General features: G+C 56.9%; 3 protein-coding genes across 18 annotated transcripts; 1 reads left to right on the top strand and 2 right to left on the bottom strand.

The window, feature by feature from the left end:
- Positions 1-675: 675 nt before the first annotated feature.
- Positions 676-13,321, bottom strand: TMEM253 (transmembrane protein 253). 7 transcript variants are annotated; one of them, XR_013350516.1, is made up of 13 exons: positions 12,780-13,319; positions 11,228-11,321; positions 10,965-11,108; positions 10,517-10,627; positions 10,367-10,423; positions 9,948-10,064; positions 9,700-9,846; positions 9,242-9,318; positions 7,409-7,585; positions 6,089-6,218; positions 5,506-5,606; positions 4,931-5,425; positions 676-1,304 (listed from the first exon to the last, which is right to left on the bottom strand). XR_013350516.1 is itself a non-coding variant. In XM_077845495.1 (10 exons), the coding sequence occupies exons 3-9, from the start codon at positions 11,070-11,072 to the stop codon at positions 7,450-7,452; spliced, it is 753 nt and encodes a 250-aa protein (XP_077701621.1). In that variant the 5' UTR covers positions 11,073-11,108; positions 11,228-11,321; positions 12,780-13,319; the 3' UTR covers positions 676-1,304; positions 7,409-7,449. The 7 variants fall into 7 exon arrangements, 2 of the variants coding, with proteins under 2 accessions (XP_077701621.1, XP_077701620.1); XR_013350515.1 differs by having other exon boundaries at positions 4,931-4,999; XR_013350518.1 differs by having other exon boundaries at positions 4,931-4,999; positions 5,506-6,218; positions 9,948-10,058; positions 12,780-13,321.
- ZNF219 (zinc finger protein 219) lies at positions 7,986-21,893 on the top strand. 4 transcript variants are annotated; one of them, XM_077845493.1, is made up of 5 exons: positions 7,986-8,129; positions 18,558-18,649; positions 18,906-20,331; positions 20,582-20,713; positions 20,860-21,893. In XM_077845493.1, exons 2-5 carry the CDS (start codon positions 18,644-18,646, stop codon positions 21,441-21,443), a joined length of 2,148 nt encoding a protein of 715 aa, XP_077701619.1. In that variant the 5' UTR covers positions 7,986-8,129; positions 18,558-18,643; the 3' UTR covers positions 21,444-21,893. The 4 variants fall into 4 exon arrangements, with proteins under 4 accessions (XP_077701619.1, XP_077701617.1, XP_077701616.1 ...); XM_077845491.1 differs by lacking the exon at positions 7,986-8,129 and adding an exon at positions 12,413-13,298; XM_077845490.1 differs by lacking the exon at positions 7,986-8,129 and adding an exon at positions 13,728-13,775.
- A 539-nt stretch (positions 21,894-22,432) lies between these two features.
- ARHGEF40 (Rho guanine nucleotide exchange factor 40) lies at positions 22,433-41,153 on the bottom strand. 7 transcript variants are annotated; one of them, XM_077845484.1, is made up of 24 exons: positions 41,026-41,153; positions 38,546-38,743; positions 36,699-37,944; positions 36,397-36,564; positions 36,135-36,255; positions 35,470-35,566; positions 35,301-35,381; positions 35,065-35,181; positions 33,970-34,065; positions 33,771-33,886; positions 33,348-33,474; positions 31,223-31,345; positions 30,924-31,067; positions 29,151-29,761; positions 28,839-29,073; positions 28,441-28,527; positions 27,647-27,862; positions 26,771-26,941; positions 25,392-25,569; positions 24,533-24,637; positions 24,168-24,311; positions 23,533-23,675; positions 23,084-23,130; positions 22,433-22,966 (listed from the first exon to the last, which is right to left on the bottom strand). In XM_077845484.1, exons 1-23 carry the CDS (start codon positions 41,026-41,028, stop codon positions 23,089-23,091), a joined length of 4,569 nt encoding a protein of 1,522 aa, XP_077701610.1. In that variant the 5' UTR covers positions 41,029-41,153; the 3' UTR covers positions 22,433-22,966; positions 23,084-23,088. The 7 variants fall into 7 exon arrangements, 5 of the variants coding, with proteins under 5 accessions (XP_077701610.1, XP_077701611.1, XP_077701612.1 ...); XM_077845485.1 differs by having other exon boundaries at positions 22,433-22,961; XM_077845486.1 differs by having other exon boundaries at positions 23,533-23,663.
- Between the last annotated feature and the right edge of the window lie 19,795 nt (positions 41,154-60,948).

The following is a 60,948-nucleotide window of genomic DNA, read 5'->3' as shown; positions in this document are numbered from 1 at the left end:
CTGTCTATTCTGGTGCCAACCCACACTGTTTTAATTTTTTATCTTTATAATATACATTAATAGCTGATAGACCAGGTCTCACCTTATTATTCTTCCTATTAGAAGCCCTATCTCCTCCCTCCTTTCTTCCTCCCCCTTTCATCATTTGTTTATTCTTCCAGATGCACTTTGCAGTAACTACGGTTACCGAACAAGGTGAAAAACTGGAAGTAGCAGCTGTGGAAGCTGAGAGCTGCCAGTAGCCGCATTATGGTGCAGCCTCCAGATCTCGTTCCAGTTTGAGATCATGAATTCGCTGTGGCACCAGCTGCCACATTTGAATGATTTCCTCCAGTGGCACGCTCATTGTTAATGTTTTAGCGACTGAAGAAGTCAGAATACCGCACAGGAGTCTGTATGTTGAGTGGAATGGTTTAAGGTTCCTTCTGACTCAGTCTATTTACTCATTTGTTCGGTAAACATTGAATGTCTCCTCTACGTCATTCACTTGGCTAAGTCTGGGGCTGTGAAGAATTGTAAAACATAGTTCTTGCTTCAAAGGTGGACACATAAATGATCATTTCACTTGTAGGGAAAGAAAAATAAAACTTTTCTCTGTCTTCGTAGGCTTAGTAGCTGAAGCTCGCAAATTAAGTTGACAGGAGTCAAATTAACAGGAGAGAAAAGGCATACAAATTTTGATGTTAATATTTTAATTTTTATGTGCACAGAGAGCCTTCATAGAGAAGAAACAGAGACCCAAAGAGGAGATTAGATTCAGGGCATCATATGCCATTCTAATAAAGAGTGAGAAATTATGGAGAAGTGACAAGATCAAGGAGAAAGGAGTTTGGGTTTCTAGGGCATGTAAGTTGTAGTAAAGGAAATATATGAGGAAAATTGTTGGAAGAGAACGGTTATCTCAGTAAGGTTTGTTTGTGCAGGACCCATCAGGGTGCTGGCTGGCTGCCACGAGAATGGCTGTTTTTCCTTGTCTTGCTGGAGGAGGAATATCTTCCCGAACAGAGCTTTTTGTCCTACTTTTAGGCAGATGGGGGAAGGCAGAGAGTTCTGAGTTTTCTGCTTATTTGCCTTTAGCTCAAAACAATCCTTATGCTGATGTGGCATATTTTGGGGTGGCCAATCCTGATCCCCTTCACAATAAAATGTTGGAAGTCTAGAACAATGTGTATAGTGCGTTAAGGGAGCATTGAAGAATTATAGTCTGGGTGGTGGTGGGAGAGGTCAGGGAAGCTTCCCAAAGTAGGTTAGGATTCAGCTGAGTCCCGAAGGATCAGTAGCAGTTGTGAAGCGCTGGTGTAGAGCTGAGAATAGAAACAACAGCTTAAATAATGCACAGAAGAAAGAAATATATGTGCTAAAGCAAGACGTTTTGACTTAGTTATTTTTTCATGATATGGCTTTCACTTCCTACTAGTGTTTTTTTTTTTTTTTAATTTATTTAAGCAATCTAAACACCCACCATGGGGTTTGAAATCAACCCTGGGATCAAGAGTTGCACACTTTTCCAACTGAGCTAGGCAGGTGCTCCCCTACTAGTGTTTTTTTTTTTTTCCTACTAGTGTTTTGTTTTGATTTTTCAGTAGTGGATGCCACAAACAGCAGTGACCCCCCTCCGCCCCGACGCTGCCTATCACTGAGCCAATGCTGTCATCGTTGTCCTCCTTGTTGTCATCATTATCATCACATCATCATCCTTGGGCTAATTAGAAAGACAATAAAGAGGGAGAGCGTGAAGTGCAAAGATGGGGTGGAAGGGTCTATCATATACATTTATCAGGACTTTTTTTTTTTTTTTTTAATGTTTAGGCTGCACCCAATGGCATCTTCTCAGATTGCTCTCATTGAAGAATGAAGGGAGAGGATGTGGGAGATGGCCCTGGAAAGGCAGGCAAAGGCCAGGCCACTGGAGGCATTGAGCCGTTTTAAAAAACCTGGACCTGATCTTGTAGATGACCGGGGTGACTGAAGGGCTTTTCAGCAGGGAAGCCATGTGGTCACATTCATGTGGCTACAAGCAAGACTTATCTGAGAAGAGCAAGTGCGGAGGCACAGAAACCTGTAAGGAGGCTCTTCCCGTGGTCTGGGTGAAGGGCAGTGAGGGCCTGACGTGGGGCAGTGGTGGTGGACAGAACTGATTCAGGAGCAGGAGAATCTCTAGAAAATGAGCATTTGGCTACAGGAAATGAGGGCATCGAGCTTAGCTTTCAGCTTGTGTGGCCAAGTAGAAGTACTGGTTAAGATAGAAAATTTGGGTGAAAAAAGAGAGAGAAAATTTAATAAAGGAACAAAAAATTCAGAAAGGGGAATAAGAGGCAGACGACGGGGGTAGGATTTCAGGCTTGGGATGTGTGATATGGTTCTTGTTGATCTTTGTAGGTCTCCTCCTTTTCAGTATAAGAATGTTGGGGAAGTTAGACTTAAGTTCTTGAAATCCCTCATATCGTATCTCTCTGAGGGAGTGGTTTTTAAGCAGGAGGGGACATTTGGCAAAGCCTGAAACATTTTTGATGGTCATGACTTGTGGGAGGAGTGCTATTGGTATCTAGTGGTTAGAGGTCAGGGCTGCTGGGAAGCATTCTGCGTTCCCAGGGACAGCCTTTCACAACAAAGAGTTATCTGGCCCAAAAGTCGGTAGGACCATGGTTGATAAACTCTGTTCTAGGGACTAGACGAATACTTGACACCTTACTTTACAATTATGCCCAGAGCCAGTCATTCTGATGAGAGTATGGATGTCAATTAAAACACCCGTGCTGAAAAGCCAAATCCTATTGTTGGAAGAGAAATTAAAAGTCATCTGTTCCGAACATTCAGTCGATGTTTAAATAGTTGCTTCAACGACCTATCAGTGAGAGTATATAGCACAGAACACCTCTAACATATCCAGAGGTTGAGAGCCAAGTTCAAAGCAGCTCATTCTTTTGAAAAGTTTTCAGGTTTTTCTCTTTTTTGATCTAAAATTGGCCTCTCTGTAACAAGTAACCACTGGACCCAGCTTTGCTTCTCAGCTTCATCATAATTATCTTTGAGATTTATATATATTTTAAAGATTTTATTTATTCATAGAGACAGAGAAACAGGCAGAGACACAGGCAGAGACACAGGCAGAGGGAGAAGCAGGCATCATATAGAGAGCCTGATGTGGGACTCGATCCAGGGTCTCCAGGATCACGCCCTGGGCTGCAGGCGGTGCTAAACCGCTGCACCACCGGGGCTGCCCTATCTTTGAGATTTATAAAGACATCAATCCTGTTTCTCCTAGGCCATGACTTTGAGTCCTCTAGCTTTATCTAAAGCTTAAGTGTGAGTCTCTAGCATTTTCTTCATACATAAAGGGTACAAATAATTATAGAGAAGCAAAACAAATTAAATTATCTTGGGGACTTGGATTTGGGGGAAAACATTTAAAACAAGAAAACTGGGCAGCCTGGGTGGCTCAGCGGTTTAGCACTGCCTTCGGCCCAGGGCATGATCCTGGAAGATCCGGGATTGAGTCCCACACTGGGCTCCCTGCGTGGAGCCTGCTTCTCCCTCTGCCTGTGTCTGTGCCTCTCTCTGTGTGTCTCTCAGGAATAAATAAGTAAAGTCTTTTAAAAAAATAAATAAAACAAGAAAACTTTATAAAGGCAAGGAAAAACACCCAATAATCAACAAAGACAACTCATTACTTTGGACAGAACATAGGAAAAGTTTCTGATAAAAATAAAGATTCAGATGATAAGTAGAATTAATCTAAAATATAAATAAGGTGGAAAAAATATATACAAAGAAGGAAAAACAAAAGAAACAGAAGACAACTCCCATTAAGTAAGTAGCATCTCACTTTTAAAGAGAAGCACTACACACAGGCTCAGTAGGACGCTATCTGCAGCCTGAGGCCCTAGGAAATTATGCAAGGAGATTCTTCCCCTTGAAATTTTTAAAAAAGATTTTATTTATTTATTTGAGAGAGGAAGGGAGAGCATGAGCAAGGGGAGGGGGAGAGAAGCCGACTCTCTGCTGAGCAGGGAGCCCCACTTGGGCTTGATCCCAGGACCTGGAGATCATGACTCCTGCTGAAAGAGGCCCCCACCCCAGGAGCCCCCACAGAAGCCCTCCACCCCGAATTTTTACACATTTACCCCTATTAATGGGGTTGTGGTATAATGAGGGCTTTTTATAGAAGGTGAGCATATGGAAAGTATATGGGAGGAGACAACAACCGAGGGACAGTTTTACAAATTTGCTTTGGCAACCGGAAGGTGTTTTTTTTTTTTTTTTTAAAGAGTTTATGGGATGCCCGGGTGGCTCAGGGGTTGCGCATCTGCCTCCGGCCCAAGGTATGATCCTGGAGACCCCGGATCAAGTCCCGCATCGGGCTCCCTGCATGGAGTGTGCCTCTCCCTCTGCCTGTGTCTCTGTCCCTCTATGTCTCTCATGAAAAAATAAATAAAATCTCTTTAAAAAAGTGATGTCCAACCACTGAGCCACCTAGGTGTCCCAACTGGAAGGTTTTAACACAGTATTATAATGAATAAAAAATTAGCACCAACTAAAAATGCTTTCTGCTTTTCCCTCTTGTGGAGTCACTACTCGGTCACCAGTAGTCCAGAGTCCCTGGACCCTGGGGAGGGACCTCTGATCAGTACAGTGCGCAGACCCTGTCATGTTTATAGGAAACATTGCCTCCCTGCGACCACACTGCTACAGTCCTGCTCAAGCCATCAATCGAATCCTGAACTTGAGGGCGCCTGAGTGGCTCAAGCCCTTAAGCATCTGACCTGGGCTCAGGTCATGATCTCGGGGGCCTGGGATGGAGCCCAGGGTCGGGCTCCCTGCTCAGCGCGGAGTCTGCCTCTCCCTCTGCCCCTACCCGACGTTTGGGCTCTCTTTCTCTCAAATAAATGAATAAAATCCTTACCAAGAAACAAAACCAAAAGACAAATACCATGTTGAGGAAGCATGGGCTGGGCAAGCCAAGGTGAAGGCCGTGGACTCAGAGCAACACAAGATGGGCCTGGTGAGAAAAAGAAATCCAGAAGGCCACCGAGGTAGCCTCTTTTCCCCAAGAGTAGGGTGCCCCAGCCCCAGGGGACACCCAGGCCAGGCGGGCAAGGTGAGCTCTGATACCGCCGGCAGCCGGGGTCACTGCCTCCAGGGCCTCTGCCCAGCAGCTGCAGGCTCGCCAGGGTCCCAGGGTGACGCCCTGGGGGACCCCCTGCAGGGGAGGCCTCGCGGAGGGCCCAGGCCACGAAGACTGTTCGCGGGGACCCTGTGGGGACGCCTGGGCGAGACCGCGACCTGGGCAGCCCGGGGGCCACGAGGTGGCAGCAGAGGACACAGCCCAGGCCCGCCCCCAGCCCTGTGCAAGAGCAGGTCTTTCATGGGAGACCCCTGGCCGGGGTCTGTAAGCTCGTATCCAAGGCCAGAATAAAGGCCTGCGCTGCAAAGAAAGGAGGGCAAAATTCACCACCAAGGCGATTTCCCAGCCACCAGCGAACCCAGCTGCATGTGAAGTCACACCTGAATCGGGTATTTCTCCAGGCAAGGCACGGGCAGGGGTGGAGGCCTTGGAAAGCCGAGGCCGCAGGAACCTTGTCCCAGCCGCTTCTTTCTGTGGCATTCTGATAGGGTGGTAATTCAAGTGAAACGGGAGTGACTTCCACCGAGGCTGCCGAGCTGATGAAGGGTCAGCAGGGTGCTGGCTGGGAAGCACTGCCCAGGGCAGAAGGCTTCCCTGGAGCTACCAGGGACTTCGGGCAGAGGCAGTAGGTGGGGGGACAATGGGGATCACAGGACCTCAGATAACGTCTCTCGGCTGGGAGAGGACGGTGCCCAGGGTGTGGGCACTGGTAGCAAGCGCTGGGCCTTAAATCTCTGGTCTTCTGACTTGTTGAATCACCTAATGCTCCTTGCATTATAAACCCTAGCCCCACCACCCCTCACTCCCAACACCCACTCCTTACAACCGGAAGTATCTCTAGACATTGCCAAGTAACCCCTAGTGGGCAAAATGCCCTCTCCCTGAGGATCAATGCCATAGACAGATACTGATTTAAAAAAAGGTTAAGGGGATCCCTGGGTGGCTCAGTGGTTTAGCACCTGCCTTCAGCCCAGGGCGTGATCCTGGAGTCCTGGGATCAGGTCCCACTTCAGGCTTCCTGCATGCAGCCTGCTTCTCTGTGTCTCTGCCTCTTTCTCTCTCTCTGTGTATCTCATGAATAAATAAATAATATCTTTAAAAAAAAAGTAAAAATAAAAAAAAAGGTTAAGAAGGTAACATTAAACCTCTCCAAGACTTGAATTTCGGGAGAGGCCTCCAAAAAGCATTGTACACCCAAAACATAAGAATTCCTATCATCAGCTTAAATAAGGAAGAGCCTACAATTGAAGGACAACAGGCTGACCCTGGCCCTCAGTTTAAGAAAAATTCATTCTCAACATTTTAAAATCAGAAGAGTTCACATTTAAAAAGTCAGAATTTCTGGGGTGCCTGGCTGGCTCAGTCCATTAGGTGTCTGACTTCAGCTCAGATCATGGTCTCGGGTTCCTGGGCCCAAGCCGCATCGGGCTTCCTGCTCAGTGAGGAGTCTGCTTCCCCCTCTCCCTCTGACCATCCCCCCGCACTCCCTGGGCTCATGCTCTTTGTCTCTCGGTAAATCATTTTTTTTTTGAATATAATCTTTTAAACAGAAATAACTAGTCAGAATTTCTGGCTTTTCTAGGAAAACTGGAACTATGCCAACACCAGGCCCACAGGCCCACAGGCCCACGTGGCAGTAACTGGGTGGAGCCGAGGGGGGGGGTAAAATCTTGAAGCAGACTGTGTGCGCTCTAGTTCGCCACAGTTCCCACCAATTCCTGTTACATCATCCGCAATCTGTCTCACTCATTTTCACTACTCCTCATCCCTATCGGCAATTTATTTTCAACCTCCGAAGTTGCCTTATCCTTTGGAACCATTTTCCCGTGTGTGATTCTATGTTAGCCCTGATGCTCCGGGAAGGTAGAGGATAAATACTAGGATTATAATCTCCAAGCACGCGAGGAGCACTTCAGAGAGGTCGATTTGCGCAAACCCACACAACAAAACCAGAATCTCAAATTTCCTAACTCCCAGTCTTATTATTATTATTTCATGGCAACGTTTCTAGTGGGAATTCCATTTTGTCGTTTAGGGAACAGAACCGAAGAGGTAGGTATGGGCGGGAGCAGAGGAGAGGTCCAAGGGCTGAGCTGTTCAAGAATCACCAGGAACGATTAACATTTTTTTTTTTTTTTAAGGAAATGATTTTGCTCCCCTTCTCCCAGGCATTTGAACCGGCTGCCTCGCGGTTGGGTGTGGCTGGAGGTCGCGCCCTGGCCGACAACCGGGGGCGTCCTGAGGAGGCAGAAGTGTTCGAGCGCGGGAACCACGCAGGCTCACCTCACGCACGCGCGTGGGTGGGGCTCCAGGCCGCAGGCGCCTCAGGTAGCAGAGCGCCCGGCCGGGCTCCTGCGGACGCGCAGTGGGACGCGTGACGTGGGCGTTGTCGGGGGCCCCGGCGTGCGACTTGGAATCCCCGACGTGTGTGTTCGAGCCCCACGCTGGCCACAGAGCTTGCTTAGGGGAAAAAAAAACAAAACAAAAAAACTAAAAAAGGTTTGGGGCCTGCTACAAAAGCACGGCCTGGACTAACGTGACCGACCGAGTCCTCTGCGGGGCACTGACCTGCTGCCAGCGCTAGGACGCAGCCCGGGCCTCTGAGGAGCCCGCCATGAGCTACCGCGCGTGTCTGCGAGACAGGCCGCCGGGGGGGCTCATCACCCCGTTCCTCCTCCGCCACCGTCTTCCGACTCCCGTGCCCTGCGCACGGGGGCTCCGCGGCGCCCGGCCCGGGAGGAGGGAAGGGGGTGGCCCGCTTCCGGCTCTCTCCACTCAAGAGCCTAATCCCGGGCTGTCTCCACCCACTGGTGCTCGCGCGACCTTGTCACGGGGCGCGGGCCCTCTCCCAGGTGTCCCGGCCGCGCCGCTGCGGGCGCCCCACACAATGCCGGGGCCGGGCAGCCAGGCCGCGCTCTCGCCTCAGCGCTGCGGGCGCCGCGCTCTGGGGACGGCAGCCTCCTCACGTGGGGACGATAATGCGTGCGGGGCGCTCGCCTCCGGGGTGAGTTCTCTCAGGGCTCCAGCCGCGGCCCCCGTCGAGCGCCGGCTTTGCACACGTGCAAAGGTTCCACGCTGCGGGGGCTGCGCTTCCGGACCCGACGGCGGCCGGGGTCAAAGGTCGCGGGGCCGCGCGAGGCCGCGCCTGCGCAGTGCACCTCCCGCCGCGGAGAGGAAGGGCGGCGGCGGCGCGGGCTCGCGAGAGGCGGGGAAGCCGCAGCTCGGGGCGCCCGTGCCCGCCCGGCCCGCGGGCGCCGCGGAGGGAGGGACGCAGGGAGGGCGGGCCCCGGGCTCCTGACTCATCAGCCCCGAGCCCTTTCTCGCGCGCGCTCCGAGTCTCAGGACGTCGCATCCGGGCTCCGTGCGCGGGGGGAACCCGGCTCCGCGGAGGGCCCGTCCCCAGCCCGCGGGCCCCAGGCGGCCGGAGGGAGGGCGGCGGCGCCCCCGCGCACGACACCCCGCCGGGCTTCCCCCGCACGCGGGGCCAGTGGTCGCGTCCGCGGAGACTCGGCTAGACCCCGACCGGAGCGCCTCGCGTCGCGCCGCGGACACATAGCGCCCCCTTCCCGGAGGGGAGGCTCTTTATTTCCCGGCAGGCCCCGGGGCGGCGAGGGGCATCCTGGGACTTGTAGTCTTCGCGAGAGGAGCGAGGAACCGGATCGAAGGGGGCAAACTAAAGCACCCAGGGACTCGATTTCCCCGGGCTTGCGGTGGGTGGGATAGCGAGAGGCGGACAGAAGGGGGGGGGGGGGGATGAGGCGGGCGCGACGCTGCGAGGGGAGGCGATGGGCGGGGCGGGCAGGGGTGGAAGGGGGCACAGGGGTGCAGCCTGTGTGAAGGACGCCCTGCAGGCGGGGAGCCTTTCGGGGCAGTGGGGAGACGCCGGAGGACACCCTGCGGAGACCCTGCCCCGGGTGCGGCATCCCTGGCGGGGACGGCAAGAGCGGGGCCTAGGCGCACGGAACCTGAAGGCTCTGCCTGGACTTCAGGCGGGTCCAGGGGACCCCAGCCGGCCCCGCGGAGTGCAGTCGGTGTGCAGTCGGGGCAGGAAGGTCGGAGGACGCTGGGCTCCCGCGGGGCAGCCGAGCCCGACCGCCGGCCTCCCGGCCAGCTCACCCGCTTGTTGCGTTTGTTGTGCCAGCCACCATGGGACCGTCCTCCGGACCGGCAACTTCCTCCAACTCAGGGAGATCCTACAAACCAGACGGTTGGGAGGGGAGCAAACTGTAGGGGTGAGAAAGGAGGGATCCCAGAGAAACAACTTCCTCTTTTTCTTCCATTTCTTTTTCCTTGTTCCCACAGTCCTTCCAATACTTAGGCAGCTCCCTAATGGTCTCCCGCCTTTCTAGTCCCACCCATTTAGATACCCAGTTCCCTCTTCCCCACCACTACGGAGGAAACGCCTAAAGCCAGAAAACCAATCCGTTGCAGGCTGTGACCCCTTCCCCCTTTCTACCCCCCACTAGCCCCATTATTCTTCCTTCAGCGCCACTGACCATGATAGCCAGTAAAAAATAAATAAAATAATCATTTGCTAGCTAACTGCTCTGTACTTTCCTCCCTGCCCTCAGTACCTCCTGCAGCTCCCGGTAGTGCAGACTCTGGCTCCTGCAGCATCCTGGCTTCCTCTGATTCAGCAGGAAGAGCGAGTATGCGGAGACCAGCACTCCCCCTAGGGTGAAGGCCTCAGTACTGAGCTCCAGCACCAGCAAGCCCGCCAGCTGCAGGTAGACAGGTTGAGGATACTACAGGGAAGCCAGCACCTGTTTGCCCCTGCCCCATTCCCTCTTCACCTCCTCCTCCCACCTTCTCCTTCACTCACCTGTACCTGGGACAGGGCAGCTGGGGCAGGCCCCAAGGCTGTCTTCATCACCTCGACCACCACCACGATGAAGCCCAAGATCAGACTGAAGATGTTGAGTATCATCATGGTCTGCACCTGCCAGTGAGCCAGCTCAGCCCTGCCCGGCCTAGGAGACTCCTGGGAGCCCCAAGCCCCACCTGCAGCTGAGCCCCAACACAAAACTCGACTCCTCTTCTTCCATCTCTAAACGGGGCCATCGGGCCTCTAACTTTCTTGCGTTACCTCCTCAGTCTGTTAGGCGGGTCAGGGGCAGAGAGCTCAGGGTTTGTTAACATTCAGTCACTTCCCGGCCTGAGTGGTGTGCGTGTGTGTGTATGTGTGTGTGTGTGTGTGTGTGGTGTGTTGGGAGAACAGTGCCGCATCCTGTGCCCTCTCACCTTCCAGAGGCGAGGTGCTCGGCGCAGCTCAAGGGTAGCAATCCCAGTGAGGAGACCCTGAATGGTGGGGAAGGCAAGTGTTGAGCTCTGGCTTCAGGGAGGAGGGGCCTCCAGGACCCTCCTTCCACCCTCCCTTGCCATGGCTCTTACCAGTGCCCCAGGCCCGAGCGGCAGTGCGGTGGCCATGTGACAAGCAGAGTTCAGGCAGGCCACGGAGACAGCAAGTGGCACCACAGCCACTGCCAGCCACAGCTGGCTCACCTGGAGGCCACACATGTGAAGGGCATCCAGGGATCCGCAAGCGGGAGGAATGCAGGTGGGCGGAACGCAGTCAACCAAGGGCAAGTGAAGGAATGGGGTATTCTTTAGTGTTTGTGCGTCGTGTCCTAGTTACTTAACTATGTGTTTTCCCCACATGATGGGATCTAATTGGAGACTAAGGGTCTTGCTTCATTATTCTACGTTTTCTCCACCCTCCTCCCACTCAGACACTAGCACAGCTTCAGGCATGCGGTGGGTGCTCCCTAAACATGGATACAACTGAATTGGGGCTACAGTTGGACATTCTAAAGCCTGAGGCGGGGCAGCCTGGCCTCACCGCCAGCGCCAAGAGGTGCCCATTTTGCCTGTGCCGTGCCCAGTGCTGTAGCTTTTCCAGACGAAGACTGGAGCTCTCCTGCTCCCGCCGAGCAGCTCTCTCCTCCATGGCTCCCTTGCCCACTGGAGTTCAGTGCTTCCTAGGCTGGGAGAAATGCATCGTGGCGCCTATCAGCAGATAGGACGTGCGGCAACATCTCTTTCAGCTGTCCCTTTGCCCGCTTCCAAAATCCGGGGAGTTGAGGCTCAGGGCCTCAGACCTACCTGGTCTGAAGATGCTACTCCAAAGGGATGGGACGCAACAGGGCCTGGAGCTCCTGGCAGGGTCCGGTAGCTCAGAGCAGACCACAAACTTGTCCTGGCAGAGACAGGCTGTCAAGGCTGGGTGGGGTGGGGCAAAGGTCCCCACGAGGGCCTAAGGTTCCAGGGAGCGGCCATGGGCAGGCACCAGCCTTGGGTCGTTCCACAAAGCACGCAGCTCTGCCTTGCTCTGTCCTGCTTCTGCCCATCTGTGGGTCTTCTGACGGCTCACCCCATCCCCATGGACACTACCACCACGGGCCCCAGTTTTCCCCTATTTCCATCTAGTTGTTCTCCTTTTTTGCTTCCTCCTCAAATTACCTGCTGTTCCCCAGGGAAATCCCATATTACGGTCTGGATTGGTCCCTTGTCATTACTACTTGCAGTGTTGTCTCAAGACCAGGCAAGGTTTAATTCCCCTGGCTTCCTGTCTCTCACTTTCTGGACAGTTTCCCCCTCTCTTCTTCCTTTCTTGAAGGATTTACTCTGGACTGGATGCTAACTTAGTAGATGGGGATCCCTGTTCATAGCGGGGCGGTTTTTGTTTTTGTTTTTGTTTTTAGTGTTACAGTGTTCATTTGCAGCTAGATACGTTTAGAAAATAGTCCCCAAATGGTCAGTCCTGGGCAGGACACTACCGCAGCAATGACTATTTTTGAGAGCTAGAATTTGCCTTGCAGTCAGGCCCACCTGGTCTAGAATCTCAGCTTTGTTGCTTTCCCAGCTGTGTGACTTTGGGTACATTATTCTACCTGTTTGCACCTCGGTTTGTTCAGACTGAGTAATAAAAAGGGGGCTAACAACATGACTGTGAGGGCTTGTTGACTCGCGGTGGGCACTTAACAGCCATCAGTGATGCGATGAGCTCACACAGATATGCCTGATGCCCGTATACCAGAGGCTTATTCAGAAGCTGAGCTGCGCCCGAATATATGCTCCATGGATCAAAAATAGGAAAGGAGTCGAGCCTGGGATCTGGAGCAAAACCAGACCTGTGTTCAAATCCCAGATCTCCTCGGATGACCTTGGGCAAGTTACCTAATCTCTGTCTCCTTATCTATCAAGGGAAGTTAACAATACGGATGCCTATACAACACTCAAGGAGTTAGTTGCTTTGCGTATTAAAAGAGAAAATGCAGTGAACTAGCTCAGCCTGGCACCTACCACTTAAGTGCCCAATACTTGTTAGTGGCTATTAACATTATTATTATTACTGTTGGTAGAAGAAGACGGGGCCAGAAGACGCCTGGGGGTTAGTCCTGACAGTCAGGGTCCTGGGAAGCAAGTGGTGCCGGGCCAACACTCCCTGGAGCACTGCGTCCCTTCCTTTTTCCTGGGGAGTGGGAATCACACTTAAAGGGATTCCGAGAAGTTCTGAGTCTACTCCCAGCTCAATCCGCATGTGCATTAATTTCCTTTGGTGGCAGTGGCCCGACCATGTGAAATGCCGGGCTTGCTCTGCGGGTCCCTGAGCTGCTAGGCCAGTGGCGAGACCCTTTGGCTTCATTTTCCGTACCTGGAAGTGCAGGCCTTATCCTCCAGGGTATTATTGTGAGGATCCTCTCCGACTAAATGTGTGAACGGGCATTCCGTCAGTATGGATCGGGTCTGAGCTCGCCGCCTGGGAATTCGGAGCCCCGTCAGGGTTGCACTGTGCCCAGGGCCGGGCGCCCCCAGCCCCTCGTCTCTGCTCGTCCCCCTCGGTGCTAAGCACGGTGCCTGGTGCCTAAGCAGGAAGCAATCAGTAAATATTTGTCGTATTGAAGAGCCATCAGGGCGACTTAGGGAATGGAGAGGAGAACTGGAGAGGAAGGAGCCGGATCTGTTTATCAAGAACAGAAAGGACCAGGGAGTAACTTTAATAATGTTTCTTGTACGGCCGACATTAACTATCTTTATCATCGCCCCTCCTCCTCCTCCCCAAAAAGAGAGACAGAAATTGTAAGGGAGAGGCTGCGAGATAAAGCCCCAGGAAGAACTTCCCGAGTCCGTGCATGTCGGGGCAGAAGGCGCGGCCCAGCCAGCTCCGTCCCTGGTATGTCCGGGCGGGGGGCGGGGGCGGGGGGCGGGCGGCGGGCGGCGCGGGGGCCCGGGAAGGACGGCGTGACCTTTGGGCATCCCCGCCGGCCTCCCGGGGAGCCGAGCGTGCGTCGCACCCCCGCCCCGCCGCGGCGCCCCGGCCCCCGCCCCGCGCCCGCCCCGCGCGCCTCCCGGGGTCCCCGCGCCCCGCGCCCGCCCGCGCCCGCGCCCGCGCCCGCGCCCGCTCCCGCGCGGCCCCGGCCCCGCCGCGCCGCCCCCCGCATGCTAATGGCCGGGCCGCCTCCCGCCGCACACAATGCGGGCCAGGGCCGGGGGCGGGGGACCGGGGAGGGGGCGGGGGCCGGGCCGGGGGCGGGGGGGCCGGGGCCCGGCGCATCTCCCCCGGCCCCACGTAACGCTGACGCCCGCGCCGCCGGCCCGCCGCCCGCCGCCGCCGCCGCCGCCGCCGCCCGCCGCCGCCCGCCCGGGGCCCGTGAGTAGCCGCTCCCCCCGCGCCGGCCCCCCCCGCCGCCCCCGCCCCCACCCCCGCCCCCCCGCCGAGGGGGGGCCGCCCGCGCGCCCGGCTCGGAGCAGGTGCAGGGGGCGGGGGCGGGGGAGGGGCGCCGGCGCGGCCCCGAGCAAACTTCGCCCAGAGCTCCCGGGGGGGCGGGGTGGGGGCGGCGGCCGCGGGCGCGGGGGGCGCCGGGGGGCCCCGGGGGCGGGGGCGGGGGCGGGCGGGGGCCGGGGCGGCGGGGCCGGGGCGGCGGGCGGGGGGGCGCGGGCGGCTTTGTAGGGGCGCGAGGGCAGGGCGCGGGGGGCCTGGGGGTGCGGGGCGGCCGCGCCGGGAGCCGGAGCGGAGCAGCGCCCCCCGGCTTAGGTAGGGCTGCGGGGCGAGGGGGCAGGGACCCGAACTCTCCCGGAGCGGGGTGGGGGAGGGGCGAGGCTGGGGGGTGCTTCCCTCTCCGCGTCCCAAACAAAGTGTCACAAAGAGCTCGGCCGGCGGCAGCGGCGGAGGCGGCTGCAACTCCGCTTTTGTTCTCCCGGCCGGGGTAGCGAGCCCTGGCCTCCCAGCCTCCCACCGCTGCCCCCCCATCCTCCTCCTGGCTTCTTCTCCCCGGGAGGGCACTGGGGTGCTGCTGGAACAATCCCCTGTGCGGGATCACAGGTCCTGCCCTACTTGCCAGCCTGCTTCTGGGAAGGAGGTTTTTCCCAGAGGCTCTCCTGCCCTGCCCACCCCCCCTCGCCCCCCCCACCCCCACTAGCCCCTAATCTGAGGACTGAGGCTCATATGGGTGCTAAGACTCTGACCTTTCTAGGGTCAGCTCCAGCTAAGGGGACTTAGGGCCGGCCCCCTCGCCGCCTCCCCCCAAATCAGGGTCCTCTGGAACTTTCAGAAGAGAGGTCAAGTTGGGACATGCTTGGGGAATAAGCTTCACTATGGTGGGGGCAGGGGGCAGTAGGGCAGCAAGTGTACCTTCCTCTCCTTCCCTTGCTGTATGTTTGGAGTCCATGACTGAGGTGCCATGCACCCAAATCAGAAAAGTGAGGATGAAGGGAAGGAGGCTTTAACCAAGAACTCGGTGTAAAAGATGGGCATGCTGTGACGTGGGGTCAATTCAGGGTTCCTCCCCGAGGAGGGAGGTTCAGAGGGCCGTGGAGAGGAGACCCTAACAGGGAGCTACTGGCATGTGGTTGTGATAAAAGTGGCCTTGACTCCAGACCACCTAAGAAGCCCCTTTCTTTCTTGCCTCCCCTTGTGCACTGTTCATAATAATTGGTAGCGGACCTCAGAGGTGTGGGGCTCTCAATGGAGGGAAGAACATCAAGTATTAGGAATGACCAGTGACAGAGGTTTAGTCACAAGTATGCCTCAGAAGTCCTGAATCCCTGCCTCTTACACTCTGCCCCTAAAAACTTTTGAATCCCTGGTTGGAGGGACAATCTTTTGAGGTCCCGCACTCAGCGGATGCTTCTCTGTACGTGTCCTTGTTTCCGAGTCTTCTTACCAAGCCTCCCAGCCCTCCCTAATGCTGTAAGGTTTGATGGTCCACATCCCATTCCCCACCAGCTTTCCCAGCACATGAAAATAATTGGCCTGTTGCTTTGGAAAGATTGCCGATCCCTAACCCCGGCCTGGTATCCTTATAGAACCCAAATAAGGGCCACATAACCCCTGATTCCCAGTGGAGGTGGAAAGTAGGTCAGTGCTACTGTCTGGCCAAGTCTCGTGGATGGTGTTTAGGGCCTGACTATAGGAAATGGTGTGATTATTGCCCTCAGGCAGGACATGCATGTCGTGGGTTCCAAGGCGGTTCTTAGACCTAGGACCCTGTCAGTGTTCTCTCCTATTAAAACAAAACAAAACCAAAAAAAAAAAAAAAAAAAAACCCAAACCAAACAAAACCCCTCATGGGATCTGGTGCCTGGGGCCTCCTTTGGTGTGGAGATGATTCAGGAGGTCTTGACTGGGCCTGGGAAGGTGTCTAAGTGGGTTTTGTTGATTTGAGGCTTACCCTCCTCCAGGGAAACTCTCCCTGCTTGGGAATTCAGCTTCAATTTAGGCCTCCTTATATATCACTTTTTTTTTTTTTCATCCTGGCAAATGCTATGTGCAAAGCAGGTCTTTTGTTTTTGTTTTGTTTAGAGAGAGGAAGCTTTGCCCTGTTTCTACTCTACTTGCTCCCTATATGCAGTCCAGCCTCCTATGAGGTATTTTGTTTGCTGTCCTACGGGCAGTTTCAGGGGCCCTAGAATCTTCTCAGAATCAGAGTATGTGCCCATAGGTTAGTCAGCTATGACCATGCAGTATTCCCAGCCTCCCCCCCTCCTCCCCCACCATCTGCTTCCTCTGAATATACCAGATTGGCTGTACACCAGGATGTTCCGGGAATCCCCAGGAGAGCAACAGAATGTGATGGACCCAAATACGATGCCTCAGTAACTCATTCCAGGATGTACAAACTGTAACTGTCAGGACACTCCTTAGAGCTAATTAAAATTCTTCTAGTTACATCTATTTTTTCTATTACATTTATCTATTTTCAGTGACATCCAAAAGGCCAAAATAATCCCTCTGGTACCACTGGTTTCTCCCCCACCAGCCCCACCAATGGTTCCCAGATAGGAATTCTTAAAAATCCTCTAGCTCTTCTCCGAGCTTTATCTGTGGCACTAAAATGGCAAATGAGGCCCCTCTAGCTCCTGCTCGCCCTTTCTATGGTACCGAGGTGGCCACAGTGGCTCCTGTGGTAGCCCACTGCACTCTCCATGGTACTGAAGGGATGACCATTGGTTTTTAACATCTCTCTGGGGTCCAGAAGAGTCCCGTGACTCAGAACCACAAATTTTCAAGTGGGAGGGGACCATCCATATAAATGAGTCCAACCTCCTTATTTTACAGATGAGTAAACTTGGAGGTCAAGTGATTTACTGAAGGTTGCAGGGCTATTAATAGTCAGACTGGCCCCACAATAGCCTCGTACTCCTTGGTCCCACTCTTTAATTCACCTTTGATGACACTACCCATGGAGCTTAGCTGGGCTCTTGGTCTCAGGGAAGGGGTTTATTTGGAAGATCCAGAAGATGACGGTGGATGCCCTAATTCGGAGCTACAGACGTACAAATATTAAACGTGGTGGTGGAGGTGGTTTACTGACCCTTGAATGAGGACACTTTGTCAATCAGCCTCCTGTTAATAAAATTCCCTTAACCCAGATTTCACATGTAGCAGGTACCTGGCCCTTCGTGGAATCTTATCACATTCATTAAATGTGAAAAATTAAAGAAGCCTTGGACCTCCAGAGCCTTTTCTCTTTGCTGATAAGCGGGCTGACTCCTGGCCCAGTTCTCTTCTGTTAAAAATCCTTAACCAAAGTAATACTTGAGTCCTTTTCTTTCTGAGTAACCCATTTCAGTTTCACAATGCCTATTGTAAGGAAGTTCTTTATATCTCAAATATTCTTTATATCTCAGGCAAAAAAAAAAAAAAAATATAGGTTAGGCCCACAATCATCCAGGCTCGACCAGATCCCATTCCTTGTGTAAGCAGGAAGGTAGGCTGGCGGACTTCTGTTGCATCCTCCCCAGGCCTCTTTCCATGAATGTTAATTCTGGGGTTGCTTCTAAGTCCTAATGCTTACCTCTGCAGCTTAGAATCAGGAGAGCCCCCACCCCCACCCCCCCCAATCCTCTCAGTGCTCTTCTCCTTCCTCAGAACTGGAGCTCTGCACATCCCAGGCCCAGGGAATTTCAGCCTGGAGAATTTTAACCCTTTCCTGCTCAGAGCGTGTGCTGAGCCCCTATCTGTGCAGATGGCCCGGCCCCGCCCCCCGTCCCTCACTCCAGCCTCTTGAGCTCAGAGCCAGTGTAATCCTCCTCTTGTGTGAGGGAGCCTCTCCCCTGCAGAGAGGAGGAAAGCCTGCCTCGGAACAGCCCTGGACAAAGGGGCTGAGATGCCCCATCAAACTGCAGGCTGCAAGGTTTGAAACACGGGGATGAATCCTATCTGGTATTTGCAGTTTTTAACCCCTTCCCCAGGCCAGCAGCGCCCCTTAACTTCCACTCCTCCCCCAACTCTCTCTTCATTCCCTCTCCCTCTGGCGCTCTCCCCCTTCATGCCCCTCCCCCTCTGTCTGTCTCCAGACTCTCTGCTGCTGGGAGGTGTTTCTCTCCCATGCATGAATGAGTCTCTGTAATGAATGGAAATGAATGGATCAGGAATCCAGGCGGAGGGAGGGAGGACGAGGGGGAAAAGACAGAAAGACAGGATAAGGGCAGAAGGAAGGACTGTGGAGTGTGGGAGGATGTTTGGCTGGCTGGTCAGTTAGGGGTCTGAGAGCAACTGGTCTCACTTGGATAACTGGGGAGCACGGCAGGCCCACCCCCATTTGCTCATCAAGCTACATAGCCTAACTTGAATGAGAGAGAGGGGCATCCTGTGACGGTTTCTACCACCAGGGGGTGGTGGTGGTGGTGATGATGGTGATGATGGTGATGGTGTTGGTGACGACGGTGGTGATGGTAGTGGTGGTTTTGGACTAGGCGCTTAAAATGAATAATTTGGGGCAAGACATCTGGGTTATCAGGGAGCCTGTGGCCTGGGCAAACGAGGGAGCACACATTTTGAAGGCAGCAGTCCCCTCCTGCTGGTGCAAGGAAGGGGAACAGAGGAATAGGCTGCAGGAGTATGGGGTGCTAGGAGTGTGGGGGTGGAGGTGCCTCTTTCCACTGCTGAAAACCAAGGCTCATCTTTACCTCCAAATCTGTGTCTCTCTAGCTCTTCAGCACCTGTTGCCTTCACTAGCAGCTTTTCTTCCTCCTCTTCCCTGCACTCCCCAGAACCAAAGAATGTGAAGGGGGTCCATGGAGGTGAGTGAAGCAGCTGTGGCCTGAACCTGCAAGTACTTACAACTGTACCCCTTCCCTCCCTCCCTCTCTCAGAAGTTCTGTCTGTGGCCCCGACAGCTCCACTCGCATCCACATCCCACTCCCCCCGCCCCCACCCCCGAGGGCAGTGGGAAGGGCGCGCGGTGCCCCGGATTCGGGCCCTCGGGGGCCCTCAGGGGCCGCCGGCCGCCCGCGCCCGCGCCTTCCGCAGCCCCTGTCCTCGCATCTGTCTCCGCAGGCCTCACGTCCCCGCGCCCCGGGCGGCCACTTAGCGCCCTCGCCCCCGGCCTTCGACGGCGAACTGGATCTGCAGCGCTATTCCAACGGGCCGGGCGTGAGCGCCGGGTCTCCAGGGATGGGGGCCGTGGGCTGGTCGGAGAGTCGCGCGGGCGAAAGGCGCTTCCCGTGCCCCGTGTGCGGGAAGCGCTTCCGCTTCAACTCCATCCTGGCCCTGCACCTGCGGGCGCACCCGGGCGCCCAGGCCTTCCAGTGCCCGCACTGCGGGCACCGCGCCGCGCAGCGCGCCCTCCTGCGCTCGCACCTGCGCACGCACCAGCCTGAGCGCCCGCGTAGCCCCGCCGCGCGCCTGCTGCTGGAGCTGGAGGAGCGCGCGCTGCTGCGCGAGGCCCGGCTGGGGAGGGCCCGGAGCGCGGGCGGCGTGCAGCCCGCCCCTCCCGCCGCCGCCGCCGCCGAGGGCCCGGCGCGGCCCCAGGCCCCCGCGTCGTCCGCCTTCCGGTGTCCCTTCTGCAAAGGCAAGTTTCGCACCGCGGCGGAGCGCGAACGCCACCTGCACATCCTGCATCGGCCCTGGAAGTGCGGCCTGTGCAGTTTCGGCGCCAGCCAGGAGGAGGAGCTGCTGCACCACAGCCTGACGGCCCACGGCGCCCCCGAGCGCCCCCTGGCGGCCGCCCCCGCGGCGCCCCCGCCGCCGCCGCCGCCCGAGCCCAGGCCGACCCCCGCGTCCGCGTCCGCATGCGAGCCTGAGCCCGAGCGCGACGCCCCCCCCGCCGCCGCCGCCGCCGAGGAGCCCCCCGCGCCCCCGGAGTTCCGCTGCCAAGTGTGCGGCCAGAGCTTCACGCAGTCCTGGTTCCTCAAGGGCCACATGCGCAAGCACAAGGCCTCCTTCGACCACGCGTGCCCCGTGTGCGGCCGCTGCTTCAAGGAGCCCTGGTTCCTCAAGAACCACATGAAGGTGCACGCCAGCAAGCTGGGCCCGCTGCGCGCCGCGGGGTCCGCCTCCGCGGCGGCGCGCGCCCCGCAGCCCCCCGACCTCGGCCTGCTGGCCTACGAGCCGCTCGGCCCCGCGCTGCTGCTGGCGCCCGCGCCCCCCGCGCCCCCCGCGCCCGAGCGCCGGGAGCCGCCCAGCCTGCTGGGCTACCTGAGCCTGCGGGCGGGGGAGGCCCGGCCCAACGGGGACGGCGCGGAGCCCGGGGCCGGCCGCGGCTTCGCAGGCTTCCGCCCCGCGCCCGCCGCCCTCCCGGCCCGGGCTCGCCGACCCCGCGCCGAGGAGCCGGACGACGAGGAGGAGGTGGTGGAGGCGGAGGACGAGGCCTGGGCCCGCGGCAGGCCGGGGGGGCCGCTGGCTCCGCTGCACACGCGCCCCGCCGAGGGCCCCGGGCTCGCCGCACCTGCCGCGGGGGCGCAGGCCAGGCCCGCGGCGCAGGGTACGTAGGGGCCCGCGGAGGCCCCATCGCGCCCCGCTCCTGCCCCCTCCTTTGTAAGAAAGGGCCTGCCTCTTAATTCTTTAAAAAAAAAAAAAAAAAAAAACAACACCTCTGGAGGCCACTTTTGGAGGGCACAGCACCAGACCCCGCCCCAGGCTCCCTCCACCCCGCTGTCTCCATCCCCAAGGGGCGGGCGGCTGGGGGCGGGCGGCCAAGCCCTTTCTGACGTGTCCTTACCTGTGTGTTGCAGAAGAGAACGGGCTGTTAGCTGGAGGGACTCGGCCCGAAGGCGGCCGCGGAGCCACGGGGAAGGACTGCCCCTTCTGTGGAAAGTCTTTCCGCTCAGCGCATCACCTTAAGGTGCACCTGCGAGTGCACACAGGTGAGGGGGGCAGCCTCCGGGCTGCGGGGGGCGGAGGGGGCACGGGGTGGGCCGCGGACTCCTCTGGCCCAGAGGGGCCCCGCGCAGGCAGCAGAACGCAGAGCCTTGCTGGCGCCCTGCGTGACCCCTGGCGCCCCTTCCCGCAGGCGAGCGCCCCTACAAGTGTCCGCACTGCGACTACGCGGGCACCCAGTCCGGCTCGCTCAAGTACCACCTGCAGCGCCACCACCGGGAGCAGCGCAGCGGGGCCGGGCCCGGCCCCCCCCCGGAGCCGCCGCCCCCTTCCCCGCGGGGCTCGGCACAGCCGTCAGGGGCCAAGCCCGCCCCGCAGCCGGCCGCCTGGGCAGAGGGCGCCGCGCACCCCCGGCCTCCCCCGAGCGCGGCGGCGCCCGGGTCCCGTCGGAAGCCCGCCAGTCCCGGGAGGACCCTGCGCAACGGGCGAGGCGGTGAGGCCGAACCCCTGGACCTGTCCCTGCGGGCGGGGCCGGGGGGCGAGGCCGGGCCGGGGGGCGCCCTCCACCGGTGCCTCTTCTGCCCCTTCGCCACCGGAGCCCCGGAGCTCATGGCCTTGCACCTGCAAGTGCACCACAGCCGCCGGGCTCGGGGCCGCCGGCCGCCCCCGGCGGATGCGTCCCCGCCCTACGCCCCCGCACAGTCCGCAGAGACCCCCCCCAGTCCTCCGCAGGAGGGGGAGGAGGGCTCCGGGCTGCCGGGGGCCCAGGAGCGGTAGGGAGCCCGCCTAGGGGCGGTTAGCGTAGTGAGCTCCCCCGCGGGGGCGGGGGGCCTAGAGGTAGTGGGTAGAGCAGCCAGCCGGGGGCAGCGTGGGGCCCGCAGCCGCGCCCCCGCGGAGCAGAGGTGAGGGGTGGAGGGCGTAGGAGGGTGGGCGGGCGGCACCCACCCAGCCCAGGGGAGAGTCACAGTGCCTTAGCAGTGGCGGGGGGAGGAACGGAGGACGGGGTCCGGGCTGCCCAGGCCTGGCCCCCGGGGAGGAGGCGCTCTGCCGGTCTTCGCTGGTCCATAGGTGACAGAGTTTATTTTTGTACAATGGGTGGGGGTGGGGGGCACTGTACCCTTCTAGCCCCTTCAGGGGCCCCTGTAGACGTCGCTATTTTTGGTACAATTCCTGTCACCCCTGTCGCAGAGTTGTGTCCCCAATAAACAGGTGTCTTGAGGCACAGGGCGCTGCGTCTGTCTGCTTATGTCCCGTGCTCTTCGGGCGTTCTGTCCGGAAATACTTCTTCGGGCGCTTAGTGACCCCCCCACCCTCCGAGAGCTTCGTGCCAAGCAAGACCTCTTGGGCTTTCCCCCACCCTGGCTGTGGCTTCCGCAGCTCTGGGTGGGGGGGGGGGGGGGGGAGGCAGGAATTAGCGGTTAGCAAGGAGCCCCGGGCCGGATTCTTCCGCACTGTGGGCTGAGCGGCTGAGGGTGAGGGCGGCTGGACTGTGCTGGATCCCGGCTTGACCCGACCGCCTCAGCCTCAACGAGCGGGCCTAGCGGGTCGGGAGGAAGCTCGCAGGGTGCTTTGAGCCTCTGAGAGCCACCGCAGAGGAGCCACATGCGCCCACACCTGGGCCCAGTGTGGGGCCGCTAAGGGGTACTCGGTGCCTTGAAGCCTCGGTTGTTTCTTGTGTTCTAGTTAATGGTTGGATGGGGGGGAGGTCCTCAAGGTGGTAGGATAACCTCAATCCAGAGCTGTGCTCTAGCTCTTCCGACACAGAGTGTGAGTAAATACATTTAATATAACAATAGTATTATAACAACAGTAATTACATGTATAAAGTTCCCCCCCTTCCTCCCCACTCCTGTAATGGTTTGCAGAGCTCCGTTTCCTAGGACACTCCAGGACAGAGTTGCCAGGAACTGCAGCTGGCCTGGCAGGAGAGGAGTCTTCTCAGGGAGAGTCCGGGTGGCACCGGATGAAGGGGAGAACTCAGGCTGGAGGGGAGGGCTGCCATGGGGCAGCGTCCTGGGAGTACGCGGTGGCCCAGGAGGATGGGGAAGGACTGGATGACGGAGGATTTCTCTGCCTCCAGGTATGAAGGCAAGCAAGTGTGGCCGCTTTGGCTCCTGTAGGAAGGCACCCGGCTGGAGAGAGCTAGACATAGCAGGGCAAGGCGCTGGTCCTTTGACCTCGTCTCTGTCCAAGAAGCAGAGGAAGGAACTCAGTGCTCTTCAGTCCTCCACTGTGTCCCACTGCCGGCCCGGCCCGAAACGTGCTGAGAGGAGGGGCTGTAGCCAAGTTCTCCATCTTCTCTAGGAGCCAGGAGAGAAGAGGGAGATGGGTTGGGAGAGGGAAGAAGCTGACTTGCAAGCAGCTGATGCAGGAGGGAAGGGGTGCCGGGTACAGTGGACGGGGTGTTGCTGACTCACCCGGCTCACAGAGGAGTGGTGGGGTCACTCAGGGCTCGGGCATGACTCTGCAAGGGGGAAAACAGCAGTGAACGGAAAGGGTGAGGCAATGTCCTTTTACCTATATCCACCCCCCCCCCACAAGCCTACCAATTCACCTCTCTCCTCCTCCCTCAAATCCCTCAATTTTGCTGATTTAATCCCAGTCCAGATGCTGTTGGCATTCCTCCCTTGCTGTCTACTCCTGCACTATGCTCCTTATTAAAGATTCCCTTTCACTTCTGACCTTAATGCCTCTCAGATCTTGGGGAAGAGGAGAAAGGCACACCAGACAGTATATCCAACCTGTGCTCTTGCTGGGAGCACAGGCTCATTGGTTTCCCCGGCCCCATGGGCTGAATGATCAGACTAGCCCACTCAGAAGGCGGCTGAAGAGGTCGCCCCGCGCCAGCCCTAGTTCAGGGACTTACCTGCCGGGACAGCCCTAAGATCCCTCCACTGGCCAGAGTGGGAGTGCTGCTCCCAGGGTGGGGGGGTTGCAGGCTGGGACTGTTTCTTGGTCCTGGGGACACATCTCCAGAAGAGTCAAGTGTTTCTGGGGCTGGAGGGGAAGCTAGGGTGAGAGCAGGGTATAAAACCCCTCTAGATTACCTTAAGCAACCAAGCTGCTCCATCAGGGAAGAAAAAGCTCCATAGCAACAGGAAGCTGTGAGTCACCATAGCAATCCAGTTGCAAGAGCACCCCCCTACCAAGAGGCAGGAAATTGTCAGCAGCATCATTAGAGCAACCAGGGAAGAAGCGACAGGAAACTATAAGGATTGCCGTGGTGAACCAGGAGGGTACAACAGGAAGCTGAGCAGTTTCCATAGAAACTCAAGGAGAGCTAGAGAGAGAGGTACAGAGGAAGTGCTTCTTAGCAACAGGCTGCTGTAAGCATTATCCTAGCAACCAGATGGAAGGCTCTTTTAGCAATGGGGAAGCTGTACATAGTTGTCATGGCAACTGGGCTACTTGGCTAGAAAAAGGAATTGCTTAGCAGCAAGTGGCCTGAGCATCACCACGATGACCCAGCTGTTGGGAGCCACCCCTTGAGAGGTGCCTCACCCAGGGAAATTTGCTTGACGTCCAGATCCCAGGCCTCCTCCTCGACGCGGGCAGGCAGGGAGCAGGCTCCCGGTGAGAGGCCGGGAAGGGAAGGGCCGGCATGCTCAAAGGATGACACGGCCACGGAAGCCCGGGTGCGGGCGGCTGCAGAGAGGGGGGCGGGGGGGGTGGGGGCTGGTGTGGGAAAGCCCTCCTGGCTCTCGGAAATGACCCTCCATCTCACAGAGGGCCTCCCGGTCAGTCCCACAGTTTCTGGGAAGACATGTCCACGTGCTACCCTTCCTTTTCCCACCAGGCATCCCCACTATGCCCTCACTCTCAAGGTCTTGACTTCGGGGGCCGCCCCCCAGCACTGTGGCCCTCACCTCTTCCAGTGAGCAAGGCACTGAGCGTCCGCTCCCCAAGGGCTTTGATGTCCAGGAAGGGTTTATTCCCGATGCCCATGGAGACCATCTGCTGCACTCGGAGCTCTAGGGAACAGAGACCCTGTTACCAACCTCCTTCAGCCCCCTCGCTCCAAGCCCCAGCACCGTCGTCGTCATGGAGTCTTCTGCTCCTTGCCGATTCTCAGTCATCTGATATCTCCTGTTCCTCTTGCTGTCAACTGTCACTACATGGATGGGGACGGGGAGCCTCGACTTCCTCCTCAGACAGCTATCTCTTGTCTCCCACATGTTACATCCTGTGCATTTGGCATTCCAGCCGCCCAACTTCTAGTTCTCCCCTTGTGCCCTCCATCTTGGGCATTAAGAGCAAACCCCTTGTTTCTACACACCTCTCGAGGTTATCCAGCGCTTCCCTAGATGCCACCTTATTTGACCGTCCCCTATTATATTACGATGTAGCTGTCACTTCCCATTTTCAGATAAGTGCAAAGAGGCTAAAGAGCATTAAAAACGAAAACCCCAAAACAAAACCCACAGAAATTCTAGTCTGGTCACACAGCAGGTAAATTCTGGAACCCCGGCCCAGTGAGCACGCTCCCACTCTCTTTTGCCCTACCATTTGCTCTTGCTTTTCTGAAATTGGTAGCATCCTCTTTGCTTTTGGTGTACCTTCGGCTAATCTCTGTGCCCGCAATCCCTCTCAGTCAGACCTCGAATCACCTCGCAAGTCCTTCTTTCTCCATCCCACGCCCTGGTTTCCCGGTGGTCTCCGCACGCTCCGGCTAACCTCCTGCCCTAACCTGGGCCCGAGCCGACCCTCCCCGGCTCTGCCCGGTACCCTTGTTGTGAGCCGCCTGTCTCCAAAGCAGCTGGGCAATGGAACTGGTCCACTTGAGTTTGATCTCCGGGGAGGCTGCCTGCAGAGTGTATGCTTCTCGTGCACGCCGCCGCCGAAACCACAGCTCAAAGCAGAGCCCGCTGTCCCCGATGTTTTCTGTGAGCCCCATGTCAGCAGTCTGAGAAAGAGCGGGGGAAGAGTGGGTGCAGACAGAGTGAGTCCTGGCTAGATGGTACCACATGGAAAAGCACTACACTTGGCTTGGCATCTGATAGATGTTCAGTAAATGTTTGCTCAACACCCACCATATGCCAAGTGCTCCACATTTAGTCTTCACGACAACCATAATTTACAGAAGGGGAATGCCCAGACGCACGAAGCAACTCGCCCAGGGGCTTATCATGGCTTATTAGAGAACGAGTTCATACCCATGTCTATGTTGTTCCAAACCTAGGCTCTTTCCTCTATACTGTACCCCCCCCCCCCCCGCCTCGCCCCCTGCCCCGGATAGCTCACGCGAATGTAGAGAGACTAAGAATCCCTTAGAATCATGTCACATTGCCAGATCTAGGACTATAGGTCTCTCTCCCTCTCCCTCTTTTTTTTTAAGATCTTTTTTTTTGTTCTTTTTTTTTAAAGTCATCTTTACACACAGCGTAGGGCTTGCACTTACAACCCTGAGATCAAGAGTCAGATGCTCAACCGACTAAGCCAGCCGGGTGCCCCTAGCGCTATAGGTCTCTACTGATGGACACCAGAGCTGTTTCCCTGAAGCAAGGTCTCTTTCCTCTCAGGTTCCGTTTCATCGTTTCCTTCCGTCAACTTAAGCTATTGATAGATACGTAGATACACGGATACATGGATAGATAGACGATAGATCCTTTTCTCCTCACCCCCAGGGACCACCGCAAAAGCATATATTCTTAATGGGAAAGGTCCTCCTCTATTCTGGCTTGGAATGCCTCATAAATATCCAACAAGAATGAAAAGGAAAATCCCAATGACAATGACAGGAATGTCTATCACCTCTGACACCTTAACCAGATGGTTGATGAGGTCAAAACCTGTCTTAAATGATTCAGATTCTCAACCTGAGTGGGGGTTGAATTATTTTCTAGAACATCTTGAGTTCTCAAGAAGAGCATGAATTCCTGTCCTGTCCCTTGCCCCCCCCATCCTAGCATCCTACCTTTTTTTTTTTTTTTTAAAGCTTTTTATTTATTCAGGAGAGACACACAGAGAGAGAGGCAGAGACACAGGGAGAGGGAGAAGCAGGCTCCCTGCAGGGAGCCCTATGTGGGACTTGATCCCGGCACGCCCAGAGCCGAAGGCCGAAGCTCAACCACTGAGCCCCCAGCACCCCGCCCCCCACATCCTACCTTAAAGGCCTGCTTGTAAACAAAGGTCTCTGATCCCCCTTCAGTACCCTTGAGTTTGCTGAACAGGAGGAGATGCTCAAAGAGAAAGACATGGCGAAGACACTTCTTTCGGCCACAGATGACGGTGAAGGGGTCCCGGTGTAGGAGCTGGCCCTGCTCCTTCAGATCTGTCTGGGGAAAGGGAAAGGAAAAAGAATTGGCTCTGGAGCCCTTTAGGTATATTTTATGGGGAGTAAAAATGGGTTTTATAGGGCAAGGAGCCTAATGTACTGGTTCTCAGGCTGAGTCAGGAAATCAGGGAAGGCCTCAGCCTAGAATCCATCTCCTGGTCACCGTGCACAGCACACCTGGCCTAGCAACATAGTCCTGCCTCTCCGGACAAAAGGTACGTTGCAGGTAATGTTTACAGCGTCCTTTGGGGAAGTCTCTGGATGTTGGGGATGAGGCACCATTCTGACCCAGGAAGAGAATCAGCAAAGAACTGAGGGGAAAGAGGTCTATCACAGAGGAGGCAGGTTCCCCACTTGTTCTGGAACACCTGGGCTAGAGAGACCAGGTACGGGAGGAAAAGGTATGTGCCGGGTGTCCAGATACCCGAGGAGGTGCGGAGTCGGTAGCGCAAGAGAAGAGTTGGAAATGGACAGGAAAGCAGAGGCAGAGGGAGGACGGTGGGGTGTTGGGCAGGACACAGCTTCTTTATACATGAGGACACTGAGACCCAGTGAAGTTCTGTGACTTGACCAAGCTCATCTCGCTGATTAGAAATTGGAGCCTGGGCCCTCTGACCTTGAGTCTAGCTCTCTTGTCACCAGCCACACAGCTCGTGAGGCCACAGGATTACGCAGTCGGAACTGGAGTGACAAGCCATGGTCTCACCTCGCAGCCACGCACTGCTTCCACAGCCAGCAGGTCCCTGCCACGGGTCTCCTGTTCCTGGAGCAGCTGCACTGCAGCCCCCAGAGCCTGGCGCTCCGAACTGAGCTCAGGCCCAGCTTCCCTTAGGAGCTCCTCCAGCAGTCGCCCGTACTGAGCCAGCTGCTCCAGGGGCTGCTCCAAGGCCCGGGGCAGGTGAGGGCCACTCTCCACGGAGCCCTGGTTGGGGAGGAGACAGACGGGGATGCGGTGAGGGGCTGGAGCTAACGGGGGCTGAGCTCTGTCAGGAAGGTGGAGGGTAGTCGAGGCTGTGGGGGGTCGATAAAGCCCAGATACTGCCAGAGGGAAGGTGAGACTTTCCCCAGGAAGGAGGCAGGTGGGGGCCTGCAGGAGACTCAAGCACCCTCTCTCTGTACCTCGCAGGGGAATGCAAGAGGAGTAATCCCTCATGGTCTTTGGCTTTTAAGCCTCGAAATCACTTTCACGTATTTTGATGTAAAGTCTTGACCCACACAGCGCTCTGACTTAGGGTTAGTAGCTACTGCGCCCGTTTACCAGACGTAGAAACAGGCCCAGCGGAATCAAGAGTCTTGCCCAAAGTCCCTCGGGATTAACATTCAGGCTGGCTGGGCTCCCAGTCCGGGGCTTGTCCCACCCCCAGCACTTCTGGGAGACGATTGGTAGGAAATGTCCCCTGACACATCCAGGGGAGCTTTCTTCCCCGAGGGACTCTGAAGTTGGGTGTGCTTTAGGTATTTCCGGCCCCCCCACCCCATGGGGGTCAGGGCAAAGGTTACCTTGGTCGGGGGGCCAAGCGCGGCCAAACCGTTCTCCAGCTTGTGACGGTGCTTCACGTACTGGGCGTAAAGGCTGAACTGGTCCCCCTGCGCCAGTGGGGGAGACACAAGCCACCCTGTGGTGAGAGACAGGCCTCTCCCCTGCCTCACCCCCATCCTCACTACAGCGCACAGGAGACACAGGCCACTCCTCGGCCTGGGAAGTGACGGGCTCCCACGGTCAAGGGAAGACCCAGCCGAGGGGAGGACAGGCCACAGCTGCGCAGATCCAGGGGAGCCCAGGGGACGCACCCTCTGGGAGGGATGGGGAGGGGGGCGGATACCAAGGAGGAAGGACAAGGGCGGGGCGGCTGAGATGCAGGAGGGCAGGGCCGGGACAAGGTGTAGAGGTCACTCACGTGGCGAAGGAAGCAGGCTCCGATGCGCAGGGGGTGGGCCGCGCAGCCCTGAAGCTCCCGGAGGAAGTGGGTCCGGTGGAAGCTGCGAAGCCTCTCGCGGGTGCCCAGGGCAGCCGCCCAGGTGCCCCTCAGGTCAGGAGTCAGCTCAGGGCCCGGGGGTGGCGCTGGCTCGCTCAAGGCGGCCACGTACTCCTGCTCACAGGCAATCAGCTCTGACACCAGCCGCTGTTGGGCACTGCGGGGGCAACAGGGAGCTCGCGGAGGCCGGTGCGGGGCTCGGGGCCCACCCCAGCTCCCTGGCCGCGCCCTCACCTGAGGCTCCGCTTGCGCTCCATGCGGGGGGTGCCTCCTCCCCAGGGCCCCTCCGGGCCTCCGGCGCGGCCCAGCAGCACGTGCTCCCGGGGCGAGCAGGTCCTGTCTACCACCTCGGTGCTGCTCACCTCCAGGCCTCGGATGAGCACCGGCCGCGCAGGCCCAGCCTCCGCCTCCGCAGCTGGGTCCGGGCCATCATCCGCGCAGTCCTCGCCGCAGGGCGCCAGGGAGCCGTGGGACGGGGCAGCGCGTGGGCCCGGACTGCCGGGGAGCAGCAGGGAGCTGAGGCTGGGCGCCGGGCTGTGGGGGCCCCGGGGGGCGCCCCCGCTGCTGGCGCTGTCCGCCCGCCGTCGCCGCTGGCCCCGCGGACTCGCCTCCTCGCCCAGCTGCTGCTGGATCCTCCTCTCCAGCTCCTGGCAGCGGGCCCGGCAGCGGCCCCACTCGCGCAGGGCGGCGGGGCTGCCCAGGTCCAAGGCCAGGGCCCGCATCTCCTGGAAGGAGCCAGCGCTCGGCTCCGGGGCCCGCCGCAGGGCCAGGGCGGCCAGCGCCGCCTCCCTGCCCGGGCCTGCTCCCGCCAGGCGCGCTGCGCCCTCGTTCACCCACTCGTGCGCCTGCGGAGAGGGCCGGGCGCAGTGAGGGGGGTTGCTGCCCTCCCGCGCCCCAGTCCCCCCACCCCGAGGCCCCGCCCCCGCCCCCTTCCCCTGCGCCCCAGCCCACGGCCTCCCGCGCCCCCTCCTGCACCCCAGCCCACGGCCTCCCCATCCCTTCCCCAAGCTTTAGCCCACAGGAGGCCCCGCCCCCGCGTCCCAGCCCACAGCCTCCCACGCCCCCTCCTGCGCCTTAGCCCATGGCCTCCAGTGCCCCTTCCGTGCCCCTTCCCCGCGCCCCAGCCCACGGCCTCCCGCGCCCCTTCCCGCGCCTTAGCCCACGGCCTCCTGCGCCCCTTCCCTGCGCCCCAGCCCACGGCCTCCCGCGCCCCCTCCTGCACCCCAGCCCACGGCCTCCCCATCCCTTCCCCAAGCTTTAGCCCACAGGAGGCCCCGCCCCCGCGCCCCAGCCCACGGCCTCCCACGCCCCCTCCTGCGCCTTAGCCCACGGCCTCCCGCGCCCCTTCCCCGCGCCCCAGCCCACGGCCTCCCGCGCCCCTTCCCGCGCCTTAGCCCACGGCCTCCTGCGCCCCTTCCCTGCGCCCCTTCCCTGCGCCCCAGCCCACGGCCTCCCCATCCCTTCTCCAAGCCTTAGCCCATAGGAGGCCCCGCCCCCGCGCCCCAGCCCAAGGCCTCCCTGCGCCCTTCCCTACACCCCAGCCCACGGCCTCCAGCGCCCCCTCCCGCGCCGTAGCCCACGGCCTCCTTGTGCAGCTTCCCTGCGCCCCAGCCCACGGCCTCCCTGTGCCCCTTCCCCGCGCCCCAGCCCATGGCCTCCCTGTGCCCCTTCCCCGTGCCCCAGCCCACGGCCTCCGGGCCGCCGCCCTCCAGGTCGGGAGAACCGCGCGTTACCACCCGCGCCCCCCCTAACCGTGGCCCTGGAGCCTGGAAGGAGGCAGCGGGGCCTGCGTGGAAGACGAGCCCGGGCTCCCACAGACCGGTCAGGGGCAAGCCCGGACCTACGACCTCCATGCCCGGGAGGCAGGTCCCCGCGGGGCACGCCGGGCCAGTGAGCAAGCAGGGGTCAGGGCGGACACTCCAGGCAGCGGGGGCTCCCGACTCCCTGCTTCCAGCCCCTGCGGACCGCTCCCCGCGGACGGCAGCGCGGACAGCGGCTCGCACACACCTGCTGGAAAAAGCGCTGGAGCCGCAGGGCCCGATGGAGGCCGCTCTCAGCCTGCTCCAGCCGCTGTTCAAAGACATCCAGAACCTTCTGTGAGGCGGCGTCCTCCTCCAGCGCCAGGGCCTCCCGGGCCTGCGCCAGGCGCTCCTGGAGACAGAAGGCGGCACTCAGACCTGGCCATCTGTCCCAGACTTGCCTCCTTCCTGCCGCCTCCTCCCCTGGCCTCTCCCCCTTCTCCCCTGCCCCTCCCCCTTCTCCCCTGCCTCTTCCTCCTTCTCCCCTGCCCCTCTCCCCCTTCTCACCTGAACCTCAGTGCTGAAAGCCCTGAACTGTAGCTCCTTCTCCTGCAAGGCCGACAAGGAGTCCCCAGGCACAGCAAAACTTGCCAGCTGCTCCTCCCCTGGGCCTGAGAGCCACTGCAGCACCTGCGACAGACAGGGTGGAGGGCAGGGCCATGAGGGAGAAGGAGGGCCATGCGATGGGGAGGAAAGCTGAGATCCAGCTCCAACCCCACCATCCCAATCCGCAGCAACCTGGGCGAACCCCCTCCTGTCAGCTGTCACGTGGGAATGGTAACAGTGTTCAGTGGTAGTCTCCACGAAGGTCAAGTGAGAAAGCAAGAGACCTTTGGTAAAGCATGAGGACGGGACGCTGGGCTGGCAGGAAGCACTGCGGGAGGTGGGTGAGGGGTCCAGGGCTAGGCCTGGAGGGGACATAGATAAAGTTGGCGTGAGCCTGAGGCAGGATGTGATGACTGTCTGGATAACTGAGGGCCAGGAGAAATTTCACATTCACTGAGTCCATTGACGGGTGGGCAGGGGTCCCAGGGACCTGGCTTGGAGAGACAACCCAGTGTGTCTGTGTGTGTGTGTGTGTGTGTGTGTCTAGCTCTGGTTGCCTATTATGGCGATCTAAGGACTCTCATGTTGGTTCTGGGATATTTGATCAAAAAAGGGATAGTAATTTTTTCCTCTGAAGAAAGGCTGGAAGCTAGGGTAAGACAGCCTGAGGATGAGAAGCCTGAGAATGTTCCCAAAAAATAGGGCCCAACCATAAACCCTTGTACAGGCCTTTGCTGAATTCATTTGGTCATCCTTACACCCTTGCGAGGGAAGTGTTGTTATCATGATCCCCATCCTGCAGATGCACACTTGGGAACTCAGAGATGCTTCAAGATTTGTCCAACATCTCACTCCTAGCAAAGCCAGAACCCAAGCTGAGAACTTTAGGCTCCAATTCCTGTGTACTAACAGTTTTGAAACGGGGAAAACAGCTAACAAGCAAGTGAGCAAACAGTAAGAGATACAACTCCTTGAATCCTGGGTTGGAGGAAGCCAATATGTAGAAACCCCAGGAAACAGACAGCCCTGCCCCACTTTGACACTGACCCGGATGCCCACATGCAGGTCCATGCGGTGCTCATTCACCACACTTGGGGCTCTGGGGGGAGCAGATTGCAAAGGCCCCTGGGCCCCGCATGTTAGAATAATCCCCTATTCTAGGGGGATTTTTCTTTTAATATTTATTTATTCAAGAGGGAGACACAGAGAGGCAGAGACACAGGCAGAGGGAGAAGCAGGCTCCATGCAGGGAGCCCGACATGGGACTTGATCCCGGGACCCCAGGATCACACCCTGGGCCGAAGACAGACACTCAACCGCTGAGCCACCCAGGGATACCCGCCCCCGCTTTTTTTTTTTTTTAAAGATTTTATTTATTTATTCATGAGAGACACACAGAGAGAGAGAGACATGGGCAGAGGGAGCAGGCTCCACACAGGGAGCCAGATGTGGGACTCGATCCTGGGACTCCAGGATGCCACCTGGGCGGAAGGCGGCACTAAACCGCTGAGCCACGGCAGCTGCCCTCCTGTGGGGCTTTGAACCCCAGGAGAGAAGAATCAAGACTCAGAGAAACCAGCCTTATCCCCAGATCTTCCCCACAGAGGCCTTAGCATCTCCCATTATCCTTTCCTCTCAAGGTGGAAGAAGGTGGGACCTGTCCAGCCTCAGGCTTGGGGATGACATCGCAGAAAGAGCTGAGGGAACACGGGTAGCAGTGTAGCTAAAAAGCTGGTATCAATGGACTTTTATTATTTTAAGCTAACAGGCACTCTCGGGTCAATCAGCTCCTCCCAGAATCCCCTAGGGCACCCAAACATCTCTTCTAATCTCATAATCTCTAAGGATCCTTGATCAAATATCAACCGCGGGGCAGGGGAGGTCTGGCTTCTCTTCGGGGGCTGAGGTGCTGTCTCCCTCTTGTTGACCCTCACCCCCACCAGGCCAACCTCTGGTGGGGTGAGGACAGAGGGAGGGCCATCGATCAAGCCAGGTGAGGGGAACACCATCACTGTGGATGCGGGCAGGAAAGGGAGTGCGGGGGCCAGGTTCCCAGGCCACGGAGGAGCGGTCTGGGGGTCCTCACCTGCTGGAGTCGCTGCAGGCGCTGTCGCTGCTCCCGCCGCTGGACGTGCAGGTTGGAGAGGCGCACAAGCTGGTGAATGGCCTCGTCCACCTCCTGGTACACTGCAGCTGGGCCTGGGCCCTCCAGCCTGTGGGGGGAGAGGGGCCCAGTGAGCCACTGTCCTCGTCAACACCCCCCACCCCCATTCGGTCCCTGCACAGCCTCGTGTCAGAGTGCAGACCTGGATTTGACTCCCCCACCGACTGGCTAATCCCGGCCAAGGCATTTAACACTCCCCATCCTCCAAGTCCCCGTCTGTGATGCCAGGGGCGTCAGATGAAGGTCATGCCAGGTGGGAAAGCATGCTCTCCTGTCCATGGGCTCGCCCAGTATGAGCCATCTGGCAGTTCTTGTCCCCCCCCCCCGCCCCCCCCGCCCGCATACTTGCTGCTGTGGGTGGATCGCAGCCTCATCAGGATGGCGCCCCCGTCCCTCTGCAGCTCCGTCAGCCGTGGATCCGCCAGCACCTTCTGTAGGGGCTCGAGCATTCCCGCGGCCTCCTGGGGGTGGAGAGCAGATGCCGGGACGGGTTCCAGCCGAGCCCCGGGCACGCCCATCCCCTTGGGCCCGTCTCAAATCCTACCTCTCCCGCTGGCTCGGCTGCTCCCTCCAGCTCCTCGATGGCTCGCCGCACAGAGCACAGCACCCCTCGGCACAGGCGGCACAGCCTTGCCACCTCCTGCAACACACACCGGGGCTGCAGGTGTGGCCGCCCCCCTGGACTTTTGTGGAGGCCAAGCTGGGTCCACTTCCGACTTTGTCGCTTACTAACCGTAGGACATTGGTGTTGGCTCAGGTCGTGATCTCAGGGTTGTGAGATCGAGCCTGGAGTCAGGCTCCGCACGGAGTGTGGAGCCTGCTTGGGATTCTCTCTCTGCCCCACACCCCTCACTCATGCGCTCTCGCTCTCTCTCTCTCTCTCTCTCTCTCAAAAAAAAAAAAGAGATTCACAGAATTTTGTGAGGTTTTAAGGGATGATGCCAGGCAAGCACTGAGCCAGGACTGGCACCTTAAACAGCTTAGTCAGCGTGAGTCTCCTTTCTCCCTGTCCGCACTAAGTTTTCACCCTAAAAATCCCCTCTTCTCTGCCTATTCAGATCCACTTCCCTTTGATGTACAGCTTAGAGACCATGTTACAGATCCCCTTTAATATTTAGCTCATTTATCTTTTCTCGAATATTCACAGCACTTAGCTTCATAGAATTGGAGATTATATCATGATTGCCACACTGTGGGCGAGGACCCCGAGGCCTGGATGTTGGCGCAGGGAACATGCACAGAAGGTGCCTCTCTGCACGTGGGTACAGTTCCTTGTCCAAGGTCACGTGCTACTAGAACCAGCCTTCCTGAGTGTCAGCTCTTTCCAGAACCGCAGTAAAATGACCTTGCAATCTTCTCCAATAGCTTGTGACATAGGTCCCACCAAAAATCTTATGCCGTTTGATGTCATGTTAAGAACTTATTTCATACGCTCCTCTCATCTCCCCCGCAGCCCACGGTACATGCGTGGTATTTTGCTCATGGGCTGTGAGCCATAAATACTTGTTGAGTGGAATGGAAGGGAAACCACTTTTTCCCGATCCCTAGGACGTCTCAGGTCTGGCCTCTCTCTCCCAGAAAGTCCTCAGCCAGGTCATTCCTGGCTCCTGCCTTCTTGGGTAGGGGAGGTGGAGCTTACCTGGTGTGTCTCTACCCAGTAGCTGGGAGAGGGTTCCCTGTGGCCCCCCAAGTCCCACGGCAGCTCCTCTGGCTTGGCCACTCTTTTCAGATCACTCTCTGATAGCAACTCAGCGCCCTGTAGACACGTGAAGACAGGGGGTTCCTGGCCTGGCCACCCAGGGGTTCAGGGACCAGCCTGGGGCCCTCGCCATCCTCTTCCGTCCCCACTACCGAGGGGCACTAGGGGACTCAAACCTGAAGCCCACAGGGTTCAGTCAGAGGATCATCATGAGTGAGAACCAGCAGTCGCTGAATGAGCGGAGGGTCTCCTGAGTCCTGAGGGCAGAGAAGAATAATGCTAAACTGTGGGCAATTTAGCCCTCGGTTAAGGTCGGGAGGGGTACCCGTGTCAAGGGCTGGTTACCTGAAGTTGACTTAGGACAGGAATGAGGGCTGGAGGCAGTGGGGGTGCCTTCCGAAGGTCCAGCAGGACGGACAGCCCCAGTATCTGGAGATCAGGCCTGAGGGCACGGGAAGAGCCAAGGAGGCAGTGTGTGTACACACGCATGTAAGTGTGCGTGGAGGGCATGAAGGCACAGGGTCTGGCTTTACTGCTCTAGTCCTCAGGAGAAGTCAGTTCCTAGCACTTTTGGGAAGCAACGGGCAAAGGGCCCAAGGGTGGTTTTGTGTCCAAGAGGCAGTGAGCTAGCATTCGGGAGTCTCCACTCACACGGCCCCAGATCCCAGGATTCGGGGTCTGGAAGGGTGTGAGTCCCCTGCCAGGACACAGCGGGGTGCCCCCTAGGTTCGTGGGGCCCAGCGAGCCGCTGCTCAACAACTACATCAGTACCCTGATAATCTAGGTCATGTCTTAGGATACTGAACGTCAGCAGTGTTGATTCTGAGGACTGATGAAGATATCCTGGAGGTCAGAGGTCAGCGAGGTCAGGGCTCAATGGCTTAGAAATTGAGGGGTGAGGAAGTAGGCATCCCGGAGGTCAGGAAGCCAGTGTCCTGAGAAGAAAGGAGGTCAGGGCCCCCATGAGCAGGAGGTTAACGGCCAGGGTGCCCATGCTGGGCCTCGGTTACCTGAGCAATGAGTGGAGGTAACGAAGAGCAGTGCTCAGCACATGTCGGGAGGGTGGGGGCTCCTCAGGAGGGCCCGGTGGGGTAATGGTCAGCAGAGCTCGCCCACTCTGGTCCACCCCTCCTGAGGACACAAAATGGCCAGGTTGTCCGGGCCAGGGGCAGGCCTTGGCTACCTACCACCCACCCCGCCTCCCTCCACAGCCCACCCGGGCTGCTTCTCTTCCCTTGACCCCCTTCCCTTCAAACACCGATGCCCACTGACCAGTCAGGACCAGGAATCCAGATGCCATCAAGTCCCAAGCTACATCCGGGTCATCAGAGATGGAGACCGGAGAGGCCTCTTCTGGGACGCTGGCCCCTCCCACTTCCTGCGCCGTCTCCAGGGGTGGTGGTGGTGGGTCTGACACGAGCCCCTCTGGACCTGTGGGTCCTGCGCAGACACAAGCAGAGCTACGCGCCTGAGGTGGGGAGCCTTCTGGCTGTTGGGCCCCCAGCGCCTCTCCAGCCCCTTTCCTAGGCCCAACCTATGTGGTCCTTGCCCTGCTGGCTTTGGTGTCATCTCACCTGCCGCGCTTGCCAGGCTGGGTCCCTCTGGATCTTTCTCTGTGGCCGGCTCTCCTAGAGGTCCGCAGGCTTCTTGGGGCTGAGGCTCTTTTTTGTCTGCTGGTTTGAGTTCCTCTTTCAGCTCCAGCTCCGGCTTCCCTGAGCCTCCGTGCTCCTCCTCAAGCAGGCTGCATCCTGGGAGCTCGTGCTCATTTGGCGGGTGCAGACTGACAGGGACTTCCTGGTGGCTGGCCTCGTCCTTGTCCCCAGGGCTCAGTGGAGCACTGTCCCCTCCCCGGCTCAGAGCCCCTCTGCCTGCAGCACGCTTCTTCCTCCGGTTTCCTTTGCCTGTTCTCCGAGGGGTATCGGGGGGTCCTTCGGCCCCCTGGCCTGCCCCTCCTCCCAAGTCCCCCGACCTTAGGGGGAAAGATTCAGAGGCTTCCCCCAGTGTCTCTGCTGGAGACTCCGATGCCTCGAGAGCTGCTGCTTCTGGGAGAGCCTCGGCTCCTGGGGGTGACCCAGGGGAGGCCCCCGTGCTGCTTCCCTCACCGGGTGGGCGCACCCCATCCTGGTCCCGGGGCCCCAGGCCCTTCTGGTGCATCCAGGCCCGGTGTCTCCTGTGCCGGCCCTTCCCTCCAGCACCCTTCCGGGTGGGTACCGTCCGGGTCCTGGGGAGGCCCTCAGAGCCCTGGGCGTCTGTGGGGCTCCCCCGCACCGGCAGTGTCACCTCGAGCAGCTCCACGTACTCGCCTTCAGGTCCTTCAGCGGGGGCGTTGTGTCCATCGCCAGGACTCCGGGTGCCCAGGGCCTCCTCAGGGAGTGGAGGGCTGGGGAGCCCTGGGGGTCCAGAGGGCAGCTTGGGGGGCAATGTGCTTGGCCGATGTCCAACCATGAGGCCGCCTTTATGCACAAATCGCGGGCAGATGAGTTCTGCCCAGGGCAGCCGCTGAATCCCGGACGGCGCCGAGAGTAGGCAAGTGCTGAGGCGACCTGTTGGCCGGTCCTTATTGATGCCTTGCAGCCACTCGGGTGTGAACAGGTAGGCACAGGCCTCATTGGGCACTGGCAATTCCTGGACCCGCCCACCCCCCGGGGCCAGGCACTTGAGTGCCAGGCGGGGTGCTTGGGCTGCTGAGGGCACCACTTGCAGGTAGAAGTCTCCTGGGCGCAGCAGCTGCCAGGGCAGGGCTGCTAGCTGCACCACCACCTGCTCGTGCAGGCAGAGGGGCCAGCCCTCATGGAAGAAGAGGAAGCCGCTGTACTGGGCCTGGGGAGAGAGGTGGGACGCCGCGTTCAGGCCTCTGCTGATGAAGTGGCAGGAGAAGGCAGTTAGAATGGGACCACCCCAGGCAGGGCTGCCCTTTTGCCTGCTGGGTTAGCATTCCAGGGGAGTCGGAGGGGTGTCCGAGGGGGTTCATGTAGCAGAGGAAGGGATTGGGACTGGCTGGTTCTCTGGTAGTAGGAAGCTTCTCTAGGAAATGCGTTCCATGCGTGGGAGAGTAACAACTGAGTCATTACAAAGACATGGTCAGCAGATGGCGTGGACTTGGAGGGGTCAGAGACTCTTAGGAGCCTTTATATCTGCAGAAGTGAAGGATCTCTGTTGAGTCACGTCTGGGGGAGTTGAGTATCTTGAGAAATCAGTATGGGGGGGAATGTCTGGAATTGGGTCTGGTGCGCCTGGGTCTTGGGGAATTGATGTCTCTTAGGGGTCAGTACTTGGGGAAGACGAGTGTCTTTGTGTGAGTTAGTATCTGAGCGGCCTTTGCCTCTGGGGGGATGAGTGTTGGGAGGTGGCATCTCTGGGAAGAGGGAAATTAGTCTGGAGAGTCTCTGGAGTGAGACAGTAGAGGTTAGGGGCCACTCACACAGGCTTCCTGCTGGACTTTGGCAAGCAGGTGCTTGGCGGGCACCAGGAAGTCCAGCGTGTACCTCAGCGCATCCTCCCGATAAGTCCTCTCCACCACCTGGAACACCTGACCCAACAGCGTGGGGGCTGTCGCCTCGAAGGGTGGGTACAGGGCGGCAAGCGTGCTCTGCACACAGTCCTCCACTGGCTCGGGCTCCTGGGGGCGAGAAGGCCAGCTGCAGATCCCTAGAGACCACGGCCCCGGGGGCACATGGTGCACACAGTGTGCGCTCACAGGGGCCCCTGGGGAAGTGCCGCTGGATGAGCCTGGGGTGGCCGCAGGGGGCCAGCAGGGCCATCTCCCCTGGAGATCCAGGGAGGCTTTACTGCGAATGTCTCTGATCTCAGGGCCAGTGCTGGCTACTGTGAGCTGGACCATTGCATAGTTTCTCCTCAGAGGAGACAGTCCTCTGGGCCACCAGGAGATTTGGTGGTGGCTAGGAGAGCTCTGGGGTGTGCAGGGCTTTGGCCCGGCCATCTCGCAGGCCCATCCTCATGGGGCCTGCGGGCTAGCGACCTCCAACAGAGGTGGAGGTGCCATCACCATAAAGGATCATAAACTAGAGATGGTCTTTGGGTGGGAAGGAGGAGGACTGAAAGGTTGTCTGTCTCTCTAGCAAACTTCCCTCTCCCGGAGTGGCCCTAGAGCAATCACCCACTCCCAGAGCATGTGGGATTGGGTTACAAAGAACTGGGTGGGGGCAGCCAAAAGAGGAAAAGGTCACAAAAGGAACATGTGGGGAAGGGAGGAGGCCTTGATGGTATGTATTTTTCCAAATCCAGGAGGACCTCTCTGCCAGCTCCACCTGCAGTTGCTGTCTCGGAAGGCAGCGCTGCTTCTCCCAGAATTGCCGCCCTGAGCGCATGGGGGGCGGGGGGGGGGGGGGGGGGGGGGGGGGGCTGGCTCTGGCCCAGGCCCTCAAGGAGCGCCCCTCAGGCTAGTCCTCTGCAGGCCAATTTCTCTTTCAAGATGCCTTTGAAGTTCTTTTTATCAGGTTTTCCCTGCTGGCAGGGGGCAGGGGGTGCTCGCGGGGGTGTCGGTGGAGTTCTCCACGGCCACACACACACACACACACACACACACACACACACGCCCCTCCAGCCTCTGCCCTGCAGACAAAACTGCGTATTCTACCAGCTGGCCCATGTGTCTGAGCCTCTGGGGAGCTGGGGCAGCCCCTCCAGGGACGCACCCTCGCGGCGTGGGCACGGAGCCGCGGCCCAGGGTGTGTGGGCGGGCGGACAGACCCCCCAGTGTTCCGGGGACGGGGTGGGGGGAGGCGGAGCGGGCCGTCCGATCGGAGGCCAGGAGGGGGGAGCTGGAGCTGGAGCTCGAGGAGCGAGGCAGCTGCAACCCATTAGGGGCGGTGAGCTCATGGCTGAGCGAGAGTCTCCGCCACAGGAAACTGCAGCAGCAGGAGGGGAGGAGGGGTCTGGGGCGAGAGGCGGCGGGCAGGAGCGCGCGGCGCCGGCCTCGCTCGGCCGCGACCAGCAGCGAGAGCAGAGCCACTGAGTCAGCTCTCCCTGGCCCAGTTCCCCTGGTGCCCCGCTCCGGCCTCCCTGCCCGGGGGAGCCCTTCCTCCGGGGCCCGCGGCCCGCGGTGCTCCTCCCGCCCCCGGGCCCCCGGGCCTGGCTCCTCCGCCCCGCGGCCGCCACCCGCTCCTGCAGGGGCTCCAGGCAACTTCTGCGGGGAAAGTTCCCAGAACCGCGTCCGCCCGCGCCGGCCCCCGCGCCGACCCCTCCCCGGCAGCCCCCGCCCCGGCCCCGGCCCCCGCCTCGCGCCGGCTCCCGCGTCACGCCCCCGGGCCCCGCCGGCTCCCCGCCCCCCTCGGTCCCCGGCCCGGGGCAGCCCGGTCCCCCCGCGGGCATGTCCCTCCCCGGCCGTGTCCCCGGCCCCCGCCCGGCGCAGCTGCGGCCGGTCCCCAGGGCCGGATGGGTGGGCCCCGCGCACCGGGCTGGACTGGGATGGAAAATGGTGGTTCCAGGCGGGTAGTCCTGCCGACCCGAGGGCGCCCCCGCACCCCAGGGCCGCCGCCGCCGCCCGGACTCCAGGGGTCTCCGCTGGGGGCGGGGGGGCTGCACCCCGGGGGGCGGGGGGCGCTGGACCCCGGGGGGGGGTGCTGGACCCCGGGGGAGGACTCTGGGCCCCGGGGGGGCGCTGGGCCCCGGGGGACGGGGGCTGGACCAGCCTGCAAAGAAGGCACACGTCGGGACGGACGAGGGTGCGGGGAGGTGTGGGGTCGGGGGGACCGAGGGGCGGAGGGGGGAGGGGGCGAGAGGAGGGAAGAAAGCCGAGGGCGGCGGGGCAGACGGACGGGCGATCAAAGGGAAGAAGGGGGATGGGAGGGAGGCAGGCGAGCCGGAGCGCTGGGCCGGGGCCGGCGCCGGGGCCAGGGGACGGGGCTGGCGGGGACCGCGGGGCCGTGGCGCGGGACTCACCATGGCTCGGGCGGGCGGGGCCGGGCGCGCTGCCGCCTCCCTCCGTCCCGCCGCCCGCGTCTCGCCGGGTCTGGCTGGGGGGCAGCTCCGGTCGCGGCGGCGCTCGGGCCGCGGGGCCCCGCCAGGGAGGGCCGAGACGGCCGCCCGCCCGCGTGCCCGCCCCGCCCCGCCCCTCCCGCCGCGCCCCGCCCCGCCGCGCCCCTCCCGCCCCGTCCCGCGCCCGGCTCTCGCTCTCGCTCTCCCGCGGGCTGCCCGGGCCCTGCGGACCGTGCCCCCTGCGCCCGCCGCCGCCCGGCTCCCTGCGGGGTCCGCGCGGCCCCCCAAGGACACTCGGGAGGCTGCGGGGCGTGCATTCCCGGGGGTCCCGGCCTGGGATGGGCGGCTTGGCGGCCGAACTCGCGTGGGGGCCGGTCCTCGGAGCCCAGAGGAGGCGCGGGCCCCGCGGACGGAGGGCAGGCCCCGGGAGCCCTTGCACCCTCGGGGGCTCGCGCCTCCGCCCCTCCCATCTCCCCGGGCCTCGAGCCTCCGCGCTCCGACAATGGGCCCCTGTGTGCGGTCGGGGAGGGTGGTCCCGGGGCGGCGAGGGGTGGGGGTGACGGCGGGGCCGGGCCCCGGCATGGGGTGGCCCTGCAGGGGCGTGCGCCTCCCCCCCGCACGCCTCCCGCCCCTTCCCCCCCGGCACCCTCCGCACCCCCTCCCGCTCAGGCCCCAGGACTCGAGACGCGACGCCGCCCCTTCCTTCCTACGGGTGGCCCTGGGGGTGGCCCAGGTGTCCCCGGGCCGCGCGGGCTGTGGCGGTGAGGATGGCTCTCCACGCAGCAAAGGGGCAGGCCGGTTAAGAAAGTTCTAGGCTCACCCATCCTCCACCGCGTCGCGTGTGCCCCGAGCCGGCGAGGCTTTCCCAGCGCCCGAGGAGGCCTGGGCACGGAAGGACGGGAGATGCCAGCACCCCGCCCCCCCTCCCCCGTGCAGCCCCTGCAGGGGCGCGGGGCGGGGGGCGCTTCCCGGGGGTGGACACTCGGCAGCAGACGGGCCTGACGGCTGTGCCACCGCGGCTGGGGGCTGGCGTTGGAGAACCCTGGGCGGGGGGATGAGCACCTGCGCGGAGGCGCCGGGGCCCGGGCAGTCGCTGGGGCGGCGGGAGGGGGGCCTGGGGGTGGGCTCTCCTGTGGCCTCCTCGGGACGCTAAACGCCGTCCCTTCTCCGCTCCACGGGCTCTGGAAATGAAGAGAGAGAGACTGTTCATTCTTCTTGGAGACCGGAAGGTGCCCCTGCTCCATAGTGTCACAGAAGAAGCAAAGTCCAGGGCGGACCCGGTGACCGTCTCCCCCCGGGGAGGCAGGGCAGGGAGCTGGGCGGTGGGCTCCACAGCCCCAGACTAGAGCCTCCTTGTAGTTGCTGCTGGGGACCCGGGAGAGTGAGATTTTGCTACCCCCTGGTGTCCGCTCCATCAATGCCACCCTGTAGCTCCTTCCAGAGGCCGCCACTTAGGAAGCTCTTAGCGGATATTATTACCAATCTTATTCCCTTGCTTCAGATCCAGCTAACCCGTCCCCAGGGTTGAGAAAGAGTCTGAACTTTCCCTTAGCAGGTCTTCCATTCCTTACGCTCAAGCAAATTGTGTAGGAAACGGTCGGTAGGATCCAAGGTTCCTGCAATTAGGAAGTGGAATATAAATTAAGCTGGCTCTGGGAGTTCATGAACTTCTAGTAAAAAAAATAAATAAATAAAGGAGTGGATCATTTTTTCCCCCTATGGAAAAATGGGAGCCATTGAAAGTTTTTGAACCTGTTGGGGAATGGAGGTTAGTTGCAAGGCCTGGGATCCAGTTACTCCTTTCCAGGAGTTGTTTTTAATCTATCCTAAATAAGGAAGGTTTATTTTATGAAGTAAAGTGACATATATGTTTATGATGGATAAATACCCTTTCTCCAAGAATGGAGGCTCTCACCTAAGGGAGTGTGTGTCTGTAGAGTGTATGTTGATGGGTGTGTTTGGGGGGATGTGAAGCGGGGGTGGTTATGGGGAGGAGTTGGACGTTGGGAACAGCCCAGGCTTAGAAGCCTTCTCTTGCATTCACAAAGCGTTCTCACCATATTTCGCCGATTTCAGATTCTTCCGGGCTTACCAAACTCCCATTTTACAGATGAAATTCTGGCTTATTGAAGTTAAATAACTTGCTGGAAGCTACACAGTAAGTAGAAAAGCCAAGATTTAAGGCCAGGCAGTCTGACTCCAGAGCCTTCACTCTCAACCACCAAGTTACAGGATTTCATCCGAGCTGTCAGAGTCCACAAAAGAAGCACTCTGAACACTACAGCACCCACCTAACCATCGTGTTAGAAAGTGTCTATTTTGGTAATAAGCCAGGGCTGAAAGAGTTTCTCTTTTTTTTTTTTTTTAAGATTTTTTATTTATTCATTCATGAGACACAGAGAGACAGAGAGAGGCAGAGATCCAGGCAGAGGGAGAGGCAGGCTCCCTGCAGGGAGCGCGACGTGAGACTGGATCCCGGGTCTCCAGGATCACACCCTGGGCCGAAGGCGGTGCTAAACCACTGGGCCAGCCACCTGGCTGCCGCTTTCTTTTTTTTTTTTTTGAAAGACTTTCTCAAAGTGACAGATATGTCCCTGTGGGTCAGAGAATAAACATCCTTTTCTTTTCTAGACTTGTTCTAGAATAAGGAACAGTTAAAATAATCCCCAAGAAATTTCCAATATGGTTTTCACAGGGAAGTAGTGTCATCCAACCCTGAGGGAAGGCGGAAGAAATATTTGGATCTGTGACGTTCGTGGCCCGGCATGTGTGCCCCAAGAGATGTGATTGCCCTTCCACGTGCGGCTGGGGCTGTAGGCTGCTCACTCTCTGTCCACTGGGAGCGTAGCTGTGACCGGTGCCCTGCTTTGGTCCTGGTCCTCAAGGCAAGGGGGGATTAATGAAAGGCCACAAAGGCGAATTTTAGTGACAGGAAGGAACAGGCTTGAGAGAACATGTTCTTGTTACTTGTATCTTCCAGGAAACTGAGTCCAAGCCTTAGTTACTTTAAGATAAGAAATCTGGGTGCCTGGGGGGCTCAGTCGGTTAAGCAACTGCCTTCGGCTCAGGGCATGATCTCGGGGACCTGGGATGGAGCCCTGCTTCGGGCTCCCGGCTCAGTGGGGAGTCTGCTTCTCCCTCTCCCTCTGCCTCACCCAGGCTTGAGCAAGCACTCTCTCTCTCTCAAATAAATAAATAAAATCTCATTTTTAAGAGTTTAAAATCTGAGCCACCCAGGTATCCCTAAATAAATAAAATCTTTTTAAAAGACTCTCTTTTCTTAAAAAAAAATGTACAATTTTTTTCTCTGAGCTGGGTGTCATCAGAGTCCATACCACCACCACCACCTCTTGCCTGTGGTGTGCGTTAGCTTCCATACTGGTTTCTGTACTCTACTCTTGGCTCCTACGAAGCCATTCTCTGCACCCTCCCCAGAGCATTTCCCAATAATTCCAACCAGGTCCCCTCAACCCCTTCTAAGGCTTCCCATGTACATATGGATCATTTCCTGCCAATCTCTCCAGCCCTGTCTCTCAGCACTCCCCTAATGTGGGAAACCCTGGTGACCCTCTAGCCATAATGGCCTTCTTTCAGTTCTTTTTTTTTATTATTATTATTTTAAGATTTTATTTATTTATTTGAGAGAGAGAGCGCGCGCTTGCACAAGCCTGGGTGATGGCAGAGGCAGAGGGAGAAGCAGCCTCCCCACTGAGCCGGGAGCCCGATGCGGCCTCAATCCCAGGACCCGAGGATCACCACCTGAGCAGAAGGCAGACGCTCAACCACTGAGCCACCCAGATGCCCTAGTTCTTTAAAGAACTACCTTGCTTATTCCTAATTTGGGCCCTTCTTCTCTTTTCCTTCCACCTGGAGGCTTCTTGTCACAGTTCTAAGGGCTGACTCCGCTCCTCTTGGATTTTACTAAAGTGTTGCATTTTCAAATGTCTTCCATGACCACCTGATCTAAAGTGATCTCTCATCCCCTCGTCCCTCCCAATGAGGTTATTTTGTTTTGCTTTCTCCACAGTATTTATCTCTATTTGATTTTATACTTGTTTAGTTATGTCCTGTCTCTAATAATAGGACCACTCACGCCACCATATGTCATTTGAAAATAAGCTCTGTGAAGACGAGGACTTTTGTCTATGTTGTCACTGCTGTGCCCTAGAGTGTCTGACGAGGTCTCAAAAGGTATGACTACTCCAGATGGAAACTGTACGGGGACCAGAAACCCCCATAGAACAGGAACAGTGGTGGGAACAGTTGAGAAGTAAAAACGGGATGAGTGAGGCCCAATGCCTGGGGTCTGCTGCTCAGCTTTGTTTTCTTCCTGGACTTTGCCCTCACAGGTTCTTTGTTTGTGGTTGATATTTGCAAGTGGAAACCACACAGGACAGATTTAAAACCAAATGTGGGGCGCAGCCACTGTGGAAAACAGTATGGAGGTTCCTCCCAAAATTAAAAATACAATTACCATATGATCCAGCAATTCCACGTCTGGGTATTTAGCTGAAGAAGACAAAAACACTAATTCGATTTAGTGTGCCCCTGTGTTCATTGTAGGGTCTTCTACAATAGCCAGGGTGTGGAAACAGCCCAAGTGTCCATCAATGGATGAACAAATAAAGAAAATGTGCCATGTGTGTATATAATGCCTTTTGCTGCAACATGAATGGACCTTGGGGGCCTTATACTGAGTGAAATAAGTCAGAGAAAGACAAATAGCATATGATGTCACTTATATGTGGAGTCCAAAATGCACACACATACACGGGGCACCTCGGTGGCTCCGCTCCGGCAGTTAGGTGTCTGCTTTCAGCTCAGGTCATGATCCCAGGGAGTGAGCCGGCCGTTGGGCTCCCTGCTCAGTAGGGGTCTGCTTCTCGCTCTTCCTCTCCCTCAACCCCTCTCTCCCCGCTCATGTTCTCTCTCTCCGTCTCAAATAAACAAAGTTTAAAAACCTTCAAAAAATAATCAACAAAGAAATAAAATGCACAAACCCAGACACAAGCGCACAGATACAGAGAACAGACTGGGGGTTGCCAGAGGTGGAGGGTGGGCAAAATGGGTGAGGGGGTCAGAAAGTACAAACTTCCAATCATGAAATAAATATGCCCTGGGGATGTAACGTGCAGCATGGTGACTATATTGTGTATTTGAAAGTTGCAGAGGGATCCCTGGGTGGCGCAGCGGTTTGGCGCCTGCCTTTGGCCCAGGGCGCGATCCTGGAGACCCGGGATCGAATCCCACGTCGGGCTCCAGGTGCATGGAGCCTGCTTCTCCATCTGCCTGTGTCTCTGCCTCTCTCTCTCTCTCTGTGTGACTATCATAAATAAATAAAAATTAAAAAAAAAAGAAAGTTGCAGAAAAAAAAAGAAAAAAGAAAGTTGCTAAGAGTAGATCTTAAAAGTTCTCACTGCAAGAAAAAAATGTTGTGACTATATGGTGATGGTTGTTCGCTGGACTTGTGGTGGTCATAAATACAAGGATGGGATCATTACGTTGTATGCCTGAAACTAACATAATGTTGTATGTCAATAATGCTTCAATTAAAAAAAAAAAGAAACTGAATGTGGAATGTCTTCTGGATCAGATGGGCTTCTGGATCTCCTGGGCTAGATGAATCTGGAGGAGGTGAGGATTGGAGAGGGTGTTCTGGAGGGTTCCAAGCTTCCTTATGGACTTTATTGGTGGACAAAGCCAGAGACCCTTTTACACAGTTGTAGGTCATTTAAAAACACAGTTTTATATTCTGGTTTCTTCACAGAACATTGCTCATACACATTCCCATGCATCATTAATATATAATTTTTGTATATTTGTCTTCAGGCAAGGTGGTGGCTTGCTGCTTCGGTAAGAGCACGGACCACTTGCCCGTCATTTGTTTAGTTACTCCCAATTTTCAGGAATTTGTATTATTTCTAACTTTTTTTCTGTTACACAGAGTATGAACCGATATGCATAAATTTACTCCTCCCCAGTTCGAGTTATTTCCATTTAGCATATTTTACCAAGTGGAATTGTTGGATCAAAGAGTAGGAGCTATTTTATAGCTCTTGTTATTATCTGGTGAGGCAATATTTGAAGGGCAAGGGTCACGGAACTCCCTTAAAATACTTAAGAGATTGAGTGTAAGGAAACACTGGGTTTATTCTGAATGCTCACAGTGACTGGGCGTCAGCGAATTGTGGCAGTGATGGATGTATAGATTAGTTTCTATATGGGGCAATTTAAAATATTTAGAGCTGCCAGAAAATGGCACTGGCTGCTCCACAGGTAGTAGATTTCTCCTCTCTGGAAAATGTTAAGCATAATGAGAGAGTCTTTAAAAAATTGTCTTATAAGCTTTCCAGATTTGCAATCTGTATATTTTCCTAGCTCCGTTCCTTTGCTCTGAAAACAAACTTTGTTAAACAAACACTTATGAAGACCTAACATGTGCCAGGTATGTCTGGAGGTGGCCCGAGCCCTCCCTGGAGCCTCCCAGCAGAGTCCTCCTGGGCCGGCCACCCGGGAATTACAGCAGGTGAGGTCATGCTCCACCCCACCCCCACCGTGCGGCCTGTGCCCCCGCATTGCTCTCCAGTTCCTTGACATCTCCTCTGCTGGGCTCATTGTCTACTCCAGGCCTCTGCCCATACTCCACTCATTCTTTTTTTCTTTTTTTTTAAGATTTTAGTTTTTATTTATTCATGAGAGACAGAGAGAGAGAGAGAGAGAGAGAGAGAACGAGAGGCAGAGACCCAGGCAGAGGGAGAAGCAGGCTCCATGCGGGGAGCCCGACGTGGGACTCAATCCCGGGATCCCAGGATCACGCCCTGGGCCGAAAGTGGCACTAAACCACTGAGCCCCCTGGGCTGCCCTGATGGGTGTTGTTGTTTTCTCTCTCTCTCCCTCTCTCTCTCTCTCCCAGGCAAGCAGCCCGATTTATTGAAAGAACCAGTTGCCTAACAATCTGTTGGTTTGGGGTTTTGGTTTTTCAAAAGTCACCTGCCTGGTAAAATGTAGTCTTAAAACTCTAAATTTGGCCAGAGAGGAAACGCCCTGTTGAGATGAAGCCTCAACCAGGGTCCCTGAGTTGGAGTTTCCTTGGAGTGGATTTTGCTGCCGTGCTGGCCTCAGGGAAGCCCTGCTCCCTGTCCATCTGTCCGTCCGTGTTTTCTCCAGCTTGCAAGTCACAGGATGAGCCACCCGGCAGAGGGGAGGGCACCGGGCGATTCTGCACGGCGGCCGTGTTCTGCGCCCGCCAGCAGCAGTGTGGCCCTGAGCCCGGCCATCGGTGCTCCGTGAGTCAGTGCCACCCCCAGGGCTTAGGAGCGGTGGGCAGGGCACAGTGGCAGGCCGACCAGAAGCTCACCGTTCACTGTGTGGTTGCAAACGGTTCAGGGAACCGGCTGATCTTGTTAATGTGAGTTTTTACAATGTCCTTTTAGTTCCCAGAAAAAATACTCAGAGGGCTACCTTGGCTTTTTAAATTAAAAAAAGGTTTTTTTGGGATCCCTGGGTGGCTCAGTGGTTTAGCACCTGCCTTCAGCCCAAGGCGTGATCCTGGAGTCCCAGGATCGAGTCCTGTGTCGGGCTCCCTGCATGGAGCCTGCTTCTCCCTCTGCCTGTGTCTCTGCCTCTCTCTCTCTCTCTCTCTATCACGAATAAATAAATTTTTTTAAAAAGTGTTTTTTTAAAGATTTGATTTATTTGGCAGAGGGAATGAGCACAAGCAGGGGGAGCAGCAGAGAGAGAGGGAGAAGCAGGCTTCCACTGAGCACCCTGGGATCACAACCTGACCGAAGGCAGACACCTAACCGACTGAGCCACCCAGGCCCCCCCCCCCCAAGTTTTAAATTTATGTTCCCTATATTAAAGATGCAAATCAGGGGTGCCTGGGTGGCTCAGTCAGTTAGGCATCTGCTTTAGGCTCAGGTCATGATCCCAGGGTGCTCAGCAGTAGCATCTGCTTCTCCCTCTCCCTCTGCCTGCTGCTCCCCTCCGCTTGTGCTCACTCCTCTCTGTCAAATGGATGAATAAAATCTTTAAAAAAAAATAAAGATGCAGATCAGAAGCCTAGTTCTTCCTTAAGTCTTTATTAAAAAAAAACCACATTTATTTGTATATCTATTTATTAAGTAGTCTCTGCCCCTAATGTGGAGCTTGAACTCACAACCCCAAGATCAAGAGAGAGTTGCATGCTCTACTGACAGAGCCAGCCAGGCACCCCTTTAAGCTTTTATACTTAACTTAGAAACAAGTACATTTTAATAATCACCAGGCGTTCCCCAATCACGTATTTTAAATTAAAATTGTAAGGCCAGGGCAGCCCGGGGCGGGGGTGGTGTTCAGCGGTTTAGTGCCTGCTTTCGGCCCAGGGCATGATCCTGGCGACCCGGGATTGAGTCCCATGTCAGGCTCTCTGCGTGGAGCCTGCTTCTCCCTCTGCCTGTGTCTCTGCGTCTCTCTCTCTCTCTGTGTCTCTCAAGAATAAATAAATAAAATCTTAAAAAAATAAAATAAAACGGTAAGGCCAATTAACTCCTGTTAACAGACTAATTTTTTAAAAATACCGCAAATACCTAGAACACCAAGTATGCACAAATTTCTTAATACAAATATATTAATGCAATGTGTTTGTTTTAAATATTTCCATCCCTAATTTTAAAATTTCTGGACGTTAAAGCAAACTTACCCACTAAGAGAACCATGTCATCCTAGGTGGCTGGGGAGCCCCTCCCCAAGTGACTTTTTGGAAACATGTCCTCAGTGGTCCAGCAGAGATTTTGTCCCAAGGCTCCTGGGCAGCTCCCCTCAGGCCCCAGCTAACCCACAGAGCCCTCTTCCACGGCTGCCGTGTCGTTGCTGCCCCAAGGGGCCGGTTGCACAGTCCACGGCCTCCTAGGCTCAAGTTACACTTCATCTGAATCCTCCACCTACACACACGGAAGTTAGAAACTCCTACCCAGGTTGCTATACAACTTGTTTGGATGTAATTCCTCTATTGAAGGATTTATCTGAATTCTTTCCACGTTTCTTCCAGCTCCTGGGGCCACCAGTCTCCCAGCTGTTGACTGGTCAAATTTCTCCTGCTGCTGCCCGACTCTGGGGACAGGCCTGGTGGCACGCGGACGCGTGTGACAGGAGGATCTGTGTTTAACGGAAGATGGTGGCTTAGTTGGGATGATGAAGCCCTGGGGGAGGCAGGAGCAAACGTCGAATCTGTTTGCCTGGACCTTCTCCACTTTCTCCATCGTTGTACTTTCTGCGCTCGTTGGCCGGTGCTTTGCAGCCGTTCTGTTGGCCTCCCAGGCTAGGTAAGGAAGCCTTGACCTCAGCGGCTTTGGAGTGTGTGTCGCCCCGACTCACGCCCCGGAGAACCGTCCTGTGCCCTCCCGTGCGGGGAACCCGGGATAGTTGGAGAAAAGAAAACCCAAGAACTTCTGTGCCCTCTTCAGGCGGTACCTGGGATAGACGGTGACTTACCGGAGAAACAGGAACGGAAAAGAGCGAGTTCATACAGGTGTCTCCTAGATAAGGACCGACTGGTGGGGCGGGATGGTCCCAGCAGCCCCGGCTGGGTGCGCCCAGCGGGGCAGGAGCTCAGCCCTCAGGGCTTTTCTTAAGATGCGGGACGCTGACGGGGGCGCGGGCGGGGGGGGGGCTGGTAATGCAGGTAGATGCCTGGCCCTTGGGACCCCGAGGTGGGGGGTGCTCTCGGGGGCAGGTGAATGGCAGTTGAAGCCCGGATGCTATCAAGTTACTCCGGAGAGCTAAGAATAGGCCTCTGAGCAATGCCCCCGGTGCAGACAGAGGAAGCTGCGCCCACGGCTCGGGAGCCAGGGGGTGGGAGGGGGTCGTCCAGAGTCCTCCTTGGTTGGCCCTGAACACTGGGGCGGCGGCGGCAGGACGCGCGGGGCGGGGGCTGGGACTGCCGGACTTGGGGTGGGCAGGTCGCAGGGAGCTCCGCCGCAAGCCTTTCTCTTCTAGAAGGCAGGGAAGGCACTAGGAGTCAGAACTTTTGGAGTCCCTGCCTCCTCTGCCTCCTCAAGGTTCACCAGATGCCCTTTGCTCATCCTGAGCTCTGATCCGCCGGGGCAAACGTCCTTGTAAATATGGGAAGGAAACAGGGCTGGTGGAGGGAAGGACAGGGCCTACCTGGCTGCTGAGTGTGCGTGTGTTCGCATGTGCGCGCGTGTGAGCCCGTGCACGTGGGCCTCACGTCGGTACTTATGTGCACACGTGTGTGCACCACGTGCATTTGCCTCAGAGCGCCTAATAGGAAAAGGAGGGAAATTGAGAGGAAGCATCGAGAAACTTTCAGGCCGATTTGATAGAGCGATTTTATGTTAACTGGATCCAATAATAAGAAATTTGGCTTTGTGTTTTCTACATGTACATGTTCTATTTTGTTTTTCTAATAATTCACTTTATTGTATGTTATGAAAGCATTGGTCTGTGGCTGACTGCAGACGAAACTGCTCCTTCCATTGGAGAAGCACTAATGAGGACCAGGCCAGCATTCAGGGAAAGTCCCGAGTCTGAATTCCCAAGGGACAGAGACTCACTTCAGAAACCTGAGGCTCCTGCTCTGGGTTGCATCAGTGAGGCACGAGGCCAGACAAGGGAGGACAGGCCTCAGATCTGACTGGCACTCGGGGCACAACCGCTCTCTCTCCCCTTCCTCTGCCCCAAGTGCGGCGGGAGCACCAGGTGGTCCTCAGGTGGGTGGGGACAGACCTTGCCGTGCCTCCAAGCCCTAGCAGCTCGAGCTGCTGCACACTCCCTCCTGCCTGAGAGGCAAGAAGCCGGTTCCAAACCTCCTTACTTCCCCCCGGATGCTAACACGCACTCAGTGGGAAAGAGCAGGGTCCTTTATTGCAGCAAAACCAGACACCTTGGTCCAGTGCAGGGAACCCAGGCAGATCCTGCTTTTTTCCCTGAGATGATCTCCTCCACCTGGATCCTTCTGAACTGTCCAAACACAGCCCTCCAAGGCCCTGACTCAGTTGGCATTTGCAATTTTATATTCCTTTTCTTGAAGAGGGTCTCCAAAATTGGAGACCTGCCGTAGCCCCCCACCCCCACCCCCGCCCCTGAATCTGGATCCATCCTTGCTGAGATCCTTAGTGCTTGACCCTGGAAGAGTCACATGGTATCATACTCAGAAAGCAACATAAGCAGCAGACAAGGGCTAAAGAGGACTCCGCCTTCCCCATCATTCAGAGCATCCATAAAACCCCTAAGGAATTAAGAGTATGTGAAGTTGGGTGTGTGGGAGGGAAGTGGTATTTGCAAAGAGGGTAAGCATTAGTCAAGGACTCAAGGGTGGAAATTCAGCAGCGATGTCTGGAGTCTGCAGAGCTTGGGGAGGGGCAGGGGTGGCGGGGATGCGGGGACACCTGACTTTAGGCAGTATTATCCAAGTGCACAGGGCTCCGCTGACACCAGCCGGGGCCAAGCCATCTTTCTGTTGTGGAGGGACGCAGGCCATGACACAAGGAGTCACCAGTTGCTTCTCTTCGCACAGCAGTCTGGGTGCCTCCTGAGATGAGCTTGCATGTAGTTATGGACACAGGCCCTCGGCTCGGTGGTAGTTTTTTTTTTTTTTTTTTTTTAAGATTTTATTTATTTACTCATGAGAGACACAGAGACGGAGAGAGGCAGAGACACAGGCAGAGGGAGCAGCAGGCTCCATGCAGGGAGCCCGATGTGGGAGTCGATCCCGGGTCTCCAGGATCATGCCCTGGGCTGAAGGTGGCACTAAACTGCTGAGCCACCCAGGCTGCCCCTCAGGTGGCGGTTTCCAGGGCCTTCCTTGCAGGCCACGTGGGGGCCCAACAGGTGGCGGCCACGCTGGAGAAGGATCAGTGTTTTGTGCAGTGTTTTGTGTAGTGTTTTGTGCTTGCCCACGTTGCCCATTGCGGGGTTGCATCCCTGCAGCCTGGGCTGCACCGGCTGAGCTTCAGACCACCGGGCGGAGGGCCCGTGACGGGGACCCAGCCGGGGGAGGGTCCACCCTGGCTGCTGCCCTCTCGCCTCGGGAGCAGTGGCACAGAGGGAGAGTAGGACACCACGGGATTGGGGCCCTGTTGGCCCCTCCAAGAATCTCAGACCCTAAGGCAGTTATTGCCAGGCTTCTACGGCCTCAGGTATTTAAGAACCTGCATTTTATGGTTCAGTCCCAGCAGATAATGTGCCTTTTTATGCCCCCCATAAATACTTATATTGTTTACCCCTCATAAGAGTTTTATGAAGCAAGTATGAATACGTTTTTCAATATCTGAGCAAACTGAGACACAGAAACTCCGGGACTCGCCCCGCAGAGCCCAGCTGGAGGGCCCGAGCCAGTGACAGTCAGTGCCCGTACCCTCCTGCGCCCCGATTCCTCCCACACGCCCAGTCGGGTCCCAGGCAGCTGGTCTTGGAGGCAGCGGGCTGCGGCCGCGTGGGAGCCATGCGTGAGGGAGGCCCGCTCCTCTCTGCTCTGTGGCCTTGTTTCTCACTGAAGCTGGAAAAAGTGTCACTTCCAGGAAGGGGACCGTTCCCCCCCCCACCAGCAGGTGCGCCGGCCTTTTGCCCTGTGGGAGGCCGTCCTGGAGGCCACAGGGTGGGCCCGGAGAGGCCTTGGGAACCCCAGGACTCCCCATGCAACTGGTGGGGGGCGGGCAGGAGCTCGAGGAAGAGCACCTGCCCCTCCGGAGCCACCTGGGTCAGGCGCTTTCCGACTCTCAGGCTGCCCTTGGTATGGGGCCAGGCGGGGCCAGGGACTAAGCGGCTCCCCGAGGCAGAGCTCAGTGATTTGTCCGCTGCCTGCCGCCTGGGCAGGGCAGGAGCAGGCCTTCCAGAATGCTCTCCTGAGCCTTGGGATAACACGGACGAGGAAGTCTCCTATTACACCAAGGAGGGAAATCCTTCTCCACCTTTCCACCTTTCTTTTTTTTTTTTTTTTTAAGGTTTTATTTACTTATTCATGAGACACACACACACAGAGGCAGAGACTCTCCCTGCAGAGGGAGAAGCAGGTGCCTCATGGGGAGCCGGATGTGGGACGCGATCCCTGGATCCCAGGATCACGCCCTGAGCCAAAGGCAGGCGTTCAACCGCTGAGCCCCCCGGGCGTCCCTCTGCCCCTTCCCAATAGACATCACCGATGTCAGGCTGAATCTGCAGCTGAAAACAATATCGGGATAGAATTTCTAAAAAAATTGGATGACACCAGGGCACCCAGCTTGCTCAGTTGGGGAACCAGGCGACTCTTGATCTCAGTGTCGTGAGTTCAAGCCCCACGTTGAGTGTAGAGATTACTTAAGAAATAATAATAATTAAAAAGTTAAAGGGCCTGGGTGGCTCAGTCAGTTAAGTGTCTGCCTTGGGCTCAGGTCATGATCCTGGGTCCTGGGATCGAATCTCTATCAATGCTCCCTGCTTAGTGAGGAGCCTGCTTCTCCCTCGTCCTCTGTCCTGCTTATGCTATCTTTCTCAAATAAATCAATAAACCTTAAAAAAGTAAAAAAAATCAATGGTGCTTTTTAAGAAAACTTAAAAATTGGATGACATCCATTACACTTATTTTTACTTTTATTTATTAAATGACACTAGTATTCCCTGAAATTAGGTGTTTCACAGTTTCATTTTCTTTCTTTTTTAAAGATTTTATTTATTTATTCATGAGAGACACACAGAGAGAGGCAGAGACACAGGCAGAGGGAGAAGCAGGCTCCACGCAGGGAGACCGACATGGGACTCCATCCCGTGTCTGCAGGATCACGCCCTGAGCCAAAGGCAGATGCATTAACCGCTGAGCCACCCAGGCGTCCCTCATAGTTTCATTTTCAAAGAATTATTTGAAGAGTGCCTGGAGGCTCACTTGGAATAGCACATGACTCTTGATCTTGGGGTCACAAGATCAAGCTCCACGTTGGTTGGAGAGATTACTTAAAATAAAAAAATAAACAAAAACTTCAAAGATTAAAAAAAACCCAAATAATTATTTGAGTATATATATATATGTATATATAGGTATATATGTATATATAGTCATATATATATATATATATATGATTAATTTATTTACTTTAGAGATGGAGGCAGAGGGAGAAGGGGAGAGGTCCCAAGCTGACTCCATGCCCAGCACAGAGCCCCACATGGGGCTCAATCTCCCCCCACTGAGATCACGACCCGAGCTGAAACAAATCAGAGTGGGATGCCCAACCCACCGCACCACCCAGGCGCCCCTACATGTATATTTAGTAAGTTTTATTACCAGCAGTAAGGGGATATTGCAACAATTGTCAAGGGATGAAGCAAAGGACTGCAGTTGGGACACTTGCTTGGGCCCCAGCACCTCAGGCCCGTGTTGCCGGTTTGGATCCCATCCAGCATCTCAACCTCTGCGATTTGTGTGACTTCACTGCCTTTGAGATAAAATGCTCCTCAAAGTGGCAAAAATCTCGGAGGCTCCTAGGGTCTGCATTGCCAGAAAGGAAACCACTTACCTTTTCCACAGCAGGGATCTCTTCACACACTCCTCCCCACAAAGCTAACAAAACATTGATTTTCCAGCCAACAGTTGATGTGGGCCCCAGGGAGCAAATATATATACATATTTGTCCAGGAAGTCATTTCTCTTTTGCAGGCTCCCAGCTGAGCCTCTCCCATGGGGACGGGAGGATCACCAAGTGATTATTCATTAAAGGTTGCAGAGCCAAGCCTCCTGGCTTTGGAGTGAGAGGGTGGGGAAGACAGCGGGAGCCCAGGGCTGGCATAAACACTGTGTCCTGAGCAGGTTGATGGACCCCAGACTTTGCAAGCTCGGAATCCAATTAAGTTGCAAACATGCTTTCCCTCAGCTGGGTAAGTGACCCTGCAGCTGGCCAGTCCCAGTCAGGCAGGCCTGAGAAAGGGGTTCCTTTGTGTTTGATCCTGGGCATTCATCATAACCCTTCCCAACTGCCACAATCCCAGGACTCTTTCATCCATCAAGCATCGGAGGCTCAGTGCCTTGGGTCCGAGAGGTTTTCAAAGGGCCTACGCTGTTGGAGACGGAGAAGAAAACTATATTGGCTCCAACACAGGAACAGTAAACTTCAACATCAGCTGTAAAATATGTCCTTACCTGTTCCCACCAACAAAGTTGGCTTCATTTATTTTGCAATTTGGCACTCATAAAAAGTTTATTACATTGCAAAACAGTCTTAGGTTAGATTTTCTCATTTTACAGGAATTGTCAAGTACTACAATTGCAGAAGGAGCAGTACCAGTGACAAATGGTTTGGAGTCATTTTCAAAAGTGAGGCTTTAAATACCATTGCAGATACATTTCTGCAAGAATGATATCGGATGAGGAATATATATATTAAATATATTCAATGTGGTGAAGTGTTAAGGTGTCTAGTATGGTACGGGGGTGCTGAGCACAGTGCTACGTTCGGGGCCACTCAGCGTAGGGCTAGCCAACAGCAGCAGAAGGAAAGGATACCACTGGCCACCATTTCATGAAGCTCTGCTTGGCGCAGTGATACGAACTTTGTCAAGAATTATAGCTATCGCGTAGGGAAGTATTTATGGGGCGCCCGGGCAGTTCAGTTAAAGCATCTGACTCTTGATTTCAGCTCAGGTCATGATCTCAGGGTCCTGGGAGGATTCCTGAGTCTCTGAGCTCAATGGGGAGTCAGCTTGAGATTCTCTCTCCCTCTCCCTCTGCCCCCCCCACTCACGAGTGTGTGCATGCACAATGCTCTCTCAATCTCTAATAAATAAATAAAATTTTAAAAAAGTGTTTGTTGTGTGTTAGGGCATGGTGTTATTTATTTATTTATAAAGCCTGGCTCTTTTTTTTTTTTAAAGGATTTTATTTATTTGACGGAGAGATAAGGAGAAAGCAAGTGAGCATGAGCAGGGGGAGGGGGGGAGGGGGAGCGGCCCCCCACTGAGCAAGGAGCCTGATGGGAAGCTCGGTCCCAGGACCCGGGGATCATGACCCAAGCCCAAGGCAGATGCTTAACCGACCAAGCCGCACAGGCGCCCTGGCATCGTGCTATATATGTGATTTACTGATAAAGCAGTGGTCCCTGTTACCACCCTCATTTTACAGAAAAGGAAACTAAGGCTTGGAGAGGTTAAAGCCCCAGATTTAGTAAGTGAGATTGAAAATGAGGTGGGGCTGGCTCCAAAATTACATCATGTTTCTGCCACACTGCTTTCCTGTTTATGTAAGTTACCTTACGAGCTGAGAGCCACCTGGTGACCACCTTCTATTCCAACAGGCTAGTCTTCCTTTGGTCTCCTGGACATGTTTCGCTCTTTTCAATTCTACTGTTGCTTCCCCTCTGTTCCCTGCGAGCCGTCCCTCAGATTTTACTCCTTTTCCGGAGCTTGATCACAGGCGTGAGCCGTCCTGCTCAGCTGGACCCCAGGCCGGGCCCTCCGGAGCCTGGCCTCCTTTGGCGTTCCCCCCAAAGGACCGCGCAGTTGGGAACCTTGTGCTAACTCGTTGTGGGATTCCTACGTGTGTGGGAAACCCGTGCGACAGGAATGGGGGCTCCCGCGCTTCGCAGGCTCAGGGGGCCGCTGAGCGACTGTGCTGCCTCTCGGAATGCTCCTCGTTTGCAGCTGCAGGGGGAACAGCCGTGGAGCCCCTAAGACGCCCCCGAACTAACGCTGTGAGACGAGAAGAACCATCCAAGTGCTCGCAGCCAGGCTAGAACAGAAGCAGAGGCTCCACAGGCCCTGAGGTGGCTCAGAAGAGGAAAGGGCAAGGGGCCCCTGGGCAGCCCAGCAGTTGGGCCTCTATCTTGAGCCCAGGACGTGACCTCGGGGTCCCGGGATTGAGGCCCACGTGGGGCTCCCTGCATGGAGCCTGCTTCTCCCTCTGCCTGGGTGTCTGCCTCTCTCTGTGGGTCTCTCGTGAATAAATAGATAAAATCTTTAAAAAAAAAAAAAAGGAAGAGGAGAGCGAGAGAACGGGGAGGGGCTCTACAGGCCAGTTCGTCCAGCCTAGGGAGGGTGGCTGAGGGCCGAGGGGGCCGGAGGTAGAGGGCAGCCCTGGAGCGCGGTCTGTGGCTCCCGGGCCTGGCCCTCCAGCTGCGGAGGATGGGGCTCTGGAGGCCGGGCTGGCGGGGGCCGGGCCTGCACGAGTGAGCGGGAGCGGGGAGGGCAACTTGGGCTGCACAGTTCTCATCCTGCGGGAGATTGTTCCAGAAGCTGTTGGAGGGCAATGGTAGGATCCGTTCTTAGAGCTGGTGTGCAGAGGTGCGGCTGTGACCACGACCTGGAAGCCACGGGCTCTGCGGGTGCGACAGGAAGCGCTGTGGCCCTAGGCGCCAAGGTGGGGACAGGCTGGCACGCAGGCCTGAACTAGAACCCCCGGGGGCCCGAGGACCCTAACCTCAGCCACTGGGGGCCCAGCTTGGGCTCGGGCCTTGGGTGGTTATCAGCTAACTTGGGCCACCTGGAGCCAGGACAGGTGGCCGGGAGGAGCACTTACGGCTCCAGTGGTCCCCACCGCCCCGGCTTTGGCCGGCCTGGCAGTGGAACCTCACTGCAGGGCTAAGTGGAAAATGAACTGGAGACTGGGAATATTTAGAGAGAAAGAAGAGGGAAAGGAAGAGAAGGGTGCACAGTGAGTGCCTGGAAGCCGGGAGGGGGCTGAGGCCGGAGGGGCCGGGGGCAAAGGCGAGGATGGGGAGACTGCAGGCTGGGGGACGGTCCCCCTGCCTGGCCCCTCCGCGCTCCTCCTCCGGCGACTGGCAGGCAGCTGTGGCTGCGGCAGGGGAACTGTCACACGGGGACTGTCTCCTCCAAGAGGGCCCCAGCTCCGGAGGCGCATGGCCATGACCTTGGTCCAGGCTCTGACCTCTGAGCCTTGGGCTCCTGGGAACTGCAGGGCCACACTCCTCCCCAAGCCCTGTGAGCTCCCTGCTGCGGAGCCCGTGCAGTCCCCTTCCGCCTGCCTGGCTGGCGGTTCGGGGCCTTCTCCGGGGCCCAGGCCCACGCTGCTCTTGCCTCAGCAGACAGACTGTCCCCCTGCCCCCTAACGATGGTATCTGTCCCCAAGAACCACAGTGGGTAATCATCAGCCCAACCAGAGCTGAGGCAGGGGGCTCCCCTCCTATGCGTCCTGTGGTCTTTGACTTACTAGGGCCTGCGCAGCACCCACACCCCCCACGGATGACAAAACCGACAGTGGTAAAAATGACCCTAGCTAGTATTTGCTGAGGGGCTTCTGTGTCCCACTTACTGTTCCAATGCCCTACGTCTGGTTTCTCTCAGTCTTTCTTCTTCACATGTGAAGGACCTTCGCACTGCCCTTGCCCCCTAACTATCTTATTATCTTCCTCACCCAGTTCTTGAAGAGAAATACTGGGCAGAGACTCAGATCCACGGAGAGTAAGCTAAGGAAAATCCCGTTAAGGCCCGTGGACTTCTACCCTTGACCGAATGCAGATGTGTGCCGGGTGTACAAAAACACAAGATAGACGTCTATTTTCCTGAAATTATTTTGGGGGAAGAGGAAGTAATTTAAAGCATTACTTTTACATAGAATAAAACTATATGAAAAAAAAAAAGGGGGACGCCTGGGTGGCTCAGCGGTTTAGTGCCTGCCTTTGGCCCAGGGCGTGATCCTGGGGTCCTGGGATCGAGTCCCGCATTGGGCTCCCTGCATGGAGCCTGCTTCTCCCTCTGCCTATGTCCCTGCCTCTCTCTCTCTCTGTGTCTCTCATGAATAAATAAATTTAAAAAAATTAAAAAAGAAACAAACTGTATGATGGGACTTATTGAAAAATTCAAATAAATTACAGGTTGGTTTTTTTTTTTTACAATTTAAAATGTTTTGTTTTGTTTTTTTTAAATAAGATTTTGTTTATTTATTCATGAGACACATACAGAGAGGCAGAGACATAGGCACAGGGAGAAGCAGGTTCCTCGCAGGGAGCCCGATGGAGGACTCGATCTCAAGATCCCGGGATAACCACCTGAGCCCAAGGCAGACCCTCAGCCACTGAGCCACCCATGCATCCCACAATTTAAAATGTTTTGCTTAAAAAAAAAGTTTTGCTTTAAAGTAATGTCAAATTATATGTACGTTTCAGAAAGAGTACCCAGAGCTCCCCTATATGCTTCAACCAGATTCCCTAATGACTAACATATCTGAACTATATGAGAGTAGGTTACAGACATGATGTGTCATTATTCCTTAAGACTAAAGCGAGTATCTAGGGATCCCTGGGTGGCTCAGCAGTTTAGCGCCTGCCTCCAGACCAGGTATGATCCTGGAGTCCCGGGATTGAGTCCCCTCAATCCTGCATGGAGCCTACTTCTCCCTCTGCCTGTGTCTCTGCTTCTCCCTCTCTCTGTGTCTCTCATGAATAAATAAATAAAATCTTAAAAAAAAAAAAAGACTAACGTGAGTATCTAATTACAAGTACCCTTGCCTACATCAGCCCAGCGCAGTCATCCAAACCAGGAAATCAGCACTGATCTATTATTACCCAAAAACAAAATTTTAGGATAGCATATAACACATTTATGCACATGGCTATTCTAAAAATATAGTTAAGTGAAAGAAGGAGGCTTCAGACAGGGCTCATGCTTTCTGGGCATGACTTTAGGTCTTTTAATGAATTCTCTTCTGCCATTAGTAGCACTTTAGAGAAAAGTCTGAGACGCATTGCTCTGTGGGCTCTAGTTGACCATGAAAACCCAGCCCCGGAAGCACCAACTTTGAAGGTAAAGAATGGCGACCCTTACCAAAGATAAAATGTTTTGGGATGCCTCAGGCCCACCTGGAGGTCCACCAAATGTTTTCACCCTGGTCCCAAATAGCAGATAGAAAGTGAAGACCTTTGTTGTTGTTGCGTGCCCCATTCGTGTCTCCAACAGCCAGTGGCGTGGCCCAAG

This window comes from Canis aureus, chromosome 13 (genome assembly GCF_053574225.1).
Source record: "Canis aureus isolate CA01 chromosome 13, VMU_Caureus_v.1.0, whole genome shotgun sequence".
NCBI classification, from domain to species: domain Eukaryota; kingdom Metazoa; phylum Chordata; class Mammalia; order Carnivora; family Canidae; genus Canis; species Canis aureus.
The sequence above is the reverse complement of the archived record's forward strand: the minus strand, read 5'-3'. Positions and strand labels throughout refer to the sequence as shown.

Excerpts from the sequence above, each read along its gene's own strand:
- TMEM253 (XM_077845495.1), bottom strand. The coding sequence starts at position 11,072 with ATGGAGGAGAGAGCTGCTCGGCGGGAGCAGGAGAGCTCCAGTCTTCGT. Across the intron at positions 10,424-10,516 it reads CGCTCGGGCCTGGGGCACTG|GGTCTCCTCACTGGGATTGC; the intron begins GTAAGAGCCATG and ends CCCACCATTCAG. Across the intron at positions 10,065-10,366 it reads GAGCACCTCGCCTCTGGAAG|GTGCAGACCATGATGATACT; the intron begins GTGAGAGGGCAC and ends GCTCACTGGCAG.
- ZNF219 (XM_077845493.1), top strand. Across the intron at positions 20,332-20,581 it reads GGCCAGGCCCGCGGCGCAGG|AAGAGAACGGGCTGTTAGCT; the intron begins GTACGTAGGGGC and ends TGTGTGTTGCAG. Across the intron at positions 20,714-20,859 it reads GCACCTGCGAGTGCACACAG|GCGAGCGCCCCTACAAGTGT; the intron begins GTGAGGGGGGCA and ends CCCTTCCCGCAG.
- ARHGEF40 (XM_077845484.1), bottom strand. Across the intron at positions 33,475-33,770 it reads CGATCCACCCACAGCAGCAA|GCTGGAGGGCCCAGGCCCAG; the intron begins GTATGCGGGCGG and ends CTCCCCCCACAG. Across the intron at positions 25,570-26,770 it reads TTTACAAGCAGGCCTTTAAG|ACTGCTGACATGGGGCTCAC; the intron begins GTAGGATGTGGG and ends GCTCTTTCTCAG.